Source organism: Dipodomys merriami, unplaced genomic scaffold (genome assembly GCF_024711535.1).
Source record: "Dipodomys merriami isolate MVZ:Mamm:240054 unplaced genomic scaffold, mDipMer1.0.p SCAF_437, whole genome shotgun sequence".
In the NCBI taxonomy this organism is placed as follows: domain Eukaryota; kingdom Metazoa; phylum Chordata; class Mammalia; order Rodentia; family Heteromyidae; genus Dipodomys; species Dipodomys merriami.
Genome location: NW_027205999.1, coordinates 488,650 through 560,738, shown reverse-complemented (window position 1 = coordinate 560,738; position 72,089 = coordinate 488,650). Strand labels below are relative to the sequence as shown.

General features: G+C 40.8%; 2 long non-coding RNA genes and 1 other non-coding gene across 11 annotated transcripts in view; all 3 read right to left on the bottom strand.

The window, feature by feature from the left end:
* Window positions 1–95, bottom strand: part of LOC138807856 (U6 spliceosomal RNA) — a 107-nt gene extending 12 nt beyond the window's left edge. Inside the window, exon 1 of the small nuclear RNA XR_011366310.1 lies at window positions 1–95. This exon is cut by the window's left edge and continues 12 nt beyond it. This is a non-coding gene — a small nuclear RNA (U6 spliceosomal RNA).
* A 21,012-nt stretch (window positions 96–21,107) lies between these two features.
* LOC138807849 (uncharacterized) lies at window positions 21,108–67,643 on the bottom strand. Of its 5 annotated transcripts, XR_011366297.1 has the most exons (8): window positions 66,772–67,643; window positions 65,666–65,765; window positions 57,633–57,740; window positions 56,541–56,660; window positions 53,243–53,543; window positions 52,690–53,135; window positions 26,734–26,821; window positions 21,108–22,099 (listed from the first exon to the last, which is right to left on the bottom strand). It is a non-coding gene; the product is annotated as an uncharacterized lncRNA (long non-coding RNA). The 5 variants fall into 5 exon arrangements; XR_011366295.1 differs by lacking the exon at window positions 66,772–67,643 and having other exon boundaries at window positions 65,666–66,679; XR_011366296.1 differs by lacking the exon at window positions 66,772–67,643 and having other exon boundaries at window positions 26,734–26,805; window positions 65,666–66,679.
* A 3,469-nt stretch (window positions 67,644–71,112) lies between these two features.
* LOC138807850 (uncharacterized) overlaps window positions 71,113–72,089 on the bottom strand; it is a 15,238-nt gene continuing 14,261 nt past the window's right edge. For all 5 annotated transcript variants that reach the window (XR_011366301.1, XR_011366302.1, XR_011366303.1 and 2 more), the window contains one exon: window positions 71,113–72,089. This exon is cut by the window's right edge and continues 598 nt beyond it. This is a non-coding gene — a long non-coding RNA (uncharacterized lncRNA).

The window sequence follows — 72,089 nt, the reverse complement described above, 5'->3', positions numbered from 1 at the left end:
CATTTCACTAATTTGCATGTCAACCTTGCTCAGGGGCCATGCTAATCTTCTCTGTATTGTTCCAATTTTAGCGTATTTGCTGCCTAATTGAGCACAGAACATTTTTTATATATAAAGTGTAATTGATTTTCTTAAACTAGACAATTCAAAAAAAAAGTAAGTTCAAAAGAATTCTTGTGAAATTTTAGAACCATGTATTTCTTCTTCTTCTTCTTCTTCTTCTTCTTCTTCTTCTTCTTCTTCTTCTTCTTCTTCTTCTTCTTCTTCTTCTTCTTCTTCTTCTTCTTCTTCTTCTTCTTCTTCTTCTTCTTCTTTTTTAGCAATACAACAAACTGTTAAAACCATGTATTTCTTACATAAGCACACATTTAAGAATAAAGTCAAGATTGGCATGTCAAAAACAAAATAATTCCAGATATTTGTTGTTCAAGAGATGTGTAAGAGGAGAAATTCATTTATTCTATACAAGGCACCTGTCATAATGAACACTGCAGCAAGTGTTAAGGTTTGTTAAGTTTTAAATGTATTTAATTTTGGGAATTTGCATATATATGCCAAAATTAGGACTGTTTGGCTGGTCATAAACTTTTCTATAAAGTATTTAAGGCTTATGGTAGCAGACATATGGTACTAATTATGTACCTTTCAGAGTTTATACAAACATTACCAATAAGAAATTGCAAAGTCTTTGAGTAAAGAAGCAGAGTGAAGAGTTAAGACTTTGTTAACCATATAGTTTCTTTAAATTTTTAGGGCTTCCTTACTTAACATGTTAGTGAGGAACAAATGATGATATAAGCCATATACAAATGATGAGATGAGCCATAAAAAGTAATCTTAGTGGTAATTTTAAAGACTACTCATAGCCTATAAAACTCTTTTTGAGGGGCTGGGAAGGTGGCTCAGTGGTAAAGCGCTTGCCTTGCATGCTTGAGGCCCTGGGTTCGATTCCTCAGCACCCATAAGCAAACAACAAGCCGGAAGTGGTGATGTGGCTCAAGTGGTAGAGCGCTAGCCTTGAGCTGAAGAGCTGAGGGGCAGCGCCCAGGCTCAGAGTTCATGCCCACGACTGGACCCAAAATAAAAACCAAAACAAAAGCCTCTTTTTGAACATCATAATCTTAGCCAGTTTTAAATGCACAGGAATATGAGAAAATAATACACTGGTAATTGTTTGGTTTTTTATTTTATTAATCATTAATATTTAACTTTTGGTTTTCTTTATTTGTTGCATTGTTTCCCTTTTTGTAATATAATACAACTTTTTATAAGTCGTCATCAGGAGGTACTTTGAGAAGCTTACTGGGATGGCCAAAGATTTTTTATAGGTGCATGTGAGTTTACAAAGAAGAAAATTAAGAACAAAATATTTATTAAATAAATTATCAAGTACAGTCTGAATCAGGAGGGATGATAAATGTCCACACCCAAAATCTTAGCCCTCGTCGGAAGCGGCGGTATTACAGAGTTGAGACCACAAAAGTGAGAGACTGTTTTTGTGTTTTTTGTTTTTGTCAGTCGTGAGGCTTTAACTCTGGGCCGGAGTGCTGTCCCTGCACTCTTCAGCTCTAGGGTGGCACTCTAGACCTTGAGCCATGGCACCACTTCTGGTTTTCTAGTGGTTTATTAGAGATAAAGTCTCACGGACTTTCCTGCCCGGACTGGCTTTCAACTGTGATTCTCAGAACTCAGCCTCCTGCATAGCTAGGATTACAGTCGAGCCACCGGCACCCAGCATTGTTTTGTTGATTTTTATTTTGTTGGTCATGGGGCATGAATTCTGGGGCCTGGGTGCTGTCCCTCAGCTCAAGGCTAGCACTACCATTTGAGCCTTCATCTTTTTCTACTTCTGTAGTGCTGAGGAACCAAACCCAGGGCCTCATGCATGCAAGACAAACACTCTACCATTGAGCCACCTTCCCAGCTCCTGAAAGACTGTGTTTTAAAAAATCATCTAAACAACATTTGCTTTCTGCTTTGAGTTATATAATGAAATATATGAATATCTTTTTATATTTTTGTGAATTGTCATACTTCTAAATTTATACTAACTTCAGCCACTTTATCCTCTTCAAAATCATGAGAGATTTCTCAAAGTCTCTGAGAGATTTCTTCTGGGAAGATTGTATTTGCACTTATAATTTCTTCTGAGTCATTTTTATTTTCATTTATTTTTTATTTTTTTATTGTGAAAAAACTGTACAGAGGGGTTACAGTTACATGGGCAAGATAATGAGTACATTTCTTATCAAGCATTGTAGCCTCCTCCTTTATTTCCCCTTCCCATCCCTTCCAAGCCTCCCCCCCATCCAATCCTCCCCCCACCCTCCCCATCAAAGTTGTAAAGTTCGTTTTCAACATGACAACTTGTACTTCTCATTGTTGCAATGGGTCCACCTGTATCCTTATTTAAATGACTTGTTTTTCCCCTTCCCCTCCACAAATTATACCAACATCAAATACAGTGAAAGCATGGGTTATACTGTGGGGGAGGGACATACAAAGCAACAAAGAAATAATCATATAAATGAATTAGAAACAAATGTATGAAAGAAAAAAAACATTTAAATACATATCTTAGGGTTCATTTTCCTAACATCACCTTATCTGACCTTTTCTGCTTGACTTATACATTACATATACTAACTATTGCAAATGAGGGAAACCATGGGTCCTATGTTTCTTTGGGCTTGGCTTACTTCACTTAATATAATTTTTTCCAAGTCTTTCCAGGCCCATATCAAGCATTGAAAATAGAAACAGCAATAAGAGACCTCCCATCTAAGAAAAGTCTAGGACCAGATGGTTTTACAGCAGAATTCTACAAGGCCTTCAAAGCAGAGCTCACACCAATACTCCTCCAACTCTTCAATGAAATTGAAAGAGAAAGTTCACTACCGAACACATTCTATGAAGCCATCATAACCCTCATCCTAAAACCAGGCAGGGACTCATCATTTTTATTTTTTATGAAAATCATTTTATATTTTATGTTGATTGGTTATCATACATCAAATACTTTCAAATGTACATGTAAAGTCTAAAGATAGCAGTATCAATATTCTCATACAGCACTTGTTTATCTGTTATGTATTTTCAGTATTATTGTACTTCTCTCTTTCACCCTTTCCATTCATGGTCTTTCTCTTTCATGCTCCATGTCTGCTACTTAGAATTTCTGCTGGTCTATTATCCTTCAGAATTCACTGGTTTTGTGGGAACATGATAGGGACCAACAGTTTCCCTTGCATTTTTTAAGAATTATAAGAGTGATGTGATTTTATTCTTTGCCATTCTAAATGGCAAAACAACAGATCTAGGAATTCCTTTTTACTTTTCTTCTATTATAAATTTTATCTCATAGGAATCATTGGGATAGATAAGATATTTTAACTTGTGACGTAAAAGTTCTTTTTCTTTTACAAACAACCTTTTTCTTTGATTATCAGTAAGTAACTACATGTAATGAAGACAAAGCTATCCTATGGTAAGTAGACCGAAGTTGTTCACAGGGATGAAAAACAAGGTAATGGGGCAAGTGAGAACAAAGGATACCCATCATAGAGCACAGCTCCTCAGAGCAGTTTATCATGTATACTTTGAGAGAATGACAATGTGCTGGGAACTATTGATTAAATCACTGAACACTGATTTATATATATGTACATATATTTGCATATGTATATTTATTTATATATGCATATATGTGTGTATATGCCCTTATATATGTACACATGTATGTTACTATACACACAAATTCACACATACATATACACATGTATACATGCACACATGGAGAAAGACACATATTTACAGCCAACACAAGTTTCACTAGTTGTTGACTATGCCTTAGATGGAATGCTTGGAACAAAATATGTTGAAAATGTATTTGTCTCCATGAGTTCTTTTACCACTCCTCTTATCTCTTAAAACTGGTAGGTTTTGACAGATTCGACTTGCAAAATGCAGTACAAGTCACTTAGGAATCAGTAAGTAAAGAACATATGGTGTCTCCCAGCTCCCTACAGAATGCTTGCTCTTATAGACACTCTCAACAACCAAAGTAGCAGGAAAATACCCTTGTAAAGGGTATTCCATTGTTGGAATGGGTCCACCTATATCCCTAGTTAAACGATTTGTTTTTTCCCTTCCCCTCCACAAATTATACCTACATCAATACAGTGAAAGCAGGGGTTATACCGTGGGGGAGGAACATACAAAGCAACATAGAAATCATCTTATAAAAATGTTAAAAACAATTTCATGAAAGGCAAAAAAACATTTGAATACTTATCTTGGGCTTCATTCCCCTAACATCAACTTATCTGACCTTTTCTGCTTGACTCAGACATATACTAGTTATTGCAAATAAGGGAAACCATGGGACCTATGTTTCTTTGGGCCTGGCTTACTTCACTTTATATAATTTTTTTCCAAGTCTTACCATTTCCTAACAAATGGGGCGATGCCATTCTTTCTGATGGAGGCATAGAATTCCATTGTGTATATATACCATATTTTCTTGATCCATTCATCTACTGAGGGGTATCTGGGTTGGTTCCCTATCTTAGCTATGGTAAATAATGCTGCAATAAACATAGTTGTGCTGGTAGTTTTAGTATGGTCTTGTTTGTGATCATTTGGGTAAATGCTCAAAAGTGGGATTGCTGGGTCATAGGGGAGCTCTATGTGGAGTCTTTTGAGGAACCTCCATACTGCTTTCCAAAGTGTTTGAACAAGTTTACACTCCCACCAACAATGTAGAAAGATTCACTTCTGTCCACATCCCTTCCAGCATCTGTTGTTATTAGAGTTCTTTATTATAACCATTCTAACTGGGGTGAGGTGGAATCTCAATGTTGTTTTGTCGAAAAATGAACTTTACAACTTTGGTGGGTCGAGGGATGACCGGGTGTAGGGGGAAGATGGGAAGGGATGGGAAGGGGAAAGAAAGAGGAGCCAACAATGCTTGATAAGAAATGTACTCGTTATATTGCCCATGTAATTGTAACTCCTCTGTACAGTATTCTCACAATAAAAAAATAAAGTTATAAGGCTCTAAATGGCATCCTTCCTTGAGCTCTTTTCCAACAGACAGCATCAATTCCTAAGCAGATGAGTGAGTCCTCAGAAGACTGGACCTCAGATCAACATTTAACCAACCCATGTGAAAAGTCCTATGAGAGAAATGCTGACTGAGGTCTGGCTGATTTCCTGGCCAAGAAAATAAGAAAAGAAGAAAGTATTTTTAATGTATTAAAGTTTGAGAATAATTTGTAACCTGTCAATAAATGTGTAGAACACAACTATACCAACTGACAAAAAATGATGTGCTCTTGGACTTGGTGAGTGATTTTACATGTGTCTACACAAGTAGAATCAGCATAAATCAAGCCAGCATTTCTTCATTTAAGATGTGAGGAAAGGATACAGGTTGACCCATTGTAACAATGATATGTACAAGACACTCTATCAAAGAGGGGGTGGAGGGATAAGTTGGGGAGGTGTGAAGAGAAGGGATGGTAGGGGGAAAACAAAGGAGAGGGTGCTCAATAAGAAATGTACTCATGCTGGGCACAGGTGGCTCAGGCCTCTAATCCTAGCTACTCAGGAGGCTGAGATCTGAGGATCGGGATTTAAAACCAGACCGGGCAGGAAATCCGAGAAATTCCGGCTTTTTTCTTTTTGCTTATGTGGTGCTGAGGAATCGAACCCAGGGCCTCATGCATGCAAGGCAAGCACTCTACCACTGAGCCACCTTCCCAGTCCCTGAGAAATTCTTATCTCCAATAAACCACCAAAAAAACAGGAAGTGGCATTGTAGCTCAAGTGGTAGAATGCTATCCTTGAGCTGAAGAGCTGAGGACAGCGTTCTGGCCCAGAGTTCAAGCCCCATGAACGACAATAGAGGAAAAATAAAGAAATGTACTCATTACCTTACTAAGTAACTGTATCCCCTCCATACAGTATCTTTACAATAAAAATATATATTAAAAAGATACAATGAAAACTTCTATACTTATAGGAAGTTGTATTTGTCACTCAATATCAGTAGGGTATTGGTTTTAGGACCACAGGCATATTAAAATTTGGACTAATTCTCTACGTGAACACAGCATATTATTTACATTAGAATCTGCCCACAAACTAGTGCAGAGTAATTGCTATGAAAATTTTTACTACATTCTATGTTTGTAATGAAAAATAAAAGTATATGCACTATCAACAGATACAATTTTTTCAGATAATTTTTGTCCACATTTTGTGGATGGAATAGGGAGAGCAATTTTGAAAAGCACAAATTTTATCACCAAGACCGGTCTGCAAAACAAGGAGCTCATACAGCATCATTGAATAGTATGGAACTCCAAGGAGAAGTACTTGAATTGAGACAGTATCAGAAAGTGTAAGCACACAAGGACTTTTTAGAAATGCAGCTGCTAGATTTCTCATGGAGAGCTTTCATAACACTTTGTGAAACACAAGTCAGAACCTCACTGAAGTGTAGATGGTTTTCCCTCACCTTTCTCTCATGCTCAGTCATTATCAATCAACATATAGCTAATCATGAATAATCCTCTAATAACAAAATGTTGATGGAATATTTATATGCAGAAAACCTGGGAAGGCTAACTTTTTTCAATTAGGACAGTTTGTATTCTATGATCCAGCAGAGAGGAAACTAGGTAAGCATCCATTTACAGTCTTCTGAATAATTCTGCTTCTGACCACATCAGTTCTTTATCCATACCTGTGCCGTAGTGAGAGGCTTTTAAAAGACTTTAATGATTTTAAATTTAAATTAAAATGTGGAATGAAATTAGTTCCAATAGTGCATTACATTAAGATATTTAGAAACAACTGAGAAACGTAAAGATCTATAAGATTTTTTTGGAAGTGAAGGGATATTGGAATTTGGTTCTTTATATTTTAAGCAATTTGCAAAAAGAATTGGCAAATAAAATTTACATTTGCAGCAGACTTGACACTTATTAAATTTTGTATTGAAAAGAGCACATCCTCACCAATATGTCAATGCTATCCTCTTATTTATCTTTAAAGGTTTATGCTTCTGGTCTGTTAATATTAAAACAAAACATTTTTAATCTTCAGCTAGTAGTCCAAAAGGGTTTTGCTTCATCATGTCAGTGTTGAATAGAGTGTATGTATGTATGTATGTATGTATGTTGAATAGAGTGTATGTACACTTGAATGTACAACACATCTGGATCATTGTCAAACTTTCCACTTTTCTTCCTTCCCTTACACCAACCCCACCTATCCCTTCAAGTTTTCTACTTTTATTCTCACATATATACTGAAATATGCCCTGAGAGGAGACTCGAGCTGGTACAGCTTCTTTCCTGGCTTTGCCTTTGTTTTAGGGATTTTAGAGAAAAAAAAACCCTCTAAACAAGGTTAACTTGACCTTGGCTCCAACTAGCCCAGTTCTTGGAATGGAAAGAATGCCTCTAGGTCCCTCTCCCCTTAACAACCTAACCCACCTTGATTGTTCAGTTAAGGACTGACCCATAAAACAGATAGGTTACAATCTGGCACCAACTGGTGACACCACATGCTTTATGGTAAACCCTGCCTTTTGCACATGCTTACAGTAAACTCGACCTATTACCCAACTGTGTGTGGTCTGGTATGACCATATAATCCTTTGTGTGTGTTACGATCCCATTGGTCACCTGTGCTTGACCAGGCTTGACCTTACGGATTTTGTCTTTAAAAACCAAAGAATGGGGGCCGCTCGGGGTCACAGTATCAGCTCCTGAGCCTGTGCTGAGGCCCTGGCTGGTCATTGTAGGAATGTAGGAACCTCAATAAAGTTTCTTCCTTATTAACAACTTTGTTGTGGTGGAGTCTGTCACTCCGGAAGATTAGGTGGGCTTGCCTGCCCTGAGTAGGGGGTCTTCCTACTACATTTAATGGGGGCTTGTCCAGGATAGAGCTCTTAGCCACTCCAACCTGAGGGGGATTGAAGTCTTTGACTGGTAGGACAGTGTGTGAGCACTTGGATGTTGGAGAGAAGTTCCGAGAAAAGCCTCGAGGTAAATGCGGGCAACCTAGGTAGAGAAGGCGCCAGAGTGAGGCCAAAAGTAGGGTGAGGCTGGACGCAGCAGAGTCCGCTACGGCTGAGGAGGTCCAGGGACGCCTGGACCCCTCAATTCCACCAGTCCTAGCAGTCCTAGTTGGATGGGAGCTTACTTAAAAAGTAACTTTTGGTTTGGGTATCCCTCCTCATTCTGTGTATAATCATGTCTGTCTGTGTCTCATTGTGCTTTTGTTTTTGCTTGCCATATTTGTAATTGGATTTATTTTACAGGAAAAATATGGGGCAAAGTGAGTCTACTCCCGAGACACCCCTAGACTTTGTCCTACTTCGTTTAAAACAAAAACAAAAACTGCTGGTTCTGCTTTGGTAACTTGCTTTTTTGTCAATGATGAAACTGCCACTGACCACCTGCAAGTGGCCCCAGTTAGATCTCAGCCTCAGGCCTTGGCTCAGGGGGTCTGAGCATGGGGGAGAATCTGTCAGTCTTAGGGGACCACTGCTAGGGACATTTTTCCCTTGCCCCAAGATGACTGGGAATTCTCCTCCACTTTGGAAGGCCCCTAGGTCAATGTTTGCAAGAATCTAAAAAAAAATCCTCCAGAGGTGAATGGAGGGGAGTGGGGTTCAAGTCCCCTGGTAAGTGAATGGTGGTGGGATGTCGTCTCATTCACTGAGAATTGATTTTGTCTTTGTGGCCACTTGTCTGTCTAGTTTACTTTGGTGTGTTTTCTGTTCTATGTTTTCTGAGGTTGGGAAGTTCTGGGTGAGCATGGCAGGCTCATTCAGCAGACTCTGGATTCAGCTTGCTGAGTGAGAACAGCACAGAGTTCTGGTAGGGATGTACTGGGGACCCGTTAGTCCCCAACTCAGCCTTTGGTTGTTGTCTAGTTTTGTTTTAAAATTGGTACCAGTTTTAAGTGTGGATCCTTCATTTTTGTGTTTATTTGTGCTTTTGTTATTATGTGAAGAAGAATGGCCAATAGACAAATGAAGAAATGCTCAACCTCTCTAGCCATAAAAGAAATGCATATCAAAATAACATTGAGATACCACCTCACCCCAGTTGGAATGGCTATAATCAAGAACTCTAATAACAACTGATGCTGGAGGAGATGTGGCCAAAAGGGAACCCTACTGTATTGTTGGTGGGAGTATAAACTTGTTCAATCACTTTGGAAAATAGTATGGAGGTTCCTCAAAAGACTGCACATAGATCTCCCCTATGACCCAGAAATCTCAATTTTGGGCATTTACCCAAATGATCACAAACAACACCATACTAAATCTACCAGCACTAGTGTTTATTACAGCATTATTTACCATGGCTAAGATATGGAACCTACCCAGATGCCCCTCAGTAAATAAATGGATCAAGAAAATGTGATACACAAACACACACAATATACATATATGTATGTATATATATGCATATATATGCATATATATATATATATATATACATATATAAAGGAATTCTATACCTAAATCAGAAAGAATGGCATTGCCCCATTTTTTAGGAAATGGAAAGACAGAAAAAATTATAATAAGTGAAGTATGCCAGACCCAAAGAAACATAGGTCCCACGGTTTACCTAGTTATTTGCAATAACTAGTATATGTCTGGGACATGTAGAAAAGGTCAAAAGCTATATACATATTACCAGTTAAGATGACTTTAAGCGAAATGAACCCCAAGATAGGGACACAAGTAATTTTTTTCTTTCTTTCTATTTTTTCTAATATATTTATAAGGTACCATCTGATGTTTTTTGTTGCTTTGTATGTCCCTTCCCCACTGTATAACCCCTGTTTTCACTGTGTTTAATGCTGGTATAATTTCAGGATGGGAAGGGAAAAAACAAAATGTTTAAATAGGGATACAGGTTGACCCATTGCAACAATGAGATGTAGAAGACACTGTTGAAATACGAACTTTACAATTTCAGCAGGTGTTTGTGGGGTGAGGTGGAGGGGAGTCAGAGGTGGAGTGGTGAGTGTAGTTGTGGAAGTGGGAGGGAAAGGATGGTAGGGGGAAAAAAGGAGGAGGCAACAATTCTTGATAAGAAATGTACTCATTAACTTGCTCATGTAACTGTAACCCCTCTGTACAGTATTTTCACAATAGAACTTATTAAAATAATAAAAAAGAACGGCTTTTGCAGAACTCTGCCAGGTCTTCCAATAAATCATCATTCCTTAGTTGACTGGGACTGATGATATACTGACTCTGGGCTCTTCTCCTTGTGATTCTATCTTCTATTCATCTTTTCTCTCTTTTCCTCTCCTGAAGTAGCACATGACATTCTATGTTTCATCTTTTGATTTCTGTCCTTATAAAATGATAAACATTGGATTCTGCTACACCCCAATGCGCAGTATAAATCCTGGCTGTAGGTCATAAATTTGTAGTGGAGACAGACACACCAGCCAATTACACTAATGCAATGTGATGTTTTTGTTTATTCTTGCCAAATTTTGATGATTCTGTTTATTAAATCTTTTTCAGCTATTTAGTCGATTCTGGAATAGGTCTATTGGATTAGAAAGATATGGATCTTGCAGTTCTGAATGGTACACAGGTAGTCACAGGCCTGTGAGGGTGTTGTTCAATGTGCCTTTACACAGGGAGCTGTGTGCTAACATTCATGGACTAGGAGAGAGTGCACTTCATGTGAGAAGCATCTTGCGGACAGAAGACTCACAGCACAAGAGTGAAAGTCACTCTGGAGAGACCATGTGCAGGTAAATTATTAGAGAACCATGGAGAAACAAGAAAACACAGCTTAGGGCTGGGAATTTGCTTTCCCAGACCCTATTCTGTGATTAATAAATGTGTCAAAGCAATTCTCACACAAGTAAGTGAAATATTTGCATAAAATTTCCAGCCAGAAGAAAACCACAAATAACATCAAAACAAATGTGCACAAAAATGTCCAGACAAATTGCAAGTCAAAAACTTCTTCAGCAGGTTGCAGGGCTCACATCTATAATCCTAGCTACTCAAGGGACTGAGATCTGAGGATCATAGTTCAAAATCAACACAAGCAGGATAGTTGGTAAGACTCTTATCTCCAATAAACTACTCAGAAAAAAAACAGAAGTGGCACTTTGGCTTAAGTGGTAGAGTGCTAATCTTGAACAAAAAGAGCTCGGGAACAGTGCCCAGACCCAGAGCTCAAGCCACATGCCTTACAAAAAACAGAAAAGAAAAAATCCCCACAACTATTCCATTGAACTTCTCATAGAGGTGAGACACTGGAACAATGAAATACTCCGAGATTTAAACAAGGGCATGCACCTTCCAGGAGAAAAGGGGATTGAACACCTACTTACCAAATGTGAGACTTGCCAGATACCATTACGAAGAATTGGGTCAAAACTTGTAAATAAATGGGCAAAAACAGAATGTAAGCAAGCAGGGGAGCACAGGGGAACATGAAGATCCTGAAGCTTGCACTAAGTGAGGAATTTATACTTGTTTGCTTCCTGTCACTCTGGTGTCAGCAAGTGACAGAGGTCAGTGCGTGCTGACAGAGTTGTGACTCCAGGCTTAGATCCTTCTCCAGAAAACTTTTCTTTTTGTCGGTTGTGGGCCTTGAACTCTGGGCCTGAGCACTGTCCTTCAGCTCTTCAGCTCAAGGCACAAAAACAAGTACAAGAGAAGAAAGTTAGGAAGTTAGGAAGTTGGAAAGAGGGAAGGAAAACTCTCGAAAGAAGATCAATCATACAGTACCTTAGAATGCTCATACAAAATATTGCAAAAATAGCAGGATACATCACCAAGAGCCGTAAAAAAGTCCTCTCAGTTAATAATTTATTATCCTGTAATTACACAGATTGTGTTTTCAAATAAATCCGCTTTTCAAATATAATGCAGCCACAGAGGGCCATGACTTCATTTGTTTAAGACTAAAACGTCTCATTCATGTATAATGTCCCATTCATAAATGAGTGGAATCAAAGTCTCTAGTGCCCCTGACGATGAGGCCCTCCCTTGCCAACCACTGGGAAAAATAAATACTACAAAATTCAGTAGGAAGCCACCTTGTTTGGCCAGCTTCACTCTTCCTAGCTCTAAATTTCCCAGGATTTTCCATTTCATGAATCTCGTATTTTCTCCCATAAGCCCAGCCAGGATGGTTACAGCTTCTCAATTCTTCTTTGCGCACATCCTTATAAAAACAAGTCGTTTAAGGATACAGGTGGACCCGTTGCAACAATGAGAAGTACAAGTGGTCATGTTGAAAACGAACTTTATAACTTTGGTGGGGGGGAGGATTGGGTGGGGGGCAGAGGGAGACTGGGAAGGGATGTGAAGGGTAAACAAAGGAGGAGACTGCAATGCTTGATAAGAAATATATTCATTATCTTGCCCATGTAATTGTAACTCCTCTGTACAGTGTGTTCACAATTTTAAAAAAAGATTTTTAGAATACGTTTCCCTGAAGTATCTACATCATAGGAAATCTGTGTGTGTGTGTGTGTGTGTGTGTGTGTGTGTGTGTGTGTGTGTGTGTGGGTGGGTGGGTGAGAGAGAGAGAGAGAGAGAGAGAGAGAGAGAGAGAGAGAGAGAGAGAGAGAGAGAGAGAGAGAGAGAGAGAGAGAGGACCATTCCAGCATTAAAAATCAGTCATAGATGCTGGGTGCCAAAGGCTCATACCTGTACTCCTAGCTAATCAGGAGGCTGAGATGTGAGGGCCACAGTAAGAAGCCAGCCCAGGCAAGCAAGTCCATGAGGCTCTCCAATAAACTACTCAGAGAAGGCCAGAAGTGGCACTATGGATTAGGTGGTAGAATGCTAGCCTTGAACACAAAGAAACTCAGGGACAGTGCCCAGGCCCTGAGTTCAAACCCCACAACTTGCAAAATATGTCATACAAAAGTCCTACAAATTCAGTAGTCATACAAATTCACTGAACACTATGTTGAAAATGAACTATACAATTTGTTGGTGAGATGGGAGAGAAAAACAGAGAAAGTAAGGGAAGGGGAGATATTGTCCAAAAAATGTATTCATTACCTGACTTATACATCTGTAGCTTTTCTGTACATCACCATTATAATGATAATTTTAAAAAGGCATAGACCTAAAGATATAGAAATTATGTCTCAGTTAAATAGAATCAATAACTTCTGGCATCAATGAGAACATATAAAATCCATATTACAGTTTCACAAACTGTTTTTTTAATGGGGGAGAGCCAGACTCCTTGTAGAAATGACTAGGTCTAGGGCTGGGACAAAACACACACACACACACACACACACACACACACACACACACACACATACACACACACACACACACACACACACACACACACACACACACACACACACACACGATCTTAGCAAAATAATAGAAAACTCCAGGAAGTCAGTGGGACACAGGACCCAATACACAGACTTGCTACTGACCAATAGACAGAATTTTCTAGTGATAAATAAAAAAGACAGCAATGTCAGGTTATAACCCACAGCATTTCCAATACATAGGTATAAATACAAAGAAATAAGTAATGGAATAGGTAAGTAATGAGGGAGTAAAACCTATCTACATATAGAAGAGTCCCTCCTAGCTCTGCACCTTGAGTAGTGGGATTACAGTTATGCCCCACCACGCCGACTCCCTGGGTTCATGATACAATGGATGCTGAAAATAAGTATTGCTGTGACTTTTTTACCCAACACACAAACTCAATCAGATTGTAACAAGAATATTGGATAAATTCTAATTGAGGGCAGTGTTATAAAACCCATGACAAATATGCCTCCGAACTGTCAAAGTTACCAAAAGCAAGGAAAGTCTAGGAGACTGTCCAATCAAGAAAGCACGATGCTGAACATAATGTAGTCACCTAGATGGGTGCTGGAGTGGAAAAGAATCAAGGAAAATGTGAACTATGGAACTTAGTTAATTAATAAAATAGGTTTTCAGCATTCTGGTTCTTCAGCCAAAGACACAGAAGCATTTTCTAACTAAAAACATTTCAAGATACTGTGATATAAATGACCAAGATGGCATGTGTGTGTGTTTTGTACTAATGTCGTTAGGTGAGACAGCCCAAGAGTGCACTGTTAACTTGGAGGGAGATTCAGACACTCACCCTCTCCCAGAAAGCTTCAAAAATCATTTCTCAAGTGATTTGCCTTTGCACTTCTGTGCTTTATTACCTTTTAGTGCAAAGTACCTTTCAAAGTTTGAACATTACATTTCTTAAGAGTTTCTGCACATTGAGATATTTATTTCACCCAAAGTGAGCAAGCTAATTAGTCCCTGTTCCAGCAATGCTATGACTAATGCAGAAACATTAATGCAGCCAACAATGTGCAGGAGACAGCAGGAAAGATTAACTGACAATCTTCAGTTGGAACAACAAACATGTTTGCATATACATCTATGAATATGCATAAATAATGACATGTATGTGAAAACACAGGAATATATAACCGAACCACAATCATGGTGATGCATTCACTCACATGGTATGTATGTGTGCATAATAATAATTTATACACACAAACGCATATAAATACTGACACACAACCATGTATGAACCATGAATGAGCCACACATATACAAATTCATACTCACACACAATGTATACATAGTCCTATGGGTCATGTGTGCATCACTTGTGTCATGTAGGTCTGAAACAGACAAGCCTTGAGGATACTTTGTCAATGTACTAAGCTTGAGTTACTGTATGATTTCACTCACATATGGTAACTAGCATTGAAAAATTCTTAGAAAGTGAAATGGTAACTGTCAAGGGCTGGGGAAAGGGCAGGAGGTATCATTATTTAGTGAATTTTGATTTTCTGTTTAGGGGTAGAGGAGAAGATGGGAAGGGAGGAGAGAGGGAGAAGAAGAAAAAGAAGGGAACAGTAAAGAAAGGGAGTGGAAGGAAGAGAAAGAAAAGGTCAGGGCAGCACAGGGCAGGGGAGGGAAGGGAAGCAGAAAGCCAACATCTGGGAAGTCCACTGGCGCGGATCCCTAGCCTTTCTTCATGGAACATACCAAGTTCCAGACTCCAGACTCATGGCCACATTCTTTGGACATTCAATTAAAAACATGGTGAGCTATGTTACAAGCAAATGACTACTAGGAAGACATAGTTCCCTGGAGAATTGGACAAAGCTCTCCCAAGATCCAGGATCCCAGATTATAGCCAATGCTGAGCCTGCAGTAGGCCTGCTTTGTTAGCTCTTCCTTGCTGGCAGCAGCCTTGCTAAAAGGCTCCACTGTTTCTCTGAAGCTCACTTCATACCAGAGATAGGTGTGATCTATAGATTTGGTCTGCAGAAGGGTAATGCTTGGTGTATCCTGTAGAGGTGGGACCTCGATGGACTGTTAACCATCAGTTCACCTGCACACACCTTGCCAATCACAGGTGGCATAAGTACAAAAATATCTACAAGCAAAGGTAATGTTGAAGGGGATAATGCTGTATAACCTGATGAGTATCCCTGCTGGTAATTAATCAGAAATTTATGTTGTAATTAAGGCCCAAACTGACTTGAATAAGCAATCATTACATTATTACGTGAAAAATCATTACATTACACACAATGAAAAACCGCTTCCAGATGATTTGCCTAATTGAGAAATGATTTGCTCTGTGTGTCTATTCCCTATGGATGGCCAATCATCATCCAGTGTGGGGGCTGGTTACACTGAACACAATCTAGGAATGCCAGCTTTGTGTCTCTGGTGCCTCCTTCATTCCACCTGCCTCATTCAGTCCAGCAGAGGCCTGTAGTGTTCACTGGGTTCCTAGGCAGGCAACATGGAGGGAAATGGTTTCCGTTTTGCGTAGACCAGGCCTTTCCACTCAGTGAGCAGACAGATGGAAAAAGCCTGCCACTGATTGGGCAGAGAGGAATGGCTATCCCCTAGAGGAAAGAGCATGGTTCTCTTTAGAGATAACAAATAATAAAGAAGGCCAGAAAGAATATGCCTGGGATTAGGAGTAGACAAGTAGGAGCTTTAGGCAGAGTAGCGTGAGTCCCTACAGGTCTGAGCCACTCAATTATAATAGGGGCAGAAGAGCAGAGAGAAGTTGGGGCAGGCCTCTTGCCCGTGGTGGAGCACACACTGGGAGCAGATCCCCCAAAACCCAAGGACAGAAGGACACTAGACAATTTAGGAGGTATCCCTTGCCCTATGGGGTCCCACTGGAACCAACCTCAGCTACCCATGTTCGTCTTAACCTCACCTTTAGCTTGCTCCTTTTGCTCCTTCTGTCTGCTTGGAGGCTCTAGCAGAGCTCTTCAGGGATGTGTCTAACACAACGTGGGCAGCCATTGCTCCTCCCATGCCCCTCCCTGCCTGATCCCATCCAGCTTTTCTCCAGTTCCCCCAGGTAACCTATCAGGATCAGGGACGACAGCAACAAATCCATTTCATTGTTACGTGCATGATGCACCACGTGAACTGAGGCAATAGATTTGTATTTTACCCTAGTTAAGGAAATCAAGTGATTTTCAGCTTTTCAATTCCAGACAACTTGAGTGGGTATGTGAGGTTAGGAGATTGTGGGAGAAGTCAGCCTGTAAATACCCAGAATCCACCAAAGCCAACACCAGGAAATTTTGTACACAAACTTGCAAGAACCTGTGCTAATGTCCACTAAAAATGGCAAAGGAGGGCTTGACCTTTACACAGCATGGTTTCCTGGCAGACAGTTGGCACTGTGCTTCCCAAAGTTCTACATATATATGTATAAAGCGTATATAAAGTATATAAATAAATCTGTATAAAATGTGTATATATTATATATATGTAAAATATATAGTAGATCTGAAACATTTTAATACATATATTTTATAATATATAACTAGTATAATAAAATATATGTTATATAATATATAAACATATTTTCTACTATTTATTTTTCTAAATTTTTTATTGTAAAAATGTACAGAAGGGTTACAGTTACATGAGTAGGGTACAGAAGGGTTACAGTTACATGAGCACTTTTCATAGTAAGCATTGTTACCTCCTCCTTTATTTTCCCCCTACTATTACTTCCCTCCCCGCCTTCCCAACTCATCCAGACCCCCCACCCTGACCTTGTAATGTTCATTTTCAGTATAGTGTCCTATACATCTCATTGTCACAATGGGTCAGCCTGCATCCCCATTTTAAGCGGTTCTGTAATATCCCTTCCCCTCCCCAAATTACAAAAATGTTTATACAAGGTGCAGAACACCAGCATAAAATCCAGTGGAAACAGAGGTTATACCATCGGGGAAGGACGTACAATAGAAACTAAAGAATCACATAGTGCATTGTAAGTACATTAATAACACTTGAAAGAAAGGAAAACAAACCTCTTGACCCCGTCTTAGGGTTCATTTTGCTTAACATTATCTCATGTGGTCTTATGTATATAGCCTTCGATTTTCTCTGCTTGTCCTAGATATGTACTAGTCACTGCAAATAAGGGAAACCTTGGGATGTATATTTCTTTGGGCCTAGCTTACTTCAGTTAATACAATTTTTTTCAAGTCTTTCCATTTCCTAATGAAAGAGGCAATGTTATTCTTTCTGACGGAGACATAGAATAACATTTTATATAATTATATCTATCTATATGTATGTATATATCTATCTATATATATATCTATGTAAATATCTATGTATCTATATATCTATCTATAGATAGATAGATAGATAGAGATAGATAGATCTATATCTATAGATAGATAGATATATAGATAGAGATATATCACATTTTTATTGTGAAAATGCCATACAGAGGTGTTACAATTACTTGGGCAAGATAATGAGTACATTTCTTATCAAGCATTGTTGCCTCCTCCTTTGTTTACCCTTCCCATCCCTTCCCATACCCCACCAACCCCCATACCAGATCCTGCCCCCACCCCCGACCGAAATTTTAAAATTCGTTTTTCGACATAATGACTTGTACATCTCATTGTTGCAATGGGTCTACCTGTATCCCTAGTTAAACGATTTATTTTTCCCCTTACCCTCTACAAATTAAACCAACATCAAATACAGTGAAAGCAGGGTTTATACCGTGAGGGAGGTACATACAAAGCAACAAAGAAATCATCTTATAAATATGTTAGAAACAATCACATTTTAAAAAACATTTGAATACTTATTTTGGGGTTCATTTCCCTAATATCAACTTGTCTGACCTTTTCTTATTGACACAGACATATACTAGATATTGCAAATAAGGGAAACAATGGGACCTATGTTTCTTTGGGCCTGGCTTACTTCACTTAATATAATTTTTCCCAAGTCTTTCTATTTCCTAACAAATGGGGCAATATCATTCTTTTTTTCTTGATCAATTCATCTACTGAAGGGCATCTGTGTTGGTTCCATATCTATGGTGATTAATGCTGCAATAAACATGGCTGTGCTGGTAGCTTTGGTATGACCTTGTCTTTGATCGTTTGGGTTAATGACCAAAAGTGGGATTACTGGGTCATAAGGGAGCTGTATGTGGAGTCTTTTGAGGAACCTCCATACTACTTTCCAGAGTGGTTGAACAAGTTTACACTCCCACCATCAATGCAGTAGGGTTCCCTGTTATTACAAGATTTCTTGATTATAGTCATTCTAGCTGGGGTGGATGGAATCAGCATTGTCTTGATTGGCATTTCTTTAATGGCTAGAGAGGTTGAGTATTTCTTGATGTCTATTGGCCATACGTATTTCCTCTTCAGAGAAGTCTCTCTTTATGTCTGTAGCCCATTTGTTAATCAGACAGTTGTTTCTTTGAGGATTTGTTGTTGGGGGATTTAGTTTTTTGAGTTCTATGTATATTTCAGATATGAGATCCTTGTCCTTTGTATGGCTAGTGAAAATATTCTCCCAGTCCTTGGGCTTTCTGTTGATCTTGCTAGTTATGTCCTTTGCCTTGCAGAAGCTCTGCAGTTTCATGCTATCCCATTTGTCCAAACTTTTTTTGATTTGTTGTGCTTCTGGATCTCTATTAGGGTTCCTGTGCCAAGGAACCCTAAAGTTTCTCCTATTCCTTCCAGTAATGTTTTCAGGGAGTCTGCTTTTATTTTGAGATATTTGATCCATTTTGGAGTTGATTCTGGTGCGGGTGATATATATGGATCTAGTTTTAGTTTTCTACAAGTGTTTAACCAATTTTGCAAACACCATTTACTGAGAAGGTTATCTTTTTTCCAATATAGTTCTTTAGCTCAATTACTGAAAATTAGGTGGCTATAGGTCGGTGGGATCATTTCTGGGTCTTCAGTCCTATTCCATTGGTCCTCAGGTCGGTTCTTGTGCCAGTACAAGCTGTTTGAATTTCTATGGTAGAGTAGAATTTGAGTAGAGTAGAGTTTGAGTAGAGGAGAGTTTTCTATGGTAGTTGAGTTTGAATTTTGGTATTGATCTTCCTCCAGCACTGCTCTTTCTACTCAGGATTTTTTTTTTGCTATTCGGGGTCTTTTATTCTTTTTTTATATTTTTATTTTTTTATTGTGAAAATACTGTACAGAGGGATTACCATTACATGGGCAAGATAGTGAGTACATTTCTTATCAAGCGTTGTAGCCTCCTCCTTTTTTTACCCTTCCTATCCCTTCCCAGCCTCCCCCGCCCCCCACCCAAACCTCCCCCCCCACCAAAGTTGTGAAGTTCGTTTTCGACATGAGAATGTGTACTTCTCATTGTTGCAACGGGTCCACCTGTATCCTTATTTAAATGACTTGTTTTTCCCCTTCCCCTCCACAAATTATACTGACATCGGGGTCTTTTATTGTTCCATATGAATTTTTGGATTGCCTGTTCTATTTCATTGGAGAATGAGGATGGAATATTCATAGGTATCTCATTTAATTTATACTTAGCCTTTGACAGTATTGTCATTTTCACGATGTTAATCCTCCCAATCCAGGAGCATGGGAGGTTTTTCCCTTTGCTTAGTTCTGCTTTAATTTCCTTTCTCAGGTTTTAAAGATTTTGTCATAGAGTTCCTGTGAAGGTGACTCTTTTGTTAAGTTCACTCCTAGTATTTTATTTTTTGTGGAACTATTACAAAAGGGGGTGCTTTCCTAATTTCAGCTGTGCTCTTCTCTTACTGCTGTAGCTAGGCATTCTAATACTAGTTTAAAGAGGAGTGGGGAGAGTGGACACCCTTGTCTCATTCCTGAATTTAGAGGAAATGGCTTTAACTTTTCACCATTAAGTATAATGCTGGCTGCAGGTTTGTCATATATAGCCTTTATTATATTGATGAATGTTCCATGGATTCCTAGTTTTCGAAAGCCTTCATCATAAAGGGGTGTTGGATCTTGTCAAATGTTTCTTTTTTTGCATCTATTGAGATAACTATGTTGTTCTCATCCTTGCTCTTGTTAATGTGATGAATTATATTGTTTTGCATATATTGAACCAGCTTTGCATCCCTGAAATGAATCCTGTTTGATAATGGTGTATGATTCTTTTCATGACTTGTTGAAGTCGATTGGCCAACATTTTGTTGAGAAGTTTTCTGTCAATAATCATCAAAAAATAGGTCTAAAATTCTCTTTTTTGATGAGTCCCTGCCTGGTTTGGGGATGAGGGTTATGCTGGTTTCATAAAAAGAGTGTGATAGTGAATTTTTGCTCTGCATTTCATTAAAGAGATGGAGAAGTATTGGTGTGAGTTTTGCTTTGAAGGCCTTGTAGAATTGAGCTGTAAATCCATCCAGTCCTGGACTTTTCTTGGGTGGGAGGTCTCTTATTGCTGCTCTATTTCGATGCTTCATATGGGTCTGTGGTTTTAAATCATCTTGGTTAAGTTTGGGCATGTCAATATTTGCTAGAAACTAGTCCGTATCTTTTAGATTCTCAAACTTATTAGTATAAAGGTTTGAGAAGTATCCCCTTATATATTATGAATCTTGGTTGTTTCTGTAGTTATATTTCCATTGTACTCTCTTGAGTTTGTTTATGTGGGTGTGTTCTCTTTTTTCCATTCCATAGGATTTGTTAAGGGTCTGTCAATTTAATTTTTTTGAAGAGCCATCTCTTTGTTTTGTTAATTCTTTCTATAGTTTTTTTTTTTTTGGACTCTAATTCATTTAATTCGGATTTAATTTTATTTGCTTCCATCTACTGGATTGGGGTTTGGCTTGTTGTTCTTTTTTTCAAAAAGCTTTAGTTGCCTCATTAAATTGTTGGTTTCAGATCTTTCCAATTTGATAATGTGCAAACTCAGAGCTATAAACTTGCCTGTGAGTACTGCCTTTGCTGTGTCCTAGAGGAGCTGGTAATTTGTGTGAACATTTTTGTTGAATATCATGAACATTTGATTTTCCTTTCTAATATCTTCCATGACCCACTGGTGGTTCAAAATTGTGTTGTTCAGCCTCTATGTGTTACAGTATTTACTTTGGTGGCTTTTGGTATTGAATTCTAACTTTTTTCCCTTCTGGTCTGAGAGAATGCAGGGTATAATTTCAATGTTTCTGAATTTAGACAGATTTTCTTTGTGGCCTAGAATATGGTCTAATTTGGAGAATGTTCCATGTGCTACTGAGAAAAAGGTGTAATCTGATGGGGCTGGGTCAAATATTCGGTAGATGTTGGTTAAGACTAGTTGATCTATGCAAATTTTAAGATCCGAAGTTTCTCTGGTGACTTTTTGCTGGGTGGATCTATTTAGTGGGGATAGTAGTGTATTAAAGTCCCCCACAATTAATGTCTTTGGATCTATGTGAGATTTGAGAGAAAGTAGCACTTCTTCTGGTGCTCCATTATTTGGTGAGTAGATGTTTTAAATCATAATATCCACCTGAAGGAGAGTTCCCTTAATTAGAATGCAGTGACCTTCTTTGTCAGTTCTCATTGATTTTAATTTAAAGTCTATTTTATCTGACATTAGTATAGTAACTCCCATCTCTTTATGGCGGCCATTTGCTTGATATATTTTATTCCAGCCTTTCACTTTCAGAATGTTCATTTTTGTGGGTAAGTTGTGTCTTTTGAAGAAAGCAGATAGAAGGATCTTGCTTTTTGATCCAACTGGACAATCTATGATGCTTAACTGGAGAGTTAAAACCATTAAAATTGTGAGTTAGGACTGAGAGGTGTTTGTCTGTCCCTGCCTTCTTATACATTTTTTGGGGGAGAAGCTGTGCCTTGGCTGTTCTTGTTGTGATTACGTACGTGTTTTGTACTATTTATAATATGTGTATATCATACATAATGTATGTAATACATACTATATCTATAAATATATATAAGATATATATATATGAGGAATTTTGCTGAGTGGCTTCATTCAAATGGAAAAACTGTTAGTGCATTTCATGTGTGCAGCAGCTTGATGAGAGCTGATTTCATTTTACAAATCTTTGAGAAGCCAAGGAACCTCCTCTATGCACACAGAATAATAAACAGTAGGGCCAGTTTTCAAGCCCAGAGGCTGGATCCTCAACTATTATACCACCTTGTCAACCAATGCCAATCTAAGCAAAGGAGTGGAAAGAAGGGTGCAGCTGTAAGGGATGCAGCTGGTGCTTAATGCAGGTATAAATCAAGGTGTAGACTAAATATGATGCCCTTTTCCACTGTGTTTCTCCTCCCACCAACTCCTACTTTTCAGGAATTAGGTAGTGATTCTTGCATTCAAACCTGCTCTGGAACTGGAGCAAGTGTCAGGCTTGACCACATGCCCAGGAAAAGAATAAAGACTGGACTTTTTTCCCACGCCGCCATCCCCACCCCCTTGCCCTCTGGCTATTACCTTTCATACAGGTAATTTCTGTATGAAAGGTAATTCCTGTATGGATAATTCTCAGCAGCAACGCTAGAGGGCAGTCAAGTTCCTTCTGGCAAACCACCAATGGGCATGTATAGCTTTGAAGCCTCTGCCTGGCAAAGAGGTTATGTTTTAGCTTCATGACAAAAATCAGCATGTTAACATTTTGAAGTGTTTGACATTGAGGAAGCACTTACTCCTGCTTAACCCGACGCTTCCCAAAATTATTTGAACACAACACACTCATTTTGTGATTCTTCCTGAATTGGACAGGATTATTCAGGACAGCCTAAGTGGAATGCCCTGAGGAACCCATACTTCCTGCTTCCAGGTGGTCATCCAATGGAATTCCTGGAATTCTGAAGCAGAGAAGCCTCCATTGTGTAATGGACAAACCCTACAGACCCAGCCCACCTCAAGAAAGCAGGTGATCTCCTTTGGTTGACCTTGTATCTAGTAACTGGCTCCAAGATGGGCCTCCCCTCCTTCCACCCCACTCTTCCTTTCTTTTTTTATATTTTAAAAGTGCCAAAATACACAGATTATCAATTCAGAACCCACCCATATCCTCCCATATCTAAAGAAGTTAAAATGCTCCATATTATATAAATGCTTCACAAGTAGTATTTTTATTGTTTAGGAAACCCTGAGAAAAAGAAATGCATGTACAGTTTCCTGACAGATCAAATCACTCTCTTAAATCATTGTGATCAAAAGTGAGTTGAATTCATGGATATAGAACGTGTACATGAAGGAGCTAAATGTTTTATCAGAATATTAACGTCAGATTTATTTTCTATGTATTTGAAACTTATAATGGGACTGTAAGCTGAGTACATCTGACAAATTATACACACCAGGAAAATAAACAGTCTCACAAGAACTACATGACACTGCAAGAGCTGACACCTGAGATTTGCAGAATCAAAGTCTGCAACTTAAATGGCAAGAAATCTTAAAGTTAATTAATTTTCAAAGGTGAGTCTTAAGGTGAGTTTTAGAAGAGAGATTGGAAATGCTTAGCTATGTCCGAGTTCAATATTGAAAGAAGCAAATTCAAAGAGGCACCACCTCTTTCTCATGAGTCATTCAAAAGAAAAGACATATTCAGTTTACAAAATGCAAAAAAAAATCTATTAAAATGGTATAGAATTGTTTGTAATGTCCAGCACACTTGACAATATAAAGAAAATTATTTTAATTCTATAAAGACAGGAGTTCTTATATTAAGCCTAGTGATAAACTCCTGAACTATTAAAGGACTATGCTAACTAAATCCAGAGACATTTAAAATGGGCATAATCATATTGCTATTTCTTTCATCAAGAGGAAAGTAAGTCATCTTGAAAACATATATGTGAATTTCTGAAAATTATTTTCCTTTCACATTTTTACACACTGCCAAATTTCCATAATGTGTGTGTGTGTGTGTGTGTGTGTGTACAGAGACTCGAATGCAAAAACACAAGGCCTAAGGTTATCTATTGACTTTTTCCCTCAAGATTGGCACTCTACCCACTTGAGCCACATCTCCACTTCTGGCTTTTTGCTGGTTAACTGTAGAAAAGATTCTCAGATTTTCCTTTCCAGGCTGACTGAATCTAAATCCTCTGATCATAGCCTCCTTCATAGTTAAGATTAAAGACATGAGCCACTCGTGCCTTGCCATAATCTTTTTATACACAGACACTGAGACATTCGAAATTGTTGAGTAAGAAACTTTACCACAAGGCACTACTTTTCTTGTAACTTTTAAAACTGCAAATGTATCTTGCTGGATTGATTTCTGTTTGAACCTGATATTTTTTACACATTTCACATTGCTTTTGTCAGGGTGAAATAGGAAATAGGCTTGATTAGATACATAAAAAAGTCTTAAAAATCTTATGATCTTTCCTGCCCACCCTGGCTTTGAACCATGATCCTCAGTTCTCAGCCTCCTGAGTAGCTAAGATTACAGGCATGAGCCACTAGCACCCAGCTGAAAATTACTGCTTTAAAAAATGGCAAAACTATTCTTGACAAATATCATGAACAAATGTGGCCCCATTGGGAAGAAGCCCCTTTGCCTCCAACCATTGTCCCATTCGTTGTAAGTGGATCCAACTACAGTATTGAAACCCACCTATGTAGACTAGACTGAAGTGCACAATAATTGCTGTTACTCTAATCAACCATTTTGGGATGCCACAGGCACTCTGCTCTGCCCAGTGCCTTTCTGTTCCCTTCACTCTATATCCTGGGTTTAGGCCCCAGGTCCAATCTTCTCAAAAAGTCATGGACTCTTGTTAAATTAGTCATTACAAGGGATTTCATGCTTTGCTGGCTTTATACTTCATGCCTGGAAAATACACCAATGGTGTATTTGTGGGTGGTCACCTGAATCAAAATTGGAGTACTGTTTCTGTGACAGGTAATAGCAAAATCAACAGTTACCAGAACTTTTCTGCACCCCTCTTCCGGTACCTGATGGAGAACCAAGGCTTCCTCTAACCATCTGGTACTCTTTGGTCTTCAAGATGCTTAAGCAGCCCTCCAGTGCTCCTCCTCTGCTTTCCCAATAGATGTAACAACCATTCTCAGGACTGGAAATGTCTAATGATGAGTATGCCACCAGCTACCCCAAGTGGTATATCCCAAAGCTAAAGGTTTTAAGTCTTGATGTAACTTATTTTCATGTATGGAAACAGAACAATGAAAATTGCTGAATTTTTTGGAAGACAAGGGAATTGAATCTCATGGAATGAGAGTTATATGAGACAGAGAGAGAGAGAGAGAGAGAGAGAGAGAGAGAGAGAGAGAGAGAGAGCTCGGCTAGATGAGGAAGCAAAGGCAAGAAAGGGCAAGGCTCTGATTTCAAAAACTGGTATTTGTGGGGGTGCAAAGAGCTATTTTTGGAGCTGCAAGAATTGTATGCATTGGGTATCATCTCAAATCCAATTCATAATTTAAAAGTTATATTTTATCCAGTATTATGAGCTGTTTTACCTTGTGGGATCAACTTGCAACAAGAAAGTGTGATCTATCATCTTCTATTTATTTGACTGTCTGCCTGGATGTCATCTACATATTTTGCAACCACTTAAACTAAGAACATGAACTCATGTTCTTTAGGATTTGTTTGCTTGCTCACAGCTGACACTCTTCCAACTGAATCAGGCCTCCATTCTGTACTTTGATTAGTTAACTACAGATGGAGTTTTGTGGACTTGTTTTTAGGAGTTTCTTCAAACCATGATTCTCCCGTTCTCATCCTTCTGAGGTAAGATTATAGGAATGGGACAATGGTGGAAAGCAAAGGGGCTTCTTTCTGATGAGGCCACAGTTGTTTACTTGTCAATAATATTTGCTATGTTTAAAAACCCCAGTAATTTCCAGCTGGATGCCAGTGGCTCATGCCTGTAATCCTAGCTACTCAGAAGGCTGAGAACTGAGGATCACGGTTCAAAGCCAGTCTGTGCAGGAAAGTCCGTGTGACTCTTATCTCCATTAAACCACCAGAAAACAGGTGCTGTGGCTCAAGGGACAGAATGCTAATTTTGAGCTGAAGAACTGAGGGACAATGTCAACCCAGAGTTCAAGCCCTATGACAAACAAACATTAATTTTCAAATGCAAGATTATAGTAATGGAGAACTAGTTTTGAAAAGAAAATTCAGGACAGCACCTTGGACCTCAGTTCAAACCTCAGGACATACAAACAGGGACACACAGGCATAACTTCAAAGTCATAAACACTATGCAACCCATCTCAGGACACAAGGCTCTTTTACATAGCTGCTGACTGTTCCTCTCATATACAAGCATCCAAAGAAATTATTTTCTTTTATTATACAGTCTTGGCGGTTTCTTTGAATAATCAATTCAAGGTTGGAAACCATACAACATAGAAGATAAAATAAACAGATGGATACACACCTATAATACTTTCATTCAGGTGTTGGTAGGAAGCCTGGAGGTATGACTCAACTGTGGCTGGCACAGCAAGACCTATGGCAGAACAACACTGAAACATCAAAAATGAATGAATGAATGAATGAATGAATACATTTATTGTCATAGTCTGAAACCTTATGGCCCTCACAATTGTCCTGATCATGATAAGCATCAAAGAAAGTGTTTTTCTTATGGCACACAATGAAACAAGTATATTGATAGCAAGGAGCCTAGCATGGCTGACCTGAGGCTGAGCAATCTGAAATAAGCCAGTACTCTTACCCCTGCAGGAACATTCTGGTGACAAACCAAACCAGTCATTGTTCAAAGTAGCTTGGCCTATAGCTTCTGTAAACACACTTACCTTGCTGGGCCATTTCCTTCACAGTCTGCAATTGCTGAGAAACTGTCACAAATCTCTAATTTTCTTAGGTTGTTCACTTCCCTGAACATGCCCTTTGCAGAATTACTTCTTCCTAGAAATTTATTCCATACCATTATCTCTCTCCCCATCTAAACTTGCTTACAAATACCATGTACAAGTCTACATTGGGTGATTAGACTTTAGAGGGGGATGCCTCTGTGTAAGAATATTTTACCTTCAATAGCTATATATACAACTACACATCCACATGTGTCTTTCCTCATGGCTATTTCTACTTCCTGTGCAAACCACATGTTTGGGACCAGCCTAGGCAGAAATGTTTGCAAGACCTCAGCTGAGAAATGAGCACATTTGGAGGAATTACTCAAGTGGAGGAACACTAGGAGCACAAGGCCCTGAGTTCTGTCTCCAATATCACACACACAAAAAGGCAGAGGTTTGTTTGTTTTTTTTTTTTTTAGAAAATCGAGGAAATACAGGCTTAAATGACAATATTAAAGAACTGCTATTAACTTAATAGAAAAGATGAAGAATAGTAAAGTTATAAAGAAAACGTCCTTATTTCTTGGAGACTTATACTGAAGTGTTAGGAGTGAATTCTTTAATTAAATTTAATTAAATTCTTTAATAGCAACAGTAAAGTGGATAAGAAAGAAAACAATAAAATTTGCACAATTTTTAAATGTGCCTGCTGATAGGTAAATATTCCTTATATAATTTTTCTCTACTTCTGCTAGGCTAAATTTTTTTTTTTATAATATGTATGTAAACATCTCTAAACATCCAGGAAAGCCAGAGAACACACCAAGAATATTCTTGGTGCAGAGGCACAACACCAAGAATGAGTCTCCACATCTGCAGAACTGGTGTCAAGAAGCAACCGATTGCACAGTGCCAGGGGCAGACACCTCAGCTGGAGCTGCCACCCACATCTGCCATGGTAGCCATCATTAGGAACACTGCCCACTGTCACTGCTGATATCTTTGCCAGGCAAGAGTCTAAATGATCCCTTCCTGAAAAGCCTTTACCTGACATTTCAATTGTGTAGAAAATGAAACAGGCACAGATTTGTTGATGTTAAAATTAAAGTGTATCTTTATCATCAAACACTTTCCAGAGAGCAAAATGCAAAACCATGAGTTAAAAGAATGACCATAAAACATACTTAACTGGTATTGGTATAAGCAATGAAAACATAGATCTAGAAATATAAAACAAAGAATTTAAAAATCCATGTTTGAGAGTAGATTCCTTATATAAGTGCTGAGCTTCTTTGAGAGTGTTATACAACTTGATATATAGCATTATTGGTCAAGAATTAAATTTCACTATTTGAAACAGAACATAAGGACTAACACATGGATACTATTTTATCAAATACTTCTTAAGGTATTAATATTGATCCTTTAATCTCTTTACACAAGTTTAAACAAGAAGTGTGAAGCTTCAACAGTTTTTTGTAAAAGATATAAGAAGGTAGCTAAGTGACTAGATATGCTAATCATTAACATTAATAAAATGGCTTTTATCTTAAATAGGTACTGCTTTAAAATGTTGATCTTCTCTAAGAATAGGGGACTTGAAAAGCCAAAAAGAATGGCAAATGTAAGACATATATGTACAACAAACACAGACAATTTAGTGACATTGAGCCCTCTGTGGTCTAGTTCTTGCTACTAATAGCCAGGACACAGCCTGCTATAGAACCCACACTCCAAAATGTTACCCCAGTAGTTAAACACTGAGCTGAAGAACAAAATGGCTTCTGACATGGAGCCTCATCATTTTGACCTAGTAAACTCAGACTTCATTCAGAGAAGCTTCCTAGCAATAAGCCACTAAGGACAAGAGAGTCTTGAGCTGAACTAAATAGAAAAGAATGGAGATCAAGGGGAAAAGGGAACAAGAGTGAGATATACCTAAAATGATCATGTGTTCCTGTTCTCTGAGTCCAACCAACTTGTGCCATTGTCCCAGAATAATTATTAATAGGGTCCAATTTTCAGTATTTAAGTAATTCTGATTGGGACAATGAATACCGTGGAGAAAGCCTAGAAACAATGAGAGTCTGAAGATGTGTGCATGTGTGTGTGTGTGTGTGTGTGTGTGTGTGTGTGTGTGTGTGTGTGTGTGTGTGCGTGTGTGCGTGCATGCGTGTGTGAGTGTGTGTGTGTGTGTGTGTGAGAGTGTGTGTATGTAAAGGCTAACCTTAGCCAAACAGGGCCCAGAAGCCACAGGGAAGAAATTTACTTCATCCCGTGTGTATAAGGGCTCATTGACAATTCATAAGCTCAATAATCACAGGAGTAGGAAATAGTATTTTATAGCTTGTCTTTAAGCAATAAGACAGAAAATGTGAGTAGAACAGGAAAGAATTCAGGTGTCAAAAGGTGTTCTGTCACAGGACTACTAAAGGCAACAGTATCAGATGTAGAGTGAAGGATTGACTCCCACCCTATTGTCCCAGGTCCATACAGATGCCAGACAAATTCCCAGGTATGTTTGTTTGATGTGCCTGAACCCAGCTGTGAACATCCCATGTGAGCTCATTTGAAAGGCACAATTCACTAGACTAGGCCCTTTCATTCATCTCTTCCTCCTTGCTCAGATGAATAGCCCAGCTCCTAAACACAACCTCCAAACTGTAGGAAGGTCTGTGCCCCTCGGTGTTCCTCAATAAAAAGTCCTCACCTATTGACAATTGAGTCAAGCCTATCCCCTTTCAGTCCTCCTCCCTTTTCCCAATATTGAAGGTCTTAATAAGAGCCCGTAGAGGGTCCAATGAGAAGGAAGTTGTACAAACAAGTGACTGGGAGTCACCTCTTTGTAAACCAAGTCTGCTGTACTCCTGATTAACTCTACTACTGAGTACTTACATGCTAAGACTTGACATTGAGAGAAGAAAGACAAAAAGCCAACATAACAAAACACTCAGAAAGTGCTCAGAATTGTATGAACATGATCCTGCCCTTAGGAAACTTACAAAATTCACTCCAAAGATTCCCTCAGTAGGTTTATAAGGCACATCTCTAATAACAAGAGGTCTCTGAAAATAGTTGTTCCTTCATAATTACGGGACTGTATCCATTTTGAAGGCTATGGATTATTTTGCTTTTGAGACCTCAGTTTATATGCAACATTGATCAGTGACTGACAACAATTTGAACAGAGAAGAATGAGATCTTTAGGAAAAATGAATGTAATACTTTCAGCTTATCACCAGAAGTATGTTGTTAGATCACAGAAAGTGATTTATCGAAGACCACTCTAAAGTCCCAGTAAAATCAAAGGAAATGCATAACAGAATTACCTATTTTGTAATTTCTAAGAAAGGAGAGAATTCAAAATTTTAGAAATCCTAGAAACAGGAGACCTGAATGAAATAATTAAGAGTCTGTGGGAAGCTGAAATGCTGAAGATTCTGGGCTTCTAAAACCTGCCAGGAAATATGCATACCCAGATTGTCATAGATAAACATTTATTCAAAAAGAATATGGATGGTTTCTCTAAGATATAGCTCTTATTCCTTCAGTAGACATTAATATCCTTTGTTGAAAAGCAGAAACTTTTAACTCCACCCAAGGAAAAGCTAAGCAAAAAAAAAAAATCAGACCAATATTAAACACCTATAGACAGGTGAAAATGAAATACTACCCGTTTGTTCATTCCCCCTTAAAAATGTCTGCTGACACCTGGACACTGATGGTTCATGCATATAATCCTAGTTACTCAGGTGGCTGAAACGTGAGGATCATGGTTCAAAGCTAGCATTGACAAAAAAAGTCCATGAGAATCTTATCTTCAATTAACCACCAATAATCCTTAAGTGGGGGTATGGTTCAAGTGGTAGAGTACTAGCCTAGAACAAAAACGTTCAGGGACAGTACTCAGGTCCTAAGTTCTACCCCAAGGCTTCCACACACAAAAAAGTCTGCTGACATCTTACATGAACCTAACCAGAGAACAAAATGAATAACATCTCTGTTCATTAAGAAATAGGCACGGTGGGGGAAAATGCCCACAGAAACAGACAATGACCACAAAAAATGAAGAAGTTTTTCAAGGCCAAGGATGGGATGGTGCACGTCTGTCCCCCCAAATCCCAGCTACTCAGAAGGTGGAGATCAAGATGATCAAAGTTGGAGGCCATCTTGCACAAAAAATTGAAACATCATCTCAATAAACTGGGTATGATTGTGCATGTATCCCATCTCAAATCCCAGGAAGCTGTGGACAGGAGGATGTTGGTTCTGCCTAGTTAAGACAAAAAACAGGAGGTCCTATATAAAATATAACTGAAGCTAAAAAGGAGTAGAGATGTGTCTCCAGTGGCTGTGTGAGCATGTGCCCGGCAAACTAGTCTTGAGTTCAAACCTAAACAAGATAAACAAGCAAACAAATATGCAGATGGGAAACACATAAAATATTAAATGATTACCTGCTGTAGCATTTGGGAGAAAAACTATCTTCACACTCAGAAGACAAACGTGAAGTAAACACAGATTACAAGGCAAGAGTTTCTATAAGGTCAAAAACAAGAAAGAAAGGAAGGAAGGAAGAAGATAGGGAGAGAGAGAAAGAGAGAGAGGAAGGAAGCAATGAAAGAAAGAGAGGTAGGGAGGGAAGGGGAAAGAGGGAGGGAGGGAGGAAGGAAGGTAGACAAGACTGGGAGCTGGTCACCTCAGCTGTGGAATAAAAAGGTTGACTCTACCATAGCATGGGGTGTGTTTCTGAATGGTTGCTTGCAGTCCTAGGGATTGAACTCAGAGCTCTATGATTGCTGGAAGGCCACTCTAACACTTGACTCGTGCCTCCCTATAATCTTAATATGCTTCCCAATTAATGGGATGACAGGCACAATACAAAATTATGAGGTGATCACTGCACACAGCTAAATGTTCTGCCAGCTTCATCATGGGGTGGCCACAAAGTCTATAACACATGGGCCTTTAAGGAACATTTCAGACTCAAACTTCAAAGATATACCACTTGGTATCACAATAGCTGAATATCACCAACATTAAACAAATTAATCATTACTTCTTTTCTATCAGAGAAGTAAAAGGACACAGGGAAAATCCTGTTCCTTTTTATGACACTGGGTATATGCCAGTTATTGGCAAACTAGCTGAGCCTCACATTTCCTGCTCAAATCCTTCAAGGGAGAGGTGAGGTGAGCCACAGACTCTCATGCCTTTAACTTGTCAAGATGAACAGGTGGTACCTGGGTCTTGGACTCCCACTAAGAATGGAGTCCTGGGCAGACTTCAAGAACACACTCATCTCCCCCTTCTGGAGTGGCTGGATGTGAGAACCTGGACACTGAGCAAGTATTCTTTTGTAGCAGGAACAAGTTGGAACTTTTTGACACTCATTATGAGAGGCAAAGAGAAAAAAACTCTAGGTTTTCTTTTTTTTTTTTTGGTCGGTCGTGGGGCTTGAACTCTGGGCCTGGGCGCTGTCCCTCAGCTCTTCAGCTCAAGGCGAGCGCTCTACCACTTGAGCTACAGCGCCACTTCCGGTTTTCTGGTGGTTTTATTGGAGATAGGAGTCTCGCAGTCTCTCCTGCCCGGGCTAGCTTTGAACTGCGATCCTCAGATCTCAGCCTCCTGAGTAGCTAGGATTACAGGCGTGAGCCACCAGCGCCCGGCTCTAGGTTTTCTTAAAATCAGGAGAAGACACAGTTTTTTCTGGTCCCTTGTTGTGTACTTTTACTTCCCCACACTGACAAGAAGGTCCACAGAGCCAAGCATTTCCCATGCTATTTCCCAAATACTGCATGTTCTGATGAAACTGTTTCTATAAACATCACTGGAGCCATCTGCAAGCAGTGAAAAGCATCTTCAATGACCCACAAAGTGACAAGTGACAGAGCTGGAGACATAGCACAACTCAGTCCTGACTGTCCTAAAAACTTAGGGCAAGCCATAAAGGGGCCTATCCAATACCATTCCACCAAGGACTCAGAGAAACCTGGTATTTCCTAAGTGACAGAGCCATTCCATCTCCTGTCCTGGGACTACTTAGAAACCCTACTCTAAGGGCCACAGAGCTGTAACTCCTGTGATAACCTCACCCCCACAAGTTTTGTGCTCTTAATAAGGCTAAGAATATTTCTTATTGGGAAGGTGATGACAACAGATCAGCTAAGACTCTGGGAGAGTTGTCAAGTCAATGGGAAACCTGGTGAACCAGAGAGAGACCGTGGCTGTGATGAAAATAAAAAGAAAATACACTTTTAATGCCCTTCTTTTAAAGGTGTTAGTAGGTATATGCTAAAGGTAAGATAGACACACATGCTTAGAGACATTTAAAACATTGTACATTAAGGTGTTGGTAGTGTTCCATCCTTTCTGCTGAGATATGGAATTAGTTTTTCATCATGCTTTATCTCTATTACACACATTTTCTACAATGCACAAATTGTATTTATTCTGAGGAATGTACTACTGTTTTACTTATATGAATACAAAAAAGACTCATATCTATGCAAACACTCTCAAGAGTTTGTGCCCTATTTGTAAAGTCTTTGTAGCAGTTTTGATTAAACCCATCACACCCACAGCTAGCTCTGTTTTAGAGCCCCATGGGAACCATGATCCTTCAGAACTAGAGAAGACAATGAGCCATTGTTCCTCCTTTCCGCCCAATACTGTGGCTCCAAAACTGCCATTTATCCCTTTATGAGTAAGCAAAGAAAACAGGCTTCATAAATAATTTGATGTTTCAGCACGTTCTTCCAAGACAAGCATGCATGCTTCACACAAAAGACAGATTTAGTAACTAACTCAAAGAGCTCGGCTAACTGAACAAGGAGCTTTTGATGCTGGAACTCAAATTGCACTAGTGTAATAGGATCTGATTGGGGCTAACAGGAACCATTTAGTATTAGACAGGCAATTTGGCACCAAGGAACCAAATAGAATAGTGCACAGCTTGCCAGGGCCTCAGACTCTTCCCAGAGACCACCAAAGAAGATCTCATCCCCCAATATTCAGAACCAATATCACCTTCCTGTGAAGACCTAAATATTTCTCATCTATTTTTGGTATGAACTCAAGCTAACCAATCCTTCTTCCATGTGCCCTCTTAACTCACTTATGAATCACCTACAGTAATTGAGCACTATGTCTACTACTGTGAGTACACAGAGCAGTTCTGTACTGGGCGCCATTAGGTACTCATTGAGTATTCACTCTGAAGTCCTCAATGCTCCAGGGTAACAAGGAAGCTGGACTTGTAGGCTCCAGGCACCACATCCACAAGTATGCACAAATGAGCACTAAAGGGCTGATGAGATTGTCAGGCACCCTAATGCAGCAGCTGTGTGCATGCTATGCTCAGGCTTGAGTTCCCTAGTAAATCAAATGCCCAGAGGGGTGACTGGTCTGGAGCTTCCTGGAGATAAGTTTACCCCCAAGTGAGATAGGGTTCTCAGCCATCAATCAGAAGGCCGGGTTAGTATACCAACACACAAGAGACAAGGAACATTCAAGCCGAGCCCATACTCTCTGCAGCCAAGGGTGCCATCCAGTAAAGCCAGAGGCAGGTAGCAGAGGCTCTGACACAAAGCCAGATTGGAAGCACTATCTACCACATAGACAGACCTCCTTAGGACAAGCTTAGAGAAGGATTCTGTTTCTCACACTCTCTTCTCTTCCTCCTGCCTTCCTTGCCCAGATGAGGGAATCACAGCATCACCTTCTCAGCAAGACTTCCAAGTGGATCTCATAGACACAAAGCAAGACCATCAGGAAAGAAAACCATCCCAATTTCTCAGAGGAGGAAATGCAGGCTGAGGCCTGGACATGTTTATAGGAGACACATCTGGTACCTGATGTTGGCCCTGCCTTCAATGCCAATATTCATTCCCCTGCACTGCACTGTAGAAGCTATAGGAGTCTTCTACAATTACAGGGAACATCTGGGATTCTGGCACATGACCTGAGCCACTCCTGCTTGACCTACAGCTTCATATCTCCCCTATTCTCCATCCATCCATTCAAAGCAAGACCTGGGAACTGGGAGAGGTTAGCTCTGTCTTCTATTCTGCCTAGGCTTTAAGAGCTACTGAAATATCAAATCCCCCATGAGGGCTGGGTGCTTCATAGATAAAGTCACAAGAGAGCCAGGCCTCCAGAAAGGACATATCTAGGTGGGCCAGGGGTATGCATATCAGGAGCACAATGTGTCTCAAGCAATGTAGATCTCTCCTGAGACCTTCCTAGAACTAGTTACTCACAGAAGACCAGGGACCTACACTTTGGGGTCACCCAATGCCTTTTAATGGTCCCTAAACACTTCCTTACAACTCTATACATCCACCATCTCATTTGCACTCCAAAACTCCACACGGAACCTCATTAAGAGTCAGTAATTGGTGAGAAATATTGATACTTCAAATTAATTGTGTTATTAATACTATAACCAATCATAGGGTCCTAAAATAACTCTATTTTCTCTATATAAACTATACTATTAGTGCCATTAAAAAACAATTGCAAATAGACTTGTACTATATGTGGGCAAAAAAAGCAATTAAGTGAAACTCTTGAAAACTAAATTTATAACCAACAGCATATTATCAACATTTACATAATTCACATTAAAATAATGACATCCTAAAATATATTACTTTTTTTGAGGGGGGTCCCGTCGTGGGGCCTAGGCGCTGTCCCTCAGCTCTTCAGCTCAAGGCTAGCACTCTACCACTTGAGCTACCGCGCCACTTCTGGCTTTTTTCTTTTTGCTTATATGGTGCTGAGGAATCAAACCCAGGGCCTCAGGCATGCAAGGCAAGCGCTCTACCCCTGAGCCATGTTCCCAGCCCCAAAATATATTCATTTTAAGGGATAGACTTATCAATAAAATGTTACATACCAGGCTGGGAAGTTGGCTCAGTGGTAGAGCGCTTGCCTTGCATGCCCGAGGCTCTGGGTTAGATTTCCTCAGGATCCCATAAGCAAAAATAAAAAAGCTGGAAGTGGCGCTGTGGCTCAAGTGGTAGAGCACTAGCTTTGAGCTGAAGAGCTGAGGGACAGTGCTCAGGCCCAGGTTCAGGCCCCTCGATGGGACCCCCCCCCATATATATATATATATATATATATATATATATATATATTACATTCCTTTTAATACTCTGCTACAGTATCTCAGGGAAATAAAATGTAGGTCTATTCATCAACTAAATACACAATCCTTTCCCATTAGCTTTTATTAATAAAGGAACTACAATTCAGTCATAAATAGGCAAATTATTACATGATTTGAGGATTAGGATGAAAAATTTGATACATAGCAAAGGTATATGATGCAGTAAAACCAGCTGGTTTATATTTTGGTCATGTGTGAACTGCCCATAGAGTAAAAGGAAGAACTTTTAGTGATGGAAGTTAAAATAAACTCTATTTTGGAACTTATTTTTCAAGAGGAAAAAGGGAAAGTATTTCAACAGAATTAAAGAGTACCAGACCCAATGAAAGGCTCCTTAAATCATGGAGGCTCTATGTTTGCTGTGTAGAAACCTCACCCCTACCATAACAAAGACCTGATACCTGCAAACTTTCCCATAATCCCTCTTCCTAAAAATGATTCAAGAATTCATAGTACTTTTCCAACTCTCTCTTTTCCAGCTCTCCCTTTCCCAACTCTCTGTCTTTCCCAGCTCTCTCTTTCCCAGCTCTCTCTCTTTTCCAGCTCTCTTTCCCAGCGATCTTTCTCAGTTCTCTTTCCCAGCTCTTTCCCAGGTCTTTCCCCGGCCTTTCCCAGCCGCGTGGAGGGCCAAGATGGCCTGGTGCCAGCCAGAACAATGACTAAACCTACCCCTTACCTGAATACCAAGTGCGTGGTGCTGTTCTTACTCAGCTACCTCTTTTTAAAAATCTAACATAAATGGTGTCGTGACTCGGATAAAGGGCTTAAAGTCAGGATAGGTGGGATTCCTCTCTGTTTTTTTCCTCTTTTTTCTTTTTTTGCTTGTTTTTTCCTTTTTGCTCTGAGGAATACCCACAGTTCTGATGGCCTTTTGCGAATTGGTCTGTCTGCTGTGGACACATCACACCGATACCATTACTGGCCTTCACATCCACGTCCACACCACTTCTCTACTCTGGTGAGTGAAATTACTCTCTACAATTCTCAGTTGCTCAGTCTCTGTCCAGACATGGCACCATGCCAGAGAGCTCCTACAGTCTTTAGCTGAAAGGCCGCTCACCTTTGAAGCCGAGGATGCTTGGTTTTGGGACTTGGCCTTTTTTCTCTAGAGGGCTCTTGGGGAAGTCAGGATTCTGCTTCTGCCTGGTGAGCTCTGGGGTGCTGCAAGTCACGCCTGAGCTGTGAAACCCCTTTGAAATGCCTCCTGCGCTCCCTGGAAAGCCAGAGAGCCTAATTTTTGTCATTCTCAGATGTACACACTTTTTGCTACTTCAATGGTAAATGGTCCGAAGTCAGTTTAATTTCAGGCTCTCTTTGCTCTCTCTCTGCCATTCATGTCCACCTTCCCTATCTCTCCACTTCTCTTTTCTACAACATTTTGGCTTGTGCCCTGAAGAGTGTGATGCAGGCTGGGTCCTGGGGAACCCCTCCTCTAGGTTCCCTCTCAAAGGCTAGCCAATGTAGGCTTGATGTATTTGTTCAGGGTTTCTTTGCATTCTTTCAGAAATTCACCGTCTTTAGTTCGCCATCTTGGCCACATTGTGACCCTTAAACTTCCACCAAGCTTACTACTCCATCCATCTATTCTAAGGTGTCTTGCTAACAAGTTGCTCTTTTTCAGGCCCTGGTAAGTGAGGCCCAACCATCTGATGTGCTTTGTTACCAAAGATGTATACACACTATTGTCAATGCTTGATAGGAAATGTACTCAGTATCTTGCCCATGTAATTGTAACCCCTCTGTACAGTATTTTCACAATTAAAAAAAAATTCAGGTTTTGAGTTTTGCCTTTTTTGTTTTATGTTGAGTATTCTACTACTGACTACGTGGTTTTAAAATACTGGGCCTATCTGTGCTAAAATTTTCATCACATCTAACAAGTTTAGTCATTGCAGAATATTTGTTGGTCAATTCTTGATAAGGACCAGGTAAGCTCTATTCTCTATTCTATTTGATCTCCTTGTTGACTTATTGGAAATAATAAAGGGCCTTTGTGGCAAAGATTGCAGTTCAAAGCCAGCCTGGGCTGAAAAATCCCTAAGACTCCATCTCCCAACTAACCTGCAAAGAGACAGGTTGGAAGCATGGCTCAAGACTCTTATCTCTAACCAGCCAAACACTGGAAATGGTACTGTAACTCAACGTGATAGAGCACTAGCCTTGAGCAGAAGTGCTCAGGGATAGTGCCCAGGCCTTGAGTTCAAACCTCCTTGAATACCAACTGTGACAAGCCATCCCAGCAACGAGCACCTAGACTCAGCCAGTCTGGGGAACAAGGGACCATGGATAGGTGTAAGAGGAGATGTTGTCAAACAGCTGCTTTGTGCCTGCCCTTTCAAAATTAACCACAGTTGGGAGGTCAATAGAAGTAAGAAGCCTGCCCATCCAATGTCTATACCGGTCTACGTATTAACTGAACAGGAATTTATATTCTTGTCTTTGTCACTTGACTTATCCTCTACCTAGTCGCCAGATGTCATAAGTAGCTAGGGACATTTCGACCAACATTTTCAGCCCCAAGTCCTTCCTCTTGCCATTTATTTGCTCTCTAGTATTTTTTTCCAGCCCCTCAATGCATCATGAGACCTCTCCAGAGTTCACCTAAGAATTCACACCACCAAGGGACAGCAGCTGCTCACTGCCTTCTCTGGGAGGGGACCAAATTTCAGACTTTTATCCCTAATGTCAATGCCCCTTGTCAGCAGGAAGTAGCCAGAGAGAATCCGTGCCCCATTTCATGATTATTAAAAGACTGGAATGTAAGGTCTGCTCCTGGATGGAGAGCAAAGTCTCCACTGAGTACCTGCATTACCTAGGCGCCTGGAACACCTGGAAGAGGTCACATTTGCATTCACTGAGGTCACATCTGAATTTGATGTGGCCACACCTTTCTCCACCCATACCCCAGATAAGGCCTAACCCAGGCCCAGATGCTCTCTTTCCCAACTCTCTCTCTTTCCCAGCTCTCTCTTTCCCAGTTCTCTTTCCCAGTTCTTTCCCAACTCTTTCCAAGGCCTTTCCCAGGCCTTTCCCTGCCTTGTGGAGGGCCAAAATGGCCTGGTGCCATCTTGAGTAAACCTACCCCTTACCTGAATACCAAAAAAAAAAAAAAAAAAAAGAATTCATAGTAGTTCTTAAAATCTAAAAACATAATATGGACAGGTTTCTCAGCAGAGGAAGCAGGAAAACCCAGACAGCCCTTCCAATATTCCCATGTGGTGTTTCAAAAATCACTAATGATGAAGGAAATGGTGGCCTTGAATTTCAGGAAGGCCATTCAGTGGGCATGAGGGGTTTATTTAGATTCATTCTCTTAATTTGTGTACTTTTGGCATTATTGGCATCTGACTCAGTGTTTCATTCTTGATAATCAAATGCTCTACCACTGTAGCCCTGCCACATCCCTTTGTGTGATGCTTTATGCCAAGACCAGACATTCTGTTATCCTCCTACTTGCATGTCATGCCACACTGCGATGACAGATGCATGCCACCATCCTCAGCTTTTCAATTTTTTCCCCATGCTATCCTGAAAGGTCAATGCTCCTGATTTTAGCCCTTCCATGCAGCTGGGATGAAATTTTTATTAAAAACAAAATTAAGAGCCTAAATTTGGTTTTTAAAAAGTTCAATACATGTGTTACAATTTTCTCCCAAAACATAAAATCCTGTGCTTCTAACTTTAAAATACTTAGCCAGCTAAGGGGTATTATGCATTTTGAATGCCTAACAACCACCCCAAAGTAGGCTGGCTACACACATGCCCATCACATCTATGTTCATGATTTGCCCAATAGTGACTGCTCTGACCCTGAGCCCCTTCACTTTCTCACAGTCCATCTCTAAGCAACTCTCAATAAAATCTGCACGTCAAGTACCCCATTTCCTAAGCCCTACCTGCATCATGACATATAGAACCCACCTCACCTGAGAACCTGCAATTGTTCTCACCAAATACCTGGCAGACTCACCTATGAAACCACGAGCCTGGTTTGGTCATTCACTTACATAACAACGTGACAGCTTCCTGGCTTTGTGGAGGGAACCTACACTGAATCATTGTGAAATAGCAGTCAAAACCGTGAAATCAACAACAGATACATGCTTTGTATCTGGTGAAAGACTGTGCTCAGGGAAGACTCAAAACAGTCCCTCCAAACAGACAATTCACTATGACAAGTGTAGTGACCATTGGATTCACAATCCTGTGTGCACATACTGAGTTGGAATCTCCTTCTCTACAGGCTTGATAAGCAAATAGTCACTACACCCCCTAATATGGTGACACCTTCTCTGAAACCATTTGAGGTCTGAGCGACATGGGAAGGATTGGACATGGATCAATGGAAGCCACTGCACAGCCCAAAGTTCCTCAGGGGTCTGGAAAGGGACCTCTCCTGATGGTGAAGGATATCAAGGCCTTTCTTTCAGGAGCCAAGGCAAGATAACCCTGACTTCTCTGCAGGTGCAGACACTTACTTTGAGATACTCTCGCTGAATGACACCACCACACAAGCGGAAGAGTGAGGTCTCCAGAGAACGCACTTAGGGAAGAACAGTTGCAAATCGCACCATAGGTTGGATCTGACAGGAGCCTGCTGTTCACTGGCACCAAGGTGACAGGATAGCATCCCCATTTTCCAGGCTCTATGGTAGCACAGGAGGGGGGCTCTGCCTTGGAATGCTCTGTCCCCCATACTTTATTGGTTCAACAGATGTGAAATCCACGAATAGAATTCCTCAGAACCTTCTTGAAGGCCCTTGGTGTCTTTCTCATCCAATCGCTGCCTCCAACAGTGACTGGAAGTAGCCTCAGCTTCTGAAGGACCCCCCAGCTTCTGTCTGACTGGTGGCTTCCAGTCAAGCACACAGGCACTGGTCCTCTTCTTGAATTAGATGGGCCTCACTTGTCTCATCTGAGGGCAAGCCACAGAATTATGGCTTGAGTCTGAAGAAGGTCTAGTCACTGCCACCTTTGAGCTGCCATGTGTTGAGGCCACCAGAGACCATGTATACACCACAGTCTCTGAGGACTCCACACACAGAAGCCCAGTTATTCTAGCATTTCAGGTGCCCTGCCAAACACTTAAGGGAATGGCTACAGGACCAGCAGACCAACTCAACAGAACCAGCTTAGACTAACTTGTGATATTTCAAGATCATGATGTTTCCTTTGCTCTCGACACAAGATAATTATGCCAAATGCAAAAACAGAGCAACTGCTATCCTGTCACAACTAAAAGTGTGGTGTTCCCACTATCTGTTTCAGTGGTGCTGTCCTGGGACTGGTTGCTCTGCCACAAATTGGGTGTCTCATGCAGTCCCTGACATCTGCTCAGGAGGTGGGAAAATACAACCACCTACATAAAAGGGAAACAAATCACACTACTTTGGCTGAATTTGAACCATGATCCCTCACATCTCAGCTTTCTGAGCAGCTAAGAGTATAGCTACGAACCCCAGCTCACCAGAAAACACCAAGTGTTTATTCTTAATAGCAAAGTGTATGCCCTTAGAGCAAGGCATGCAGGCTGGTGGTGAGGGCCTGGCTTTGAATCCTGGCTTGTTTGATCTCATTGGTAGAATATGGTGGTAATGGGATTACCTTCCTTAGCTGGGTACTGAGGGGGAACTGTGGGAAACTTAACATATTAAGGACATTTGGGACAATGACCAATGTCAATGGTCAATAGACAATGGCCAGGGCGTGTGGGCATGATCAGTTTGAAGGGCAAACATTCTGCAAACAATTCTTATTGCAAACACATTGCCTTCAAAGCCGTTGCATGATTTATTAAAAAGGGAGTAAGGGATGCTAGTCTGGTTCTGGAAACAGACATAACCCAAATTGCTGCCAATTCCTCAGTGAGACCTGGGAACGCATGATCAATAGGCAGAAAGTGGACCACAATATGTGGGTATGGACAAAGTTTGTTGACATATCACATGCTGATTTACAGCATACAGACCTAAAAGTAGATCTTCAGACAAAGAGCAGAAAGTTAACTTTACACAATTTCTTACGAACACAGACAATTAGAGGTAATTTTAAGTCAGTAAGCAGGAAGAATTAAACCTTGTCAACAAATGTGAAGTAGCTCCAGTGATCAAAGGTTGCAAAGAGTAAGCAAGGCACAGGTGAGCTTCCTTAGACACACAAAGAGAATCTCCCAGCATTGTTCTATAGAATTAACAGGGGAGAATAATGGCACTTCCTGCAAACTTTCACCAGAGTCTGGCAGCTGGGCATCAGGCCTTTGCCCTGACATGGAGAAAGGGAAGTCCCTCTTATTTCCCCCAGAGGGAATACATGCAGGAATATGCACCCTCATGGCATGTAAGACTTCAGATGGGGTCATGAGAGTCAATGCCTCCAACTAACTTGCCTACTTGGTTCCTACAGCTGTAGAGCTCCACCTTCCTCACACCAACATTTTCTCCTTGTGACTGCCCAGAGACAAGAAAGTTTCCAGACAACTGGAAAGGGTTGCCTTCCTGGAGGTCTCTGATTGGAGAAGAGGCTTGGTAATGAGGACTTCCCATTGGTGGGTTCCAGTGCTGATGTTCTGTGACCTTCCCAAAAATCTTACACCTTCCCTCCCCTACCTTTCAGAATGACAGCACAAAAGCCATTGTAAACACCTGTCTCTACTTTACCCTAACCCACTTTCTTATTTCAAAGGGTAGGGGTTGGGGGCATAAGTTTGCATCAGGAAGCTAAGCCAGCAAACAACAAAATAACTTGAGTTTAAAAAGATCTTAACCCCAGGAATACCTCCCTGAGAAGGAGGAGAAGTGCTTTTATGGACTTCTTCAGAACTATGGTATTCAAAATGGAGGGCTACAGACAAACCAATGGGGTAAAGAAGTAAGATGCAGGCTGAGCATCTCTAATCTGAGAATCTTGTGTTGTGATGCTGTCTCAAGTGAGAAGATTCCACATTGGGCTTCATGTGACTGTGGCCATCAAAACAGGAGCACACTGCTACGGGCTCATGCCTGTAATGATAGCTGAGATATAAGGAAGTCTACAGTTCAGAGCCAGTGTAGGTAGAAAAGTTTCTGAGATTCTGATCCCCAATTAACCACAAAAATGTAGACATGGAGCTGTGTCTCAAGTAGTAGAGCACGAGCCTTGAGCAAAAAGCTCAAGGTAAGTGCTCAGTTCCTTAGATCAAGCCTCAGGTACAACACAAAAGGAAATGAAAACAAAAAACATCAAGGCAGAGGGGGTTCCGGGAAGATGGCGGAGGAGAAGCTGGAATCTGAACAAGCTCTCACATAGAAAGCAGTTTTAGAGTTCCAGTGAACAGTCCTAAGCCAGAGAATCACACCAAGTGTGCCATCACAGGACAGAGAGTTAGACAAGAGAGGGGAAGCCAAGGAAAGAGGACACATCTGAGCGCTTGCCAGCTGCTGCCTCAGCGGCAGCGGCAGGGTCGCGGCGGAGACCACAGCCGGGACCATACCTGAGCGCTCACACAGAGAGTCCGGGACGAAGGAGCCAGACGCAGCAGGCGAGCGGATTCTACTAAACACCAGCAAGAACCGACAAGGAGCGGACATCTCCATCCTGCAGTTTGCAGACCAGAGACGACCCAGGATCCAAGACTTGGCGAGAGTAGAAGCTCGACGTCCTCACTCTTTCTCAGGGAGCAGAGGAGGGAAGGCCACCCCTCCCCCCTTAGCATCAGTGATCTCCATCTTGGATACCGACAAAGTTCGGAGGATCTGCCAGCTCCAACTCAGGCCATGGAATAAAACGAGTCATTTAGCAGGTCACAAGAACTTAATGGTGAAGTAACCTGCCAGACTCAGCTCCATCCAGGGAAAAGTCAACCAGCTCAGGCGCCAGCCATTGGAGTGGCTTTCCTCACTGGGTAACCAGAGCCAGAGGCTGCCCCTCCCTCTAGCAGCCTCCACAATCAATTGAAAAACAGAAACCCTAAGAATGGCTCCAGGCTGGGCTCTGTGAGTTTTTCACAAAATAGCCCCAGGGAAAAGCTACTGATTGTTGAAAGGCCTAAACTCTACCCAGAAACTAGCCTCACCACTGCATCCCCCTCTTTTGTGATTCTCAAAGTAGATCACCCTCCCATTAAACTAACCTGGGAGGTGGATCTCAAAATCTTGGGTAAAGCAGAGCATTTTTCTGCCTGTTGGAACAAACTGACTTAAGAAACCAATCAAGCCACAGGACCTCAAGCTGACCAGAGACTCCAACAAGAGGCTGGTTACAGACAAAAGGGAGATACAGGATTCTTCCCACCCCTGCCCCCCCCAAAAAAATCAAAGAACTTTTTTTTTTCTTCTTCTTCTTATTTTCTTTTCTTTTTTTTTTTTGGTACCTTATATATATATATAAATTTTTTTTCCTTTTTTAAAATTTTATTAATCTTTAATTTTTGCCTTTTTTGAAAAAATAATTGTTTTCCAGTAACTTTTTTTTCCTCTTATAATTTTTATTTTAGGAATATGTGAATGTGCATTTTCCTTTCTTTTCTTGTCTTCGTTCTCTTTTTTTTCTTTCTTAACTATCTTTTTGTTTTTTGTCTAGCTCTACTGAACTTCTGATCTTTTTTTCTCCCTTTCTTATCCCTCTCACCTTTTCCTCTCTTTTGATCTTCTTTATGTGACTTAACTCTTGTCCTGCACATCCTCAGATAAACCCGTAGCTAACTAGTAGACCCTATCCCCCATTGTGTACACACTTAATCCACAAATTTATTACTCAATTCAAAACCTCTGAGACTTAAGTTACTTAATAGCAGTACTACCTCTTTATACCTATATAATATTTTAAGCATTTTTTTAAGTTTTTCACTTGTCCTCTATGTCCCTTCCCTTCTGTTAATATACTCACATTCCTCTCTAAAAAGATGTTTTTTTGATCTCCATAATAATATTAATTTTTATGTTTCTTTTTTTTTTCTGGTCTCTTTTCATTTCCCTTTCCCTTTCTTCTTTTTCTCTCTCTCTCTACTTGCATCCTACCCAACCTATTTCCTGCATTGGGATTAGGACATAGTTAACTCTCCCTGTGCCTCCCCACACCAATCTATTCCTATTTTTTACCCACATCTCTCCCTAACCCTAATAATTTCTGGTTTTCCAAATTCTTCTCTGCGGTTTGAAGCCCATTAACATATAGTTGTTTGATGTTGAATAGATGTATCTGTTGAACTAGATTGTATCTGTAGACTATTGACTGTAAAAATGCAAACGTTGGTTGATGGTTGCCTTAAGATAGTGTTCTAGTACAAAACTGGTGCTATTTTCATCTCAAATGGGCAGAGTAAGCCGGAAAAACACAAGAAAAATGGCAAATCTGGGTACCTCAATTCCCAATCTTGATAATGAGGGCTCAGAACAGATAATGAATAATCCAGAGGAGAGTTCCCAAATAGCTCTACAAACACTGCTGGCAAACATGATAAATGAGAAGTTTGACAACTTATAAACGACTCTGTATGAGCGTGAAAGGGAGAGAGAGGAGGCATCCCAAAAATTTATACAGGAATATCATAAGCGTGAGGAAGCTACTCAAAAACTGATACAGGATTTGTGTGAAAAAATTGAGAATACTCAAAGAGAAATGGAGGAATGGCATGAGCAGGCTGAGAACACTCAAAGAGAACTGCAGGAATCCCATGAATGGGAGGAAAGAGAACTGAAGGAATTCCACAAACGGGAAGAAGCTAATCAAAGAGTAATACAGGAATTGAGAGACCAGGTAGAGAATACACAAAGATCACTAAAGGCATTCATGGAATCCATTAACAAAGAGCTGAAGGAAGTCAGGAAGATCACAATGGGAATGCTGAATGGAATCCAACAGAAGAAATGGGTGTCCAAAGAAACCATAACCAATCAACTAAGTGATCTGAGAACAAACACTGAACACCAAATTAAGGAAGTAAAGAAATTCATACAAGACCTAAAACAAAGCTTCGACAAAGAACTTGAAGCCATCAAAGCTGACCAATTAGAAGGAAAAGAGGTTAAAAACAAAGTAGAGAGTCTTGACAGCAGGTTAGACCATGCAGAAGATCGAATCTCAGGGATTGAAGACAGCCTAGATATTATAGAGAAAGAACATACAACCATCCAAGACAAGTCCAAGAAATATGATAGATCTATTCAACACCTGGAAGACACCATCAGAAGGCCTAATCTAAATAATGGGTGTAGAGGAGCACGTAGAAACAGAAGTTAATGGTCTAGGAAATTTGTTTAACAGGATCCCAGCAGAGAACTTCCCAAACATACAAAAAGATAGGCCTATTCAGATACAAGAAGCTTTTAGAACCCCAAATAGACCAGACCAGAATAGGACATCCCACCATCACATTATAATCCACACAGGATCAACTCAGAACAAGGAAAAGATCCTTAAAGCTGTCAAGGAGAAAAGGGTAATCACCTATAAAGGGAAACAAATTAGAATCACCTCAGATTTCTCAGCAGAGACAATCAAAGCAAGAAGAGCCTGGAATGATGTATGCCATGCCCTAAAAACAAACAACTATCAACCAAGAATACTGTACCCAGCTAAACTCTCCATCATAACTGAAGGCCAAATAAAAACCTTCCATAGCAAAGAAAAATTGAAACAATACATCTCCACCAAACCAGCCCTACAAAAGATTCTTAAAGATGTCCTACACATAGAAAACCAACAAGACCTCAATAAAGGCCAAGAAACTGCACCCTAACTGAGAATCCGAGAACCATAGGAAGAACCCAGTTTTCACAGCCCCCAAGAAGGTAGATAACATGGCAGGAACTCCCAAATACCTCTCAGTCTTATCTCTTAATGTTAACGGACTGAACTCTCCAAATAAGCGACATAGACTGTCTAGTTGGATTAAAAAACAAGACCCTTCTTTCTGCTGCCTGCAGGAGTCACATCTTGCCCGTAAAAAAGAACACATTTTCAATGTTAAAGGCTGGAAAAAAATCTACCAAGCAAACGGCCCCCATAAACAGGCGGGAGTTGCAATCCTAATATCAGATAAAATAGACTTCAAATTAAAATTCATGAGAAGAGATAAAGAAGGTCGCTACATACTAATTAAAGGATCTCTCCTTCAGGAGGATATTACAATTCTAAATATCTATTCGCCAAACAATGGAGCACCCAAATTTATCAAAGAAACACTACTTTCCCTCAAATCCCATATAGATCCAAAGATATTAATTGTTGGGGATTTTAACACACCACTCTCCCCACTAGATAGATCAACTCGGCAAAAACTCAACAGAGAAACCGCAGATCTAAACAGCTGCATAGATCAACTAGACTTAACAGACATCTACCAAACATTTCACCCAACAGCATCAGAATACACGTTTTTCTCAGCAGCACATGGAACGTTTTCTAAAATAGACCACATTTTACGCCACAAAGCAAACTTGTCTAAATTCAGAAACATTGAAGTTATACCTTGCACCCTCTCTGACCACAATGGAATAAAATTAGAACTCAACACCAAAAGCCACCAAAGAAAGTCCGGCATCACACGGAGGCTGAACAACAAACTGCTGAATCATGAGTGGGTCATGGAAGAGATTAGAAAGGAAATTCAAATGTTCATGCTATTCAACAAAAATGAACACACAAATTACCAGCTCCTCTGGGAAACAGCAAAGGCAGTACTCAGAGGCAAGTTTATTGCTCTGAGCTCCTACATCAACAAATTGGAGAGATCTGAAACTAACAATTTAATGACACATCTAAACCTCCTTGAAAAAGAACAGCAAGATAAACCCCAATCCAGTAGATGGAAAGAAATAATCAAAATTAAATCAGAATTAAATGAATTAGAATCCAAAAAAACTGTAGAAAGAATCAACAAAACAAAGAGTTGGTTCTTTGAAAAACTTAACAAAATTGACAGACCCTTAGCAAATCTTATCAGAAAAAGAAAACACACCCAAATTAATAAACTCAGAGATGAGAATGGAAACATCACCACGGAAACAACCAAGATTCAGAACATTATAAGGAAATACTTCTCAAAACTTTATGCTAATAAGTTTGAGAACTTGACAGAAATGGACCTTTTCCTAGCAAATATTGACATGCCAAAACCAAACCAAGATGAGTTAAACCAGCTTAACAGGCCCATATCAAGCATTGAAATAGAAACAGCAATAAGAGACCTCCCAGCTAAGAAAAGTCCAGGACCAGATGGTTTTACAGCGGAATTTTACAAGGCCTTCAAAGCAGAGCTCACACCAATACTCCTCCAACTCTTCAATGAAATTGAAAGAGAAAGCTCAGTACCGAACACATTCTATGAAGCCATCATAACCCTAATCCCAAAACCAGGCAGGGACTCATCAAAGAAAGAGAACTATAGACCCATTTCTTTGATGAACATTGATGCAAACATGTCAACAAAATTTTGGCCAATCGACTTCAACAACTCATCCAAAAAATCATACACCACGATCAAACGGGAATCATTTCAGGGATGCAAAGCTGGTTCAATATAAGCAAATCAATTAATATTATTCATCACATCAACAGGAGCAAGAATAAGAACCACATGGTTATCTCAATAGATGAAGAAAAATCATTCGACAAGATCCAACACCCCTTTATGATGAAGGTTTTGGAAAAATTAGGAATCCATGGAACATTCCTCAATACAATAAAGGCTATATATGACAAACCTACAGCCAGCATTATACTCAATGGTGAAAACTAAAGCCATTTTGTCTTAACTCAGGAACAAGACAAGGATGCCCACTCTCTCCACTTCTCTTCAATCTAGTAATAGAATGCCTAGCTACAGCAATAAGACAAGATGCAGACATAAAGGGGATCCAAATAGGGAAAGAAGAAATAGAACTCTCCCTCTTTGCAGATGACATGATCTTGTATTTAAAGAATCCCATAGACTCCACTCCCAAATTACTCAATCTGATTCAAAACTTTGACAATGTAGCAGGTTATAAAATTAACCCCCCAAAATCAATGGCTTTTCTGTATGTCAACAAGGAGAAAAGTGTGGCTGAAATTAGGAAAGCAACTCCATTTGTAATAGCCCCACAAAAAATAAAATACCTAGGAATTAACTTAACTAAAGAAGTGAGAGACCTCTATGATGAAAACTTTAAAATCTTAAAAAAGGAAATCAACACAGAACTTAAAAAATGGCAAAACCTCCCATGCTCCTGGATTGGCAAGATTAACATCGTGAAAATGGCAATACTTCCCAAGGCTATCTACAAATTCAATGCAATACATATCAAAATTCCAACCTCATTCTTCAAGGAAATAGCAGAGGCAATCCAAAAATTCATATAGAACAATAAAAGACCCTAAATAGCAAAAACGCTCCTCAACGGAAAGAACACTGCTGGAGGAATATCAATACCAAATTTCAAACTCTACTATAAAGCCATAGTAATCAAAACAGCTTGGTATTGGCATAAGAACAGACCTCAGGACCAATGGAATAGAATTGTAAACCCAGAAATGAACCTACAGATCTATAGCCATCTGATCTTCGATAAGGGAGCTAAAACAATAGAAGGGAAGAAAGACAGCCTCTTCAGTAAATGGTGCTGGCAAAATTGGTTAACTACATGTAGAAAACTAAAGCTAGATCCTTATATATCACCCTGCACCAGAATCAACTCCAAATGGATCAAAGACCTTGAAGTCAAAGCAGATACTCTGAAAACATTACAGGATGGAATAGGAGAAACCCTAGGTCTCCTTGGCTCAGGCCGAAATTTTTTTTTTTTTAAGAAGACAACTTAATGTTTATTAAAATTGAGTATTCACAGTACTACTAAAGGCAGCTTTTAAATTACTCAATATATACAATGAGGTATATGGAAAATGATGTAGGTACAGAAGGCTCTCTAATTCTGCAAATTCTTTTTGCTGTCTTTGGCAAATATATGTAAGAGATGTGCCTATCTTCAGACTCTGATTTGTTAGCACTATATAAATAATCCCCTTATTACGGTATTTGATGGGAAAGACAGTAGAGATAAACAGATAAAAACAATAATTATTTACATAGCCTTATTTAATGATTATTAATATCCCTAGTGAAAACATAGGACTTCTACCAGTTAAACAGCATTCTAGCAAGAACAAATACATCATCACACAGATACTGTTAAACGAAGATCCTCTTTGTACACACAAATTCATGAACAGGCCTGGATGGCAGTCCATATTGCTCATTTATTATGGATGGATTTCCCATTTTACAAACAAAGCTCTCATTGTGGTTTGAGAATATTTTTTGTATGTATTTTCTGACCCCACAGAAGGCCGAAATTTTTTGAATAGAGACCCGGAAACACAACAAATCAAAGAAAGGTTGGACAAATGGGATTGCATAAAGTTGCAGAGCTTCTGCAGGGCAAATGACATAGCTAGCAAGATCAATAGAAAGCCCACCGATTGGGAGAAGATCTTTACTAGCCATACAACGGACAAGGGTCTCATATCTAAAATATACTTGGAACTCAAAAAATTAAACCCCCAACAACAAATCCTCAAAGAAACAACTGCTCAATAAATAAGTGGGAGAAAGACTTAAAGAGAAACTTCTCTGAAGAAGAAAGAAGGATGGCCAAAAGACACATGAAGAAATGTTCAACATCCCTAGCCATAAAAGAAATGCAAATTCAAACAACATTGAGATATCACCTCACCCCAGTTAGAACGGCAAAAATCAAGAACTCTAACAACAACAGATGCTGGAGGGGATGTGGACAGAAAGGAACCTTACTTCATTGTTGGTGGGAATGTAAACTTGTTCAACCACTTTGGAAAGCAGTATGGAGGTTCCTCAAAAGACTTCACATAGAACTCCCCTATGACCCAGCAATCCCACTTTTGGGCATTTACACAAATGTTTACAAACAAGACCACACTAAAGCTACCAGCACAACTATGTTTATTGCAGCATTATTTACCATAGCTAAGATATGGAACCAACCCAGATGCCCCTCAGTAGATGAATGGATCAAGAAAATGTGGTATATGTTCACAATGGAATTCTATGCCTCCATCAGAAAGAATGACATTGCCCCATTTGTTAGGAAATGGAAAAACTTGGAAAAAATTATATTCAGTGAAGTAAGCCAGGCCCAAAGAAACATAGGTCCCATGGTTTCCCTTATTTGCAATATCTAGTATATGTATGAGTCAAGCGGAAAAGTTCAAAAAAGTTGATGTTAAGCGAAAGCAACACCTAGAGAACTAGTGAAATAATTTTTCTTTCTTGCGATTGTTTCTAACATATTTATAAGATGATTTCTTTGTTGCTTTGTATGTCCCTCCCTCTTGTTATAACCCCTCTTTTCACTATATGTTTTGTTGTTATAATTTGGGGTGTGGAAGGGAAAAAAGAAATTGTTTAAATAGGGATACAAGTGGACCCATTGCAACAATGAGATGTACAAGACCTTATGTCGAAAAATGAACTTTACAATATTGGTGAGGGGGTTGGGATGGGGGAAAGGGAAATGGGAGGGCAGAGATGGTAAGGGGATACAAAGGAGGAGGTAACAATGCTTGATAAGAAATGTATTCATTACCTTGCTCATGTAATTGTAACCCCTCTGTATGGAATTTTCACAATGAAAAAACATTAATAATAACCAAAAATGAAACAATTACAGGATAAATTATTTTTGAGGCTCTGGCTTCCATTCTCAACATAAATAGAAAAAGCAGGAAGTAGCACTGTGTCTCAAGTGGTACAGTTCTACTCTTGAGCTGAATTGCTCAGCGACTATGCCCAGGCCCAGAGTTCAAGTTGCATGACTAAAAAAAAAAAATGGAAAGAACCATTTCTTCCTTAGCCACAAACATAAGGGTGCTCTTTAAAGATTTTTGTAATTGAAAAATTCTCATTGTACAAATGAGTTAATGCAATTTCAAAAGGAAAGTCTAGAAAGTCAAGAAAAGCTCAATAATCAAATTCAAAATCTAGTTCTTACTTTTTAATGCAACAGTCTCTCTCATGTCTCTCATGGGTAGCTTCTATTCTAATTTACTTGGGAGTCCCAAGAGAATACAACTCAGTTTCAAATAACTCAAAGAACATCACTCCTGTTATATTACTAAGCTACATTACATCTGAGGCCTAGTGACCACATGAAATCACCAACTTTACTCGGGATGACTTCTGCCCTTGGGCAATAATAACTAGACTCCTTCACTGGTCTGAGACACCAAGATACTTCAAGAGACATAAGCCCCTCCTCTTATCAGACTTGCCAACCCAGAAAAACACCTGTTCTCAATATATGCTTAGCCATGAGTGGCTCACCCCTCTCATCTCTCAGCAATCTTCTCTTTTCCCTCAGAAAGATGAAAAGTAGTTCGAAAGTCTCTTCAACTCTTGTACAAAACATACCTATAGCATGAGATTCTCAGCATTGAGAAGGATGTCGTAACTACACCTGCCTTCATACTGCTGGTTCACCTTCTGAAACTTCTCAACCCTTTCTTCAATGATACTGCTGTCTGCTGTCTGTAGAACTGTTTTCCATCAGCACCAGCTATCCACACAGCTCCTTATAGTCTTCATTCAACAGGATCCATGAACTGAGTGTCTTCAATCTCCTCTTTTAGTTTTCTTTTTGTCGGTTGTGGGGCTTGAACTCTGACCCTGGGTACTGTCCTTCAATTCTTCAGTTCAAGGCTAGCGCTCTACCACTTGAGCCACAGTGCCAGTTTTTGGCTTTTTCTGTTTATATGTCTGTGAGGAATTGAACCCTGGGACTCATGCATCTGAAGCAAGTACTATACCACTGAGCCACCTTCTGAGCCCCCTTCAATCTCCTCTTTGCTGATAGTCACCTGCATGGAAAAATGCAATTGGATATTTAAAATTGCCAACAAAAAGTGCCCTTCCCTCCAATTAATGGATTGTTAATTCAGTTTTGTTAGCATCTTGAAGGACTTACATCTTTTTCTTCCTCTTAGAAACCTAAGGTTTAGCATGATCAGATATACTTTTGCTGAAGTAACAAATTTAGGTGGCCAACAGATCCTTTACTCATTTCACATCTATTACTAGCAGGTTACATCAAACATAAACAAGAAAGGCTTAATAAATTAAGCACCACATAAAATTCTTCTGCAAATATTCTATCTGTTCCTGTGCCAACATCATGTCCTTCTCTGGAATATGTGGCTCAGGTTGGCCTTCATAGTTGGAAGTTCTTTCAAATGCAGAGTCCTGTGAACCAACGACTTCTCTAGTTCCTACATTTAAACACAAAAAAGAGGGTTTATTTTTTTAAAACCTTCAATACAAGCTGCTGCTTTTCCCCACACCTAACCTAATCTTTGATTAAACTCAATGGGAGGGGCCCAGCCAAGGAGAGGGATCTTAGAAATGAGAAACAGCCTTAGTCTCCTGAAGACCTACCTAGGTGGTCAGCTTCAACCTGAGTTGCTCTCAAAACAACATTGATTTCTTCAACTCCCCTTATCATTGCCTCAAGTACGTCTTTCATGTTTCTATAACTCACTGTTATTTAACATATAGATCAACACTCCAACTTAGTGGATAGTGAAGTTAAATAATTACTTGAAATTTAATTATCTTATATTTATAAGGTTATACAAAGTGAAACCTCATTCTAAACTGAGAAATGCATTCTTGCTAAAGTAGTCATTGCATAATCATTTCTCTTCTACTGGAGTTATTGTTTGGCTTTTTATTTTTATTTTTGTTTTCCATGAAGCTTGAACTTTGGGCCTGGCCCCTGTACCTGTGCTTCTTTGAGCTCAAGGCTAGCTCTCTATCACTTGAGCCATAGGGTCACTTCCACTTATTTTTGAGTAGCTTATTGAAAAGTCTCAAGAACCACTATCCTCAATTCTCAAGTTCCTGAGTAGTTAATATTACAGGCATGAGCCAAGCCACTAGCACCTGCCTTGGGCTAACGTTCTAAATGAAATTGTGTAAGAAAAAAATTGTCTGTTAGTAAGGATCAGTAAAAAATTCCCTCTGGCTTTGGAAACATTTTTTCTTGGTTTGTGTATTTTTCTTGCTGGTGGCAATCAAATTCAGAATTTCATGCAAACTAGGCATACTATCACTAGTCATACCTGGAGTTATTTTGTGTTCTATTTATTTTAATTTTGGGGGCTGATTCTGGGACTTGAACTCGGGGTCTGGGCACTGTCCCTAAGCATTTTTGCTTAAGGTTACTACTATGCCACTAAAGCTACAGCTGTGTTTCCAACTTTTTGATTGTTAATTGGAGATAAGCCACATAGATTTTTCTCCCTTGGGTCAGCTTTGAACAAAGATTCTTAAACTTCAGCCTCTTGACTGGCTAGGATTATAGACTTGAGCCACTAGCATACACTTATGTCTTTAAAAAATATCCATTAGTAACAATAATAAATGACTTATTATTACTACAGGATCACACCTACAATGCTACCTACTTGAGAGGCTGAGATCTGTAGATCATGGTGTAAATACATCATGGTTAGACAATTCAAAGTTCATTAATTTTTGTATGTGCTGGCCCTAAGGATTGAGGGCTTCAATTCAAAGCTTGAGCACTATTTTTGAGCCATAGTACCACTTCCAGGTTTTTCATAGTAGTTTTTCAAAGTAGTTCATAGGACTACTGGACTTTTCTGCCCAGGCTGGCTTTGAACTGCCATTTGTATCCTCCTGAGTAGGATTTAACCAGAAAAGCCACACTGAAGGTGCATACATGCTGAAATGGTAAATGCTAACCTTGGCTGGAAAAAGTTAAGAGGATTCAAGCCCCAGTATTGGCACATATACACTTATATGCATGCATGTGCATACACACACACACACACACACACACACACACACACACACACACACACACAAAAACCAGACTCCTATACCAAGTACCCCAGGATGAAAAAAAGGTAAAAATAACAAATTATAAGATGGATGATTATTTTAAGTAGCTTCAATAGTTACTAACATGGCTATATTGTGGCTTAGGTGGTAGAATGCTTTCCTCCCATACACCAGTTCAATTCCCCATGTTGTTCAAACCAAACCAAACGAACAAAAACACACCAAGAAGCATATCCTACAAAAGATATATAATACTATGTAACAAACATTAATTATTAAAAATAACTGAAAAACAGCTAAATACAGCTATGTCAAAATCATGCATGGGGGGCTGAGAAGGTGGCTCAGTGGTAGAGCACTTGTCTTGCATGCTTGAGGCCCTGGGTTCGATTGCCCAGCACCACATAAGCAAAAAGAAAAAAGCCAGAAGTAACTCTGTGGCTCAAGTGGCAGAGCACTAGCCTTGAGCTGAAGAGCTGAGGGACAGTGCCCAGGCCCAGAGTTCAGGCCCCATGACCGGACCCAAAAAAAAAAATCATTCATGGGAATACTCAATATCTAAAGAATGTATTGTTTTCTATCAAATCAATCTATAAATTGAATGCAATTTTCTGAGAAGTCTTATCAGGACTTTTTATAGTTTCAGGCTGGATAGCTTAGGAAAAATGAGACCTGGAAAATGACATCTAGGAACTCTGATAGAAACAATACATTTAGAAACATACATGCACTATCTTCTTTGCTTCTAACTCAGGGTGCGTTCATCATCTTAAGGATAAGCATCTGTTCTATGGCAAAAATATACGCATTCTTTCCTGTAAGAAATACACTAAAGGGGCCGCGAAGGTGGCTCAGTGTTAGAGTGCTTGCCTTGCATGCATGAGGCCATGGGTTCGATTACTCAACACCACATAAGAAAAAAGAAAAAAGCCAGAAGTGGCGCTGGGGCTCAAGTGGTAGAACACTAGCCTTGAGCTGAAGAGCTGAGGGACCGCGCCCAGGCCCAAAGTTCAGGCCCCATGACTGGACCCTCCCCCCGAAAAAAAGAAATACACTAAAGACTGTATCACCAAATAACCAAGAACTCAGATGGTGTAACCCCAGAGTGATTAAGAGCAAAGATAAACACCTATATATATCGCTTTATGACAGGACTTGCTTTTATTATATAAATGCCCCTGATGTCAAAGAGCTCTTTGCGTCTACTGTTAAGAGCACTCACACTCTGAGTGTGCCTCTGTCTTTCTGTTTATCTGCTTATCTGTTTGTTTGCTTGCTAACTCAATAAAGTATTGCCAAGTTTTCTTACCATGGTGACTACTCTGCAAATGTTTATTCTGTGACCAAGGACCCTAAGTCAAGAGTTCCTACTTATAGAGGGAAACTTCCCCAAACCTCACCTGGACCCAGTGACTGTTGTTCCTCAAAGTTATGAGGTGAGTTGCTGAGTGGTAGAGTGCTTGCCTTAAATGCAAGAGACTCGGTGTTTGGTCCCCACTAACAGAGGAGAGGAAGGATTTCTAAAGATCAAAAGACACAAAGAATATGAAAGAACAATTTTGGGGACACACCATAACTCAAAATGAGGATTTGTTACACTAAAGCCTAGTAATCAAGACAATCTGGTATTACAGCTGAAGAAAAAGTATTACATAGGGTAGAGAACTGAGAACAAGCCTATGTAGAATCCTGAGATTTGACATTAGACTATTCAATAAATAGCTATTTGGATGAGCTAGCTATTTATATGGAATAAGATACAAAATAGACCTTAACTTAAAGCCGTAGCAAACAATTCCTAAAAACAAAGGTAGAAAGCAACACTTAAAAGCTTTAAGAATGAAATAAGAGTGCATTTTAAGAATGGAGATTTTCCCCAAGGAAATGAATACAAAGGTAGGAAAATATCAATAAGTTTACATTACAGCAACACCTTTGGTTGAGTAAGTAACATCAAAAAAAAATATAAACATCCTCTCTTAAGACTGAAGACATTTAAATAGTATGTATTCAACAAAGGAACATTTCAATCAAGAAGATGACAGATAGGATACATGATATTGAATAAAATATCTGAGCATGCAATTCACAAGAAAAGGCATATGTGATGTGGCAAGATTTATGAAAAATATTCTGTCAGGAACAATAAAGAGATACCACACTTGTCAGACTAGGGAAAAGTTAAAAATATACTGGACAATACCAAATGATTGGAGAAGGATTATATAAGAATATATGTGGATATGGATACAAACTTTATCATTATGCAAACTGCATATAGAGGAGTAAAAGTTATCAAACACCACTGACTAAAATTCATGAAGAAAATGTTCATACATAATATGAAGGACATCACATTTAATATGCACTGTCATAAGTATTTGTGATGATTTTTAGTACACTGGAAAATTTTTCAAGGAAGAAAAAAGGGGGTAAGAAGCCTTAATAAGGACCCTCATTTGTGAAATAACTTCAAGTACCCCACTACTTACTAGTTCGTAATGTTTTCTTTTTTGTTTTGCAATTCAGTTCCCACAGGGCAAGGGCAGGAGAGGAACAGCTTCCTTTGAATTGGGGTCATCTGCAAATGGTACCTGCATCTAGGACAACACAAATCATGAAGCTAGAGGTTTGCAAGATTAAGAAAAACAGGCTAATGCCCATGACCTCTTTGTGGAAGGGGAAGCACTGGATGGGGTGAGCAACAGTATCCCCTGCTCAGGACTCATAATCCCAGTATATAGGCTATAGTTGGGAAGGGTGGTGGACATACTCCAAGCTCCAATGTGCCATCTCTTCTGCCCTCTAGAGCCCACCCTTAGTCCAACTGGCACCACATAGGCACAATCATGTGTCCACATTCCATGAATGGGTTCCCATAGAATGGCAGGGTGGGAGCAATCTTTACATGAAAATGGATATATCTCAGATGGCACTGTCTCTGAGGCTGACAAATCATGAATAAAGAGTTCCTTTACATGATCAAGAAGAGGTCCTCACTATGAAGTCACTGTACAAGGTAAACGACTAGTTAGGGAGGTAGCAACATACCCAGATCCAAGTTAATAACCCCAAGCTACAAAGGCATTACAGGGGTATGGACACAGGGCCTGGCCCAATATGCCCACAATCAGGCCTATCTGGCATCATGTATGTGCCCTCTTATGAAAGTGTGTACTGGCGCATAGGCCTATCAGAAGGGACCAGCAAGACAGTAGTCCACATGGTGAAGAACAAGCTACCAGGCACGACCTCTCTTTAGCAGTAGTAAGCACTATTTAGGAAGGTGGGCAGCACCTCAAGTTCCAGGCGTATAAGCCGGTCTCCACAGGCCTGTGAAAGGGATGTTTTACAGTCTCCAACCCCAGCCTTTTTCTCTTGGGTCCAAAAACACCTAGGACCTATCTAATTTAAAAATAAGTTAAGTGCTTTCATGGGAACATGTGTATACACATGCACAAAATCCCTGACCCATGATTTCATTTTCACAGGACAGAGGAGGGAATGGAATCACTTACTTTGAATTGAAGGCCTCCCAAGGCTACACTGAAATTAGCCAGCTAAGGAAAAAGGACAAGCTATGGCTTCCCTTCTTCTGGATCCAATATATTGCACAAAAAGGCCACTCTGGCACCACATTTGTGCCCTCCTGTGAATGTGTATACACACATGCATAACCCATATCACAACTGGATTCCCACAGTTCCAACCGGGAGTGGAACCACTTACTGAGAAGGACATAGGCACATATAGCTGCACCTGGGCTGACTCATACCAAGAAGCCAGAGGTCCCAAAGTGAAGAAAAACTGGCCGCCTTGTATGGCTTCCCTGTAACAGGATAAGCCCTGGTTAGAAAGTGCAGCACCATGCCAAACTCCAGCCCCATAATCCCAAGCAGCACAGGCCATACTCTGCAAGGGAGACATGAAAGACCTACTCTCTAAGCCTTGGGCTGGCATCAGCACCCAAGTGGGAAAATCTTGCCACAGGTCCTTGTGTTCCACAAACTGGTGTATACACAAGCACAATGATATACTCACTCAACCCCACACAAATATTCAGTTACCACAAAGGGAGAGTGGTCCTATTTGCCTAGAAACTAGGGCATCTGGAATGGCACTGTCACCTGGGCCTTCAGAGAAGGACCTGCAAGATGTTAGTCCAAAAGGGAAAGAAAAGGGCTTTGGGTATGCTCTCCCTGTAGGAGGAGGAGTGTAGAGAGCTGGGAGAGGCCGCACCTGGAAGATGGTGCCAGCTTCTGCCCTCCGCCTTCCCGATGGCGAGTGCTCTCTGTGGTAAACAACTCCTGATATGGCTAAGGCAAAGAATCTGGCTTGCTTCCGCGCACCTGAACCTATTGGCGGTTCCCACGTGGCGTATCAGGGTTGGCTACCCAGTGGGTACTTAAGGCTGTGGGGAATTCTCCCCGGGGTTGGGGTCAGAAGATTACAAAAAGGTCCTGAATAAACTGCAGAGAGAAGAGTCCGGTGTCGCGTCTTCCTTGCTGGTCGAGGCGGTAGCGACACGTGGTGGCCCGTACGGGGACTCAGCCATAACCCCAATGAGGACTCAGAACTCTCTGTGGTCAGGGTGGTGCACCGGTAAGTCCCCAGGTAAAAGGGGAATCCGCGACAAAAGCGGGGGTAAGTCCCCAGGTAAAAGGGGAATCCGCCACAAGAGCGGGGGGGATTTTTGCTCTTCTCGGTAGATAAAGAGAGAGTGAGAACCCGGGGCTAGTCAATAGAGTAGCCAAAAGTGAAAGTAAAAGTTTGTTTACCAGCTTTAAATGTTTAAAACATGGGCGCTTCTTTTTCGCACCCAATTTTTTTGGCTCTCAATGAGCTACTGCACTCAAAAAAGTTAAAAATAAAAAAGAGTACTTTAGAGAGATTTTTGAATGAATGTGACACCGTTGCCCCATGGTTCGCTGTCTCTGGAAGCCTCACGGTGGCCTCTTGGGAGAAACTAGTGAGGGACCTAGATTTTGCCTCTGAACAAGGAACGCTTAAGAGCGGAGTGAGACCAATATGGAAACTGATAAGAGGCTGTCTCGAGGACCAGCGTTGCAGTGAGGCGGTAGAGAATGGTCAGGCCGCCTTAGAAATGCTGCAGGAAGAAAGATCAGAAAGGGCAGACAGCGAAAAGGAGGAGAGCGGGGGGGGGGGTCATACCCTGATTTTGCCGAACTAGAGACCTCTGAGTCTACAGACTCAGAGGAACTACAATCACTCATAGAACAAATAGAAAAAACAAAGATAAGAAAGAGGAGGAAAGGGAAGGAGAGAGAGGACCCAGATAAAGACGAATGCATGCCTTCCGTGCACCGTCCCACACCTTCGGCCCCTCTGCTCTATGCGGAGGACCCTGGAAGTGGCAGCCCCGGCTGTTCTTTCAGCCCAGGCATGTGGAAAGCGGTCAGAACCGAGTTACATCTAGCCTGTCCAATATTTCAGGATCCACAGGGACAGCGGTATCATGAACCCTTAGATTTTAAGGTTATAAAATCTTTAGCTGAGTCTGTGCGGACATATGGAATCACAGCCTCCTTTACTGTAGCCCAGGTGGAGGCCCTAAACAGACACTGCATGACACCCGGTGATTGGAGTGGGCTCGCACGAGCTTGGTTGAGCCCAGGTCAGTATTTAGATTGGAAGGCCTTTTTGATTGAATTTGCTAGTGAAGAGGCTGCAGCCAATCAGGCTGCGGGGAACCCAGCTTGGGACAGAGATATGCTGCTTGGACAGGGGAGATTCGCCAATCAGCAGATAGGCTACCCGGTTCAAGTTTATGAACAAATCAATAAAATTGGCATAAAGGCATGGAAGGCCTTACCAAATAAAGGCGAAGTGAGTGGCAATCTCACCAAAATCCTGCAGGGCTCTATGGAGCCGTTTTTGGACTTTGTTGCTCGTATGGTCGAGGCCGCTGGCAGAATTTTTGGTGACCCAGACACAGCCATGCCATTAATTAAACAGCTTGTTTACGAGCAGTGTACTAAGGAATGCAGAGCCGCCATAACCCCATATAAGAATAGGGGACTAGTTTGCAGAGAGCTGGGCGGACCACTAACTAATGCTGGATTAGCTGCTGCTGTGGTGCAATTAACCCAGAAGAATGGGGCTGGGAAGGTGGCTCAGTGGTAGAGCGTTTGCCTTGCATGCCTGAGGCCCTGGGTTCGATTCCTCAGCACCACATAAGCAAGAAGAGAAAAAAGCCGGAAGTGGCGCTGTAGCTCAAGTGGTAAGAGTGCTAGCCTTGAGCTGAAGAGCTAAGGGACAGCGCCCAGGCCCAGAGTTCAGGCCCAGGAAAAAACCTATTCAAAAAACGCTGCAAATTTGTCTAAACAGTTGTCTAGTTATCTTTTAGGTAATTGAACTGGGGAGTTCGACAGCCTGATGGAACAGCTCAGGGTTGCCATCGTCATGGTGAACTCGACCCGAGTGGATGCCGGATTGGCGGAGGGGTTATCTTCATGGATCTCCGCTGCTATGATTCATCTCAAGGAGGGGGCGGGTTTGGGAGCCCTGATAGGCCTTCTGGTGTTAGCCTCCTTGGTATGTCTGTGGTGCATTTGCCAAATTAGAGGTTCTCAGCGTCGCAGTGCAGCCATGATTATCCAAGCCTTTACAGTCATTGGAGCAGGTCAGTCCCCCTAAGCGTGGCTTGCCACCCTAAAACAATGAACACAGATTGCAAAGCCAAAGTACTGCAGTCGAGAGGCATGAGTTTTGCCCTCGAGGAGAGCATGTTTGATTGCACACGGGTTCGATTCGCCTTTTCCCGTCCTTGTGAAAAACGAATCAATGGACAGGCTGAGTCATCCCTAGAGAAGGTGCCCTCTGGGAGAAGGCTTGTATGCAGTCCTTGCAATTGCACAACAGGGATCAGACCTCTGTTCTCATCTGTGTTCTTTAAACAAAAAAGGGGGAACTGTAGAGAGCTGGGAGAGGCCGCACCTGGAAGATGGTGCCAGCTTCCGCCCTCCGCCTTCCCGATGGCGAGTGCTCTCTGTGGTAAACAACTCCTGATATGGCTAAGGCAAAGAATCTGGCTTGCTTCCGCGCACCTGAACCTATTGGCGGTTCCCACGTGGCGTATCAGGGTTGGCTACCCAGTGGGTACTTAAGGCTGTGGGGAATTCTCCCCGGGGTTGGGGTCAGAAGATTACAAAAAGGTCCTGAATAAACTGCAGAGAGAAGAGTCCGGTGTCGCGTCTTCCTTGCTGGTCGAGGCGGTAGCGACACGTGGTGGCCCGTACGGGGACTCAGCCATAACCCCAATGAGGACTCAGAACTCTCTGTGGTCAGGGTGGTGCACCGGTAAGTCCCCAGGTAAAAGGGGAATCCGCGACAAAAGCGGGGGTAAGTCCCCAGGTAAAAGGGGAATCCGCCACAAGAGCGGGGGGGATTTTTGCTCTTCTCGGTAGATAAAGAGAGAGTGAGAACCCGGGGCTAGTCAATAGAGTAGCCAAAAGTGAAAGTAAAAGTTTGTTTACCAGCTTTAAATGTTTAAAACATGGGCGCTTCTTTTTCGCACCCAATTTTTTTGGCTCTCAATGAGCTACTGCACTCAAAAAAGTTAAAAATAAAAAAGAGTACTTTAGAGAGATTTTTGAATGAATGTGACACCGTTGCCCCATGGTTCGCTGTCTCTGGAAGCCTCACGGTGGCCTCTTGGGAGAAACTAGTGAGGGACCTAGATTTTGCCTCTGAACAAGGAACGCTTAAGAGCGGAGTGAGACCAATATGGAAACTGATAAGAGGCTGTCTCGAGGACCAGCGTTGCAGTGAGGCGGTAGAGAATGGTCAGGCCGCCTTAGAAATGCTGCAGGAAGAAAGATCAGAAAGGGCAGACAGCGAAAAGGAGGAGAGCGGGGGGGGTCATACCCTGATTTTGCCGAACTAGAGACCTCTGAGTCTACAGACTCAGAGGAACTACAATCACTCATAGAACAAATAGAAAAAACAAAGATAAGAAAGAGGAGGAAAGGGAAGGAGAGAGAGGACCCAGATAAAGACGAATGCATGCCTTCCGTGCACCGTCCCACACCTTCGGCCCCTCTGCTCTATGCGGAGGACCCTGGAAGTGGCAGCCCCGGCTGTTCTTTCAGCCCAGGCATGTGGAAAGCGGTCAGAACCGAGTTACATCTAGCCTGTCCAATATTTCAGGATCCACAGGGACAGCGGTATCATGAACCCTTAGATTTTAAGGTTATAAAATCTTTAGCTGAGTCTGTGCGGACATATGGAATCACAGCCTCCTTTACTGTAGCCCAGGTGGAGGCCCTAAACAGACACTGCATGACACCCGGTGATTGGAGTGGGCTCGCACGAGCTTGGTTGAGCCCAGGTCAGTATTTAGATTGGAAGGCCTTTTTGATTGAATTTGCTAGTGAAGAGGCTGCAGCCAATCAGGCTGCGGGGAACCCAGCTTGGGACAGAGATATGCTGCTTGGACAGGGGAGATTCGCCAATCAGCAGATAGGCTACCCGGTTCAAGTTTATGAACAAATCAATAAAATTGGCATAAAGGCATGGAAGGCCTTACCAAATAAAGGCGAAGTGAGTGGCAATCTCACCAAAATCCTGCAGGGCTCTATGGAGCCGTTTTTGGACTTTGTTGCTCGTATGGTCGAGGCCGCTGGCAGAATTTTTGGTGACCCAGACACAGCCATGCCATTAATTAAACAGCTTGTTTACGAGCAGTGTACTAAGGAATGCAGAGCCGCCATAACCCCATATAAGAATAGGGGACTAGTTTGCAGAGAGCTGGGCGGACCACTAACTAATGCTGGATTAGCTGCTGCTGTGGTGCAATTAACCCAGAAGAATGGGGCTGGGAAGGTGGCTCAGTGGTAGAGCGTTTGCCTTGCATGCCTGAGGCCCTGGGTTCGATTCCTCAGCACCACATAAGCAAGAAGAGAAAAAAGCCGGAAGTGGCGCTGTAGCTCAAGTGGTAAGAGTGCTAGCCTTGAGCTGAAGAGCTAAGGGACAGCGCCCAGGCCCAGAGTTCAGGCCCAGGAAAAAACCTATTCAAAAAACGCTGCAAATTTGTCTAAACAGTTGTCTAGTTATCTTTTAGGTAATTGAACTGGGGAGTTCGACAGCCTGATGGAACAGCTCAGGGTTGCCATCGTCATGGTGAACTCGACCCGAGTGGATGCCGGATTGGCGGAGGGGTTATCTTCATGGATCTCCGCTGCTATGATTCATCTCAAGGAGGGGGCGGGTTTGGGAGCCCTGATAGGCCTTCTGGTGTTAGCCTCCTTGGTATGTCTGTGGTGCATTTGCCAAATTAGAGGTTCTCAGCGTCGCAGTGCAGCCATGATTATCCAAGCCTTTACAGTCATTGGAGCAGGTCAGTCCCCCTAAGCGTGGCTTGCCACCCTAAAACAATGAACACAGATTGCAAAGCCAAAGTACTGCAGTCGAGAGGCATGAGTTTTGCCCTCGAGGAGAGCATGTTTGATTGCACACGGGTTCGATTCGCCTTTTCCCGTCCTTGTGAAAAACGAATCAATGGACAGGCTGAGTCATCCCTAGAGAAGGTGCCCTCTGGGAGAAGGCTTGTATGCAGTCCTTGCAATTGCACAACAGGGATCAGACCTCTGTTCTCATCTGTGTTCTTTAAACAAAAAAGGGGGAACTGTAGAGAGCTGGGAGAGGCCGCACCTGGAAGATGGTGCCAGCTTCCGCCCTCCGCCTTCCCGATGGCGAGTGCTCTCTGTGGTAAACAACTCCTGATATGGCTAAGGCAAAGAATCTGGCTTGCTTCCGCGCACCTGAACCTATTGGCGGTTCCCACGTGGCGTATCAGGGTTGGCTACCCAGTGGGTACTTAAGGCTGTGGGGAATTCTCCCCGGGGTTGGGGTCAGAAGATTACAAAAAGGTCCTGAATAAACTGCAGAGAGAAGAGTCCGGTGTCGCGTCTTCCTTGCTGGTCGAGGCGGTAGCGACAGAGGAGCACTGGTTGTGGAGGGTGGATGCATGCCCACTTCGAATCCCACACCCTGGGCTATACAGGACACAGCTAAATAGCAAAACAGGATAGCTTGTAGTCAAGGAATCTCCAAGTCTTCTTTCACTTGGGTACTATAATATATAGTACACAACCAGTCAAATCTGACACTATGTACATGCCTTAGTGTGAATGTGTGTACATACATGCACAACTGCTCACCAGTGATTTGGTTCCCACAGTGTGGCAGGAAAGGTCTAACATAAAATGAAATGGGGGGCATGTGGGATGGCATCTGCTGTGGCGTGGCACAGATCAGGAATTTAGATTTCCTTAAGGTAAACAAGAGGCTCTCAATCATGTATTCACTTTAGCAGGTGAAGCACTAGTTAGGGAATATGTTGGAAACATCCCCTGATCCAGACCAATAATCCTAGGATACACAGGCATATGCTGGGTAGGTATGTGGGGCCACTGGAGCACCGTGTATGTACATTACTTCAAATGTCTGCAAACCCTCTCACACTTGACTCTTTTGGCATAGAGGATGAGTAGGATGAACTTACTTCAAATCACAGGTATCCAGGATGGCACCCACAACTGGGCCCTCAGGACCACGAAGAGGTCATGAAGCTGAAGTTAAAGGAGCCCTTGGGTATGACTGCCCTGTTAAGAGGTGAAACACTGGTTGAGAAGGGTATCAGTATCTGCAGCTCCAAGCCCATAACCTCAGCCTACACAAGTCATAGCCTGGGAGGCATGAAAAACCATGCCTCGAATGAACATTAGATGCTACATGAATGAGAAAATTTCCATCCATCACAATCATAGCCATATAATGTATATTATCTAACTATTTGAAGTAGGTGGAACATGGGTTTTTCTTGTAATTTTCAAAAATATAAAAATTAAGATCTTTTTTGTTTTTGGTTTGTTTCTTTTTTTTCTTTTGTTTTATCTTGTTTTGTTTTGTTTTTGTGCCTGTCTTGGCACTTCAAATCAAGATCAAAGTGCTGTTCCAAAACCTCTCTGTGCTGAAGGTTAGCCCTGTACAACTTGAGCCACAGCAGTATTTCCAGCCTTCTCTGAGTAGTTTGTTGGAGATAAGAGTCTCATGAACTTTTCTGCCATGGCTGGCTTCAAACCACAATCCTCATTTCACAGCCTCCTGAGTAATTAGAATTACAGGCCTCATGGATATTTTTTTAAACAGTTGTACAATGTATCAATTGGTTTTTACAATGCCTCTTAGACTTTTTCATAGTTTCCATCGACTCTTCTAATCGATAAAAACCCCACCCATCCCCTTTCTTTCCTAGTTCCATTTTCACATATGTGCATTGAATCTTATGTTGTATTTTCCAAGCCATCTACTCCCTATTCCTTTGCCTCTTTCCATGTCTCCTTTAACACCTACCCAAGGACAAGATATGCTTCATCTTTTTTTGTGTGTGTGATTTTTTTAATATTATTTTATTAGAGAACATACTGTACAGAGGGGCTACAATTACATGGGCAGGATAATGCATACATTTCTTACCAAGCATTGCAGCCTCCTCCTTTGTTTACCTTTCACCTCCCTTCCCAGCCTCCCCCCTCCCCCCACCCAATTATACCCCCCTCCCCCCCAACACCGACATTATAAAGCTGGTTTTGACATGACATTTTGTACATCTCATTGTTGCAACAGGTCCACCTGAATCCTTAAACGACTTGTTTGTCCCCATCTCCTCCACATGTTATACTGACATCAAATATAGTGAAAGCGGGGGTTACACTGTGGGGGAGGGACATACAAAGCAACAAAGAAATAATCTTATAAATGCGTTAGAAACACATGCATGAAAGAAACAAAAACATTAAAATACATATTTAAGGTTTCATTTTCCTAACATCACATTATCTGACCTTTTCCGCTTGACTCATACCTATACTAGATATTGCAAATAAGGGAAACCATGGGACCTATGCTTCTTTGGGCCTGGCTTACTTCACTTAATATAATTTTTTCCAAACCTTTCCATTTCCTAACAAATGGGGAAATGTCATTCTTTCTGATGGAGGCATAGAATTCCATTGTGTATATATACCACATTTTCTTGATCCATTCATCTACTGAGGGGCATCTGGGTTGGTTCCATATCTTAGCTATGGTAAATAATGCTGCAATAAACATAGTTGTGCTGGTAGCTTTAGTGTGGTCTTGTTTGTAAACATTTGGGTAAATGCCCAAAAGTGGGATTGCTGGATCATAGGGGAGATCTATGTGAAGTCTTTTGAGGAACCTCCATACTGCTTTCCAAAGTGGTTGAACAAGTTTACATTCCCACCAACAATGAAGTAAGGTTCCTTTCTGTCCACATCCCCTCCAGCATCTGTTGTTGTTAGAGTTCTTGATTTTTGCTGTTCTAACTGGGGTGAGGTGATATCTCAATGTTGTTTTGATTTGCATTTCTTTTTTATTTTTTTTTAATTGTATTTTATTTTATTTGAGAACATACGGTACAGAGGGGCTACAATTACATGGGCAGGATAATGCATACATTTCTTACCAAGCATTGCAGCCTCCTCCTTTGTTTACCCTTCACTTCCCTTCCCCGCCTCGCCCCTCCCCACACACAATTTTACCCCCCTCCCCCCACTCAATTATACCCCCCTCCCCCCCCCACACCGACATTGTAAAGCTGGTTTTGACATGACATTTTGTACTTCTCATTGTTGCAACAGGTCCACCTGAATCCTTAAACGACTTGTTTGTCCCCATCTCCTCCACATGTTATACTGACATCAAATATAGTGAAAGCGGGGGTTACACTGTAGGGGAGGGACATACAAAGCAACAAAGAAATAATCTTATAAATGCGTTAGAAACACATGCATGAAAGAAACAAAAACATTAAAATACATATTTAAGGTTTCATTTTCCTAACATCACATTATCAGACCTTTTCCGCTTGACTCATACCTATACTAGATATTGCAAATAAGGGAAACCATGGGACCTATGCTTCTTTGGGCCAGGCTTACTTCACTTAATATAATTTTTTCCAAACCTTTCCATTTCCTAACAAATGGGGCAATGTCATTCTTTCTGATGGAGGCATAGAATTCCATTGTGTATATATACCACATTTTCTTGATCCATTCATCTACTGAGGGGCATCTGGGTTGGTTCCATATCTTAGCTATGGTAAATAATGCTGCAATAAACATAGTTGTGCTGTTGGCGTTAGTGTGGTCTTGTTTGTAAACATTTGGGTAAATGCCCAAAAGTGGGATTGCTGGATCATAGGGGAGCTCTATGTGAAGTCTTTTGAGGAACCTCCATACTGCTTTCCAAAGTGGTTGAACAAGTTTACATTCCCACCAACAATGAAGTAAGGTTCCTTTCTGTCCACATCCCCTCCAGCATCTGTTGTTGTTAGAGTTCTTGATTTTTGCTGTTCTAACTGGGGTGAGGTGATATCTCAATGTTGTTTTGATTTGCATTTCTTTTATGGCTAGGGATGTTGAACATTTCTTCATGTGTCTATTGGCCATCCTTCTTTCTTCTTCAGAGAAGCTTCTCTTTAAGTCTTTCGCCCACTTATTTATTGGGCAGTTGTTTCTTTGAAGATTTGTTGTTGGGTGGTTTAATTTTTTGAGTTCCAAGTATATTTTAGATATGAGACCCTTGTCCGTTGTATGGCTAGTAAAGGTCTTCTCCCAATCTGTGGGCTTTCTATTGATCTTGCTAGCTATGTCATTTGCCCTGCAGAAGCTCTGCAACTTTATGCAATCCCATTTGTCCCACCTTTCTTTGATTTGTTGTGTTTCTGGGTCTCTATTCAGAAAATTTCGGCCTGAGCAAAGGAAACCTAAGGTTTCTCCTATTCCATCCTGTAATGTTTTCAAAGTGTCTGCATTAACTTTGAGGTCTTTGATCCATTTGGAGTTGATTCTGGTGCAAGGTGATATATAAGGATCTAGCTTTAGTTTTCTACAAGTAGTTAACCAATTTTACCAGCACCATTTACTGAAGAGGCTGTCGTTCTTCCATTCTATTGTTTTAGCTCCCTTATCGAAGATTAGATGGCTATAGGTCTGTAGGTTCATTTCTGGGATTTCAATTCTATTCCATTGGTCCTGATGTCTGTTCTTATGCCAATACCAAGCTCTCTGGATAGTCATCTTGGCTTCCTGTAGTTCTTTTTTCCTTTCTGTCTTTTTTGACAGTTGTGGGGCTTGAACTCAGGACTTGTGCGCTGTCCCTGCGCCTCTTGTACTCAAGCCTTGTGCTCTGCCATTTGTGCCATAGCGCCACTTCTGGGTTTTGAGTGGTTAATTGGACATAAGAGTCTCACAAGGACTTTTCTGTCTGGGCTGGCTTCCAACTGAGGTCCTCAGATCTCAGCCTCCTGAGTAGTTAGAGCCATAGGACACTTATCTCACTTGTTAGGTTTGAAAAAAAGAGATAGCCGAGTAAAAACAGCACCATGCACATGCTATTCAGGTAAGGGGTAGTTTTATTCAGTAGACCTGCTGGGACCAGGCAAGGTTGGCACTCCACATGGCTGGGAAAGGCCTTGGAATGAGAGAGAGCTGGGAAAGAGAGGAAAGAGAGAGGAAAGAGCTAGAAAAGAGCAGAGAGAGCAGAGAGAGAGTAGAGAGAGAGTGTCTGGGCCTGGGCTAGGCCTTATCTAGGGTACGGGCAGAGAAAGGTGTGGACACATCAAATTCAGATATGACCTCAGTGGATGCAAATGTGACTTCTTCCAGGTGTCCCAGTTGCCTAGGTAACGCAGTTACTGGGTGGAGACTTTGCTGTGAGGAGTGTGGTGTCTGCTCACCATCCAGGAGCAGACCTTACAATATTAACAAAAAAAAAAAAAAAGATGAGCTATGGCTCAAATTGTAAAACTTCCATCCTAGAGGGGGGAAAAAGCCCAACACCTCAAGAAGACTGGCAGGTCAAGCCCTAGTATCACCATAAAAAAATGAAAACCAGGGCTGGGAAGGTGGCTCAGTGGTAGAGTGCCTGCTTGCTTTGGATGCATGAGGCCCTGGTTCGACTTCTCAACATCACATAAGCAGAAAAAAAAGCTGCAAGTGGTGTTGTGGCTCAAATGGTAGAGGACCAGGAGCTGAATTGCTGAGGGATAGCACCCAGGCCCAGAGTTCAAGCCCCATGACCAGCCAAAATAAATAAATAAATAAAAGCCAAATACAAAGAAATAAAAACAACCACCAAAAATAAAAAGGAAGAGTTGTGCACTGGCTAAAGATGTAGTGCCTGCTAACTTGGGGGGGGCGGAAGTGGGAGAAAACATGGACACTGGAGACTGGCCAGGCCACTTTGAAGCCCTGGGATTAACACAAAGAATAAAAACAACAACAAAAAGGCAGAAAGTGATCTTTGGCTCAAATAGACTATCAGCTTTAAATCAAAAACAAAAACTAAACAACACTGACCAGGCCCTGTGTTCAAGCCCTAGGTCCAGAACCAAAACATAAGAAAAACCTAGCCAGGTGCCAAAGGGTCACACCAGTAATCCTAGCTACTCATACTCAGGAGGCTGAGTTCTGTGGATCACAGTTTGATGCAAGGAAGGAAAGTCCGAGAAACATAATAGACTACTCAGAAAAAGCTGGAAGTGGTGCTGTGGCTGAAGTGGTAGAGTGTTAGCCTTGAGCAAAAGAAGCTCAGGGACAGGGCCCAGGCAGAAGAGTTCAAGCCCCAAGGTCAGCAAAAATGAACAAAGAAAAAAGAAAGTGAGTAATTAAGCTGTGGCTCAAGGTATGAAGCCTGCTAGCTTGGAGAAAAAAAGGTAAAAAATATAAACAAAAATATTAAAAAATTATTCCCAGAACCACATGCTCCAGTGCACTTTTCCCTACACCCTTAGTTTGCAGACAACCAGGCCAATGCCCCTGCTATACCCTGTATCTCTATGCCAAAAATTTCAATTATTTGAAAACTTCCTTCTGAGAATTGCCACATAGGGACCACATTGAGAATTATTGACCTCAAAAATATTTATTAACATGATTTCTTTTATTCTTGTGATTGTTCTATGTCATTCTCATCATTACTTCCCTAGCACCTAGCAAATTACCTAGAATAAAAATATAGAGACATATCTGCTTATTGAACATCTACATGTATATTTGGGATAATAAGCTAGTTTATATGGGGTCAACAACACTGAGCATTTTTTACAATGAGCCTCATACTTTGTAAAAAACAAAAACAAAAACAAAAACAAATAACACAATTTAACCCTCAAGAACTCTACATTTGCTAGTCAGCAGTCACTCATACCTCTCATCCTAGCTACTAAATGGAAGCAGGTGCTTGTGTTGTTAAAAATAGTAATGTTATAAAGGAAAAGCAGAGAATTATTATAGACTATAGGAGATCAAGTATACACAACTATATATAATTCATGATCATGTACTGGTATTAGTACTGGAGAAAAAAATGACAGGGACAGAATTGAGCCAATTGTCAAGACTGAAATATAGACAAAGATTAAGCAAAGTATGGCATTGTGATTAATTTACTGAAGCCGGTAACTACTGTGGCTATGTAATAATGGGACATTTTTATCCTGAGGAGAGCAAGATTAAAATAGGTAGGAATAGAGGACTATGATATATACAAGTTAATCTCAAATGTATGTCCACAAAGAGAACATACACACAAATAAGTGATTAAGCGAATGAAGGAAAATGTTAACTATAGTGAATTTTCATAAAAAGCACATAAATACTGTTTATATTCTTTTTATGACTTTTCTTAAATTTGACCATTTTTAAACAATACTAGATTGAATAGTGAAGAGATGCACTTGAACTGCAGAAGATGAGTTCCCGAGGAGTGTTCTGAGAGGGTTTTATGGAGAAAGCAAACATTAGGGGATAAGAATAAAAGATCAAGTGTTACCATATGAAAAATTATGGAAATCCAAACATTCAGACTACAACAATAAAGTACCAAGAGTAAGAAGG